Source organism: Coptis chinensis, chromosome 3 (genome assembly GCF_015680905.1).
Source record: "Coptis chinensis isolate HL-2020 chromosome 3, ASM1568090v1, whole genome shotgun sequence".
Taxonomy (NCBI): domain Eukaryota; kingdom Viridiplantae; phylum Streptophyta; class Magnoliopsida; order Ranunculales; family Ranunculaceae; genus Coptis; species Coptis chinensis.
The window spans coordinates 32538651-32610739 of NC_141458.1; the positions used below are offsets into that span (position 1 = coordinate 32538651).

At 35.7% G+C, this 72089-nt stretch overlaps 3 protein-coding genes, 2 long non-coding RNA genes and 1 pseudogene across 13 annotated transcripts; all 6 read left to right on the forward strand.

The window, feature by feature from the left end:
• Positions 1-19867: 19867 nt before the first annotated feature.
• Positions 19868-27454, forward strand: LOC147509225 (subtilisin-like protease SBT2.6). Of its 2 annotated transcripts, XM_086601558.1 has the most exons (12): positions 19910-20147; positions 20319-20386; positions 20647-20883; positions 20984-21128; positions 21229-21623; positions 22137-22232; positions 22340-22412; positions 24434-24719; positions 24893-25218; positions 25987-26254; positions 26386-26667; positions 26758-27454. In XM_086601558.1, exons 3-12 carry the CDS (start codon positions 20708-20710, stop codon positions 27168-27170), a joined length of 2460 nt encoding a protein of 819 aa, XP_086457684.1. In that variant the 5' UTR covers positions 19910-20147; positions 20319-20386; positions 20647-20707; the 3' UTR covers positions 27171-27454. The 2 variants fall into 2 exon arrangements, with proteins under 2 accessions (XP_086457683.1, XP_086457684.1); XM_086601557.1 differs by lacking the exon at positions 20319-20386 and having other exon boundaries at positions 19868-20147.
• Positions 27455-27903: 449 nt separating this feature from the next.
• Positions 27904-30013, forward strand: LOC147509226 (uncharacterized). The gene is given in 4 exon segments (XM_086601559.1): positions 27904-28029; positions 28124-28282; positions 29567-29578; positions 29581-30013. Coding segments are annotated over 3 exon segments (405 nt in total). The 5' UTR covers positions 27904-28029; positions 28124-28134; the 3' UTR covers positions 29826-30013.
• A 123-nt stretch (positions 30014-30136) lies between these two features.
• Positions 30137-32312, forward strand: LOC147509227 (inositol polyphosphate multikinase beta pseudogene; annotated as a pseudogene). The gene is made up of 2 exons (XR_015218434.1): positions 30137-30500; positions 31190-32312. The product of XR_015218434.1 is annotated as an inositol polyphosphate multikinase beta pseudogene (transcript).
• Positions 32313-34873: 2561 nt separating this feature from the next.
• On the forward strand, positions 34874-46540 carry LOC147509228 (uncharacterized). Of its 6 annotated transcripts, none has more exons than XR_015218440.1 (9): positions 34874-35101; positions 35233-35300; positions 35375-35513; positions 35769-35855; positions 42336-42571; positions 42656-42855; positions 42940-43025; positions 44436-44643; positions 44745-46540. It is a non-coding gene; the product is annotated as an uncharacterized LOC147509228 (long non-coding RNA). The 6 variants fall into 6 exon arrangements; XR_015218436.1 differs by having other exon boundaries at positions 34875-35101; positions 44436-44639; XR_015218435.1 differs by having other exon boundaries at positions 34875-35101; positions 44436-46540.
• A 537-nt stretch (positions 46541-47077) lies between these two features.
• On the forward strand, positions 47078-52276 carry LOC147509229 (Pentatricopeptide repeat (PPR) superfamily protein). 2 transcript variants are annotated; one of them, XM_086601560.1, is made up of 3 exons: positions 47078-50496; positions 50820-50978; positions 51664-52276. In XM_086601560.1, the coding sequence occupies exon 1, from the start codon at positions 47138-47140 to the stop codon at positions 50399-50401; it is 3264 nt and encodes a 1087-aa protein (XP_086457686.1). In that variant the 5' UTR covers positions 47078-47137; the 3' UTR covers positions 50402-50496; positions 50820-50978; positions 51664-52276. The 2 variants fall into 2 exon arrangements, with proteins under 2 accessions (XP_086457686.1, XP_086457687.1); XM_086601561.1 differs by lacking the exon at positions 51664-52276 and adding an exon at positions 51223-51315.
• A 5482-nt stretch (positions 52277-57758) lies between these two features.
• On the forward strand, positions 57759-61164 carry LOC147509230 (uncharacterized). The gene is made up of 2 exons (XR_015218442.1): positions 57759-57912; positions 60579-61164. It is a non-coding gene; the product is annotated as an uncharacterized LOC147509230 (long non-coding RNA).
• Positions 61165-72089: the final 10925 nt, after the last annotated feature.

Sequence of the window (72089 nt, forward strand, 5' to 3'; positions counted from 1 at the left end):
TCGTAGAGTAGTGATTGCATGCACCTCACCTTGGGTGGGGGTGCTTGTACCAGGTGCATTGGTGAGTTCAAAGGCCGTGTTTGCTGGTTTAGGGTTTGGAACCGCTTGCCAGGCAGAAACACGCCTTCGACTCTTTTCTTGCGCCAATTGTTGAAGTGATTGTTGGATAGACGTTAAAATTTGAGACTGTTGGCTCATGTAAGCCAAGAAAGTCTCGTTTGTCCTATCCGTAACGGGTGGTGCAGGTTGTGCAACAGGTAGTAGTTCTCGACTATTGCTTAGAAGTTGCTGATTATAATTGGTATCTGGAGTAGCTGAAACAAGGCTGCAGTTGGTTTGATAATTAGCATTGGAATTATTTTGAAATTTACCTTGTTGGTATTGTTGATTATTTCCTTGGCGGTATGGAATAAAATTGTTGGTAGGTCGAGCAGTGGATTTTATAAACCCGGAGGAGCCCCCATTTTGTTGGTTATTTTGGCCAAACGAAATTAGGATGTTGTCTCCACGGTGCATTGGGAATGTTGAATGCACATGCCTCCTCCGATTGTTGAGTAGGGAAGCATATAACAAGGGACAATATGCATCGGGATGGTCGGGACTAAGACAAAGGACACATGGGGGGTGTGTCAACGCGTTCATGACCGGTTTTGGTAGTTGATCGTTTACTTGAACTGCAAGGGCATCCTCTTTTTTAGTTAGGGATTCTATCAAATTTTTTAATTCAGGATCAAGTTTTACCTCAAAAATAGATGTGGCCTTTGTAACATTGTCCTTTGATGACCTAGACGACTCAGTGTTACCCCAGTGTATACCTTTTTTCGCTTATTTTTCAAGAAAAGTATAAGCTTCAGTAGATCCTTTGTCCACGAAGCAACCTCCGTTCATTATATCAAGAGTTTCTTTTTGATGATCAGAGAGACCATTAAAGAATGAACGAACAATGACAGCTTTGTCTAGTTGGTGGTGAGGACATTCTAACAGAAGATCAGTGAAACGACTCTATGCTTCCGTAAAGGATTCATGAGAGTTTTGACGAAAGAATTGAATTTTTTGAAGCATTTCAGTTGTTTTCTTCTTAGTGTAAAATTGAAGCATGAAAGCTTGAACTAATTTATTCCATGTGTCTATGGATTGTGGTTGTTGTCCTGCTAGCCAAATTGACGCTTTCTCCGCTAAAGTGAATGGAAACAACCGAAGCAAAAGTTGTTCCTTAGAGACTGCTGGATGGTGAAATGTTGTGGCCACTTGTTGCAGCCTACGAAGATGATTGTAATATTTTTCGTGATCCAAACCATGATATATAGGTAACAAACTAAAAACATTTGGCGGGATACGAAAATCACCGACAATGTCCTCAAGTTTGATGCAGGAAGAAGGTCCTTCCTGTAATACAATATAGAAGTCCAACAGGGGCTTCTCAGCTAGTGGAGGATCGCCGCCATAACGCGACGAAGTTAATGGCTAACGAAGGATCGGATGAAGGTAATTAAATGAAGAAGAACAATTTTTAGGTGAGAACTTACGAATTGCTTTATCGTGATTTTTTCGACGATAGGTATGTTCAATTTCTTTAGTGGAACCAGACCTTAATCTCATGCAAGCATAAAATTAGATCTAATTTACAGAAGGAATTTAGTAGTACTCGAATTTTATTATTATCTTTAAGCATTAGAGTTGATTCAACGTAGGCCTAAGCTGCTGCTAACATAGCAGTGAAGCTAGGAATACGTGTGCATAAACCAACAGCCAGGTCACAAGAGAGATATGAAGGAGGCTTTCCGTGCGAGCACGGTTCTAATTAAGTAACCTCAATCTTTCAAGTTTCCTAGACACCGTTGGAATATGATTAAGATTTATGGAATTAAAATTTATGCAAAGTCGGTATTAATTTTAATTTAATTTGTTTGTTTGTTTGTTTGTTTGTTTTTGTTTTTTTTTTTTTTTTTTTTTTTTTTTTTTTTTTTTTTTTTTTTAAATTTATGCAATGGTGAAAATACAAACATGCAAATACGATCTACTCATACAATACTAGGTGCAGTAGCATGTGAAGATACTCTACTCATACGTATATCTATACGAATAGGCAAGCTTGTGTCATCGATAAATACTTCCATACGTACAGGCAAATATACATCAGTAATACGTATATGTACACTAATTTGTAAATCGATATTACGTAAACGTATATCAACGAAGAAGCAAATTTGAATCACTCATTCAGATCTAAATACATTAGCATGCTTAATATAGTATCGTACGCAGATAAATACGACAAAACTAAACATGCAAGGTATTATACATAAACTAAAATACGACTCTTGTATTGCATAATAATTCGATTTCGACAATACTCATTGAGATTACGAGTGTCATATAGAGAGCAGTTTTACCCCGTAGGGTTTAGAAACAACTTACCCAACTCAGATTTTAACCCTCGTTGGAATGTTTTCCTCTTTCTTGACAAAATCGACTTATTAGACAATACCGCGGTAATGATATCGCAGAGAAATACTAAACATGCAATAATAGACACTTATACATATAAATATAGATAACCATCTAAACAGTACCATTGGTATGTACATATACATTAATATGCAATTCATACCCACTTAATCGCATATAAATATTTACGGGCGTATTAACATGATTCATACATATTTCTAGCCTATGACGTAAATAATAATCCATAAACTAATTTATAATAACTACGTACATGGCATTCATGCAAAAAAAAAAAAAAAAAAACTTTGGAACCTGTAGCTTCCCGTTAGTCCGCCAAAGAATTGAAACAGACGTTTCAATTCGTCGACGTGATTAATCCCAATAGAATAGTCAAATTTTCAGTTACAGGTCTAGAGAGTGAGGCTTGGATATGGATCAAGATAGATCAGGGGATGCTGGAGGTAAATTATGAGCACCAACATAACAAATACACCCGCAGACGCGGGTTAGACCTGTGGACGCGTGTCCAATACCGCGCACGCGTGTCAATGATGCCACAATAAGTTCAACTTTTCACAGAACTCTTATAATCGCCTACAGTGTACTTTCCCAGTTCTAATTTTTGGTACCTGGAAGTACAGAAAAAAATCCGTGATCGAACAAGTTGTTTTCGAGACAAAATACGAAAATAACAAAAAAAACGTAAGAAAGAACGAAAAGGAAAAAAGGAAGAGAGTGGGGGTTCCCCCTTGATGCAACTTCCAATCTGTAGCACAAGTCCTATGCCTTTAGAACAGCAGTGGCGCTATTTTGATATGGTCTCTTTTTACTACGTTAGAGATTGTCTCTCTAATTTGGCGAAAGAGCGAATTCAAAGTTTCCTTACTCACAAAATTTCGTGTTCATATAGTTGGAGTAAAGATTCGATCTAACCTAAAGCCTAGGACAACTACAATTTGGTTTTTACTCTTAGAGAACTAGTGAGTAAGTTAATACAAATACTAAGTTTCTTTCCTACACAAACATTAAAGAAAAACATTAAGATTAGAAATCATGAAACTAAGACAAAATACAAATTGTTAAAGAAAAGGTGGAGAGTCAATCCTCCTCATGTGAAACTAACTTTTTGATGTTGATTTGAATAGGTTCATTTGATTCTTCCTAGACTCATAGACAAGCCATAATGGAAGAAAACTTGATCCCTAGCATGTATGGCTCATCTCTAAACTCATACATGTTAGCAAGTGGAACCAAGCAATGACTTATCTCTAAGCTCATCACTTTGATTCCTAACTAGACACTACACCAACTATCATTTTGGGATAGGATGTAGGTCTAGTTGTTCTTCCTAAACAACTTACCAACCTAACAACAAATATTTTTCCTCACATGAGTTGGATTAACTCCCCTAAAGGGAAGTTAGCTCATGATCCTTGGGACAAAGGATTACTAGTTAGAAATACAAAAAGAGAGAGAGAAAAAGGAAAAAGAAGACTAATTATCTAACTCACTTGCTTTTTGATTTATTTTCCTAGAAGAAAACCAAAGTTTCCTCCATTAAAACTATACAAGCTTTTTTTACCAAAACAAAAAACTAAATAATAAAAATGGCTAAGGAACTAAAATAATACAAGGTAAGGAAAAAAAGTCAAGGGAGTAAATGGAGTGTCCTCCCCCTTGTTTTGTTTTCTTCTCCATTTGAGAGACATCTCATTTCCTCCCATGTGAAACATCAAACCACATTTACTTCATTTTCATCCACCACATTAAAACAAAGTGACACCTTGCCTTTTTTTCACTATTAACACCTAATCTAATTAATTACATGCAAGGTGTCAACTTTGCACCAATAATTTGTCATTTTTGTCTTGACATGCTCCATGATTGATGACTCATCCAATCTTTTGGGCCCGCATAGTGGGTCCTATGTGCAGCCCAGTGGCGGTCCGGTCTTTGGGCAATTTTACAACTTCCCGACTATGCGTAGAGTTTATCGCCCTAATTGTCTAAGCAGCTCACTTGTCGCATTCAGAGTCCTGGTTTAAGAGGTAAGAGCTTCGAAAGTTTGATACTTCTGTACGGATTTGGAAGAATTCATATATATGTCGTTCCTCGTGCTTTATCACAGGTTTAAACCATATTTCCATGTTTACTGCGAATACCTGCAAAAGTATGAAAACATATTTATTTCATGATTATTAAACACATAGTTAACCAAATTTATATGTCTCAACGGGGTTTCATAATACACTTTTGGGTGCTTATCAATCCTTTGAGGGACTCACTCCCTTCCGAGCATTGATATGGGCATGGTTGCTGATTGACCCCTTTTTTTGGGGTATGGAAGAACTACGAAGGCTTGATCCCTTGATCGGGTACGTAGGGACATTGGTGGTTGGATTGGTTGGTTTTCTTTTTTGATGTTGGTTGTGTGTAGCGCTTTGGTTGTTTGGTTTGGTTTAGCAAATTGGTCGGCTCGAATTTAAGAAATTCTCGCCGAGGTAGAGAATTGTTGGGATAGGCCAAATGGGCATTGATATTTTAGCAACCATTTGCCGAAATGAACTCACCAAAATTTCAGCTACACTTTAAAACCAAGTTAGGGTTTAGAAGAGAAGGTGAGAGACAAAATTGGTTGCTAAGGTTTGGGATTTGGTGACTCTCTTGAGAGCTTTGTTCATGCTCAAACTCATTGGTAGTTGTCTACACAATTGGTTGTCTGTCATATGAGAGATTTGTGAGGCCATAAAGAAAGGAAATTTTGAGGGTTCTATTGAACTAAGGTGAGTGTGTAACACTATTTGATTCTCTTTCAATTGGAGCTTATCTTTGGTTGTGGATTAGGCGCAAGCCAAATCACGTAAATTTTTGTCTCTCTTATTTAGTTGATTGGTTTACTGATTTGGTGAGTAGTTTACATTGTTTACTACTTATTTAGGAGTTATTTAGTTGATTTCATACATTGTAGACATGTAGTTGTGGGTTGTTATTTCTACCGCGTTTGATATTGGTTGTTCGCTTCCGTTGCATTGGGTTGGTGTGCTCCATAGTTTTTGAGGCACAACATGCTCAAGTGGGAGTCTTATGAATGTACTTTGTTGGGGTTGACATTGTAATTACAAACCTGAAATATACAGAGTCTATATATTTCGGCTTGAGGGAGAGTGTTAAGATATAACTAAGCTCCAGTATGTGATTTAGTCTCATATTGAGTATGTAATAATACTTCCGCTTTATAGAATTTTACAGTGGCTAAAGAAGTGTGCACAATGCACATGGCTGTAGGTATACATCATACTGTGTTTGTAAGTTCAGACTGCTTGTTTTTCGTACATGCAACTACAAATTTTTCCAGGTGAGTGGAGGATTTGGTGGATGTTTCAACTTTCGACCGCCTAAGAGCAAGTCCAATGGGGAGTAGCTATAATGGGCTGCTAAAAGGTGCCACATAGGCCTTTTAGTAGCCCCAGCCAAATTTGGTAGCCCAAATTCAAAAAATCAGTCCAATGGGGACTTTTAGCAGCTATTAAGTTCGGGATACGGACGCCAGAGTTTCTGCTGTTAGTACGCTAAATTGTAACAGACGGCATAAACTCTACCGTCTGTACACTCCAGACGCTATAATGCATGAATCTCTTCTCAATTCACTCATTCAATTCCTCAATCCCTCGCTCCTCTTCTCTCCTCACTCCTAAAAACAAAAACAATTCACTCCTTCATTCCTTAATTCACTCCTTTTTATGCTCAATACTCGTAAGTTTCACTCTCTCCTATTGAAATTTGATTTTAGAAATGTTAATTGTGATTGAATTGAATTGAATTGAATTGTGATTGAATAGATTTTAGAATTGAATTGAATGTTGATTTTAGAATTGAATTGAATTGAATTGTGATTAAATTGAATTGTAATTGAATTGATTTTAGAATTGAATTAAATTGAATTAGAATTGCAAATTTGATTTTAGAATTGAATTGAATGTTGATTTTAGAATTAAATTGAATTGAATTGTGATTGAATTAGAATATTGGAGTTAGAATGTTGGAATTGATGAATGTTAGTTTGAATTGCAAGTGCCACGCAAAATGAGTAACAAGGGTAAACGATTTTTCGGTAAAAAATCAGTTAGTAGATTGACACAAGAGTCGACATCAGTGCTAAACGTCGATGAAATCTATAATTTGCAAAACCCTCCAGTAATTAAATTTTCGGATCTAGTCAATCCACTAACACATGCTACGCTAGAAACTCGGAAACTCACATCTCTCATCGTGTAAATATGGTAAGCATTTGATCGTTAAATTTGATTTCTTTAACATCATAATTTGTATTTTCTTTAATTTTAATGAATAAATATTTTGAATAAATGTTTAGGGGGGGGAGATGAAATTGCGGTGTTGTTGGGCATCCGTGAACAATTGGTGGAAGATAATGGTTGCCAAAGGAGATTGTTTTGAAAGCATAAGAAATGAAATTTTACAATCTTCGTTTGGGTCATTGTTTCAATGTGGTTATCAAAACGCCAACTGTGGTTTGATATACGCTTTGATCAAGTGGTGGTGGGACACAACTCACACTATCCACTTTCCACAAGGAGAGATAGGAATCACTCCAATGGATGTTACTATGCTCATGGGAATGAGCATAGAAAGGGAAAAGGTCGTTATGTTTGGAGAAGGTCGGTTCACGATTTTTGATTATGCACAACAAAAATGGCTGAATATAAGGCCGGAGCATTGAGCTAAATAAGGTATCAAACCCTCCTTTTTTGTGAATGAGTTCATGGAGAAGACGAAAGAGAGTGATGAAGGTTGGTGCCCAACGGGTACAGATCGGGAGAGATATTTGAGAGTATTATATTTTTACTTAATCACGTAGTGTTTCTTCCCCATGGGTGATAGTTCACTGAGATTAGGTTGGATAGAGTGTTTGGTTTGGTTAGATTACATGCATCAGTATGATTAGGGTGGTGCTATGTTTGGAGCTTTGATTTACGCGTTGGATCAAGTGTGCCGAGTCACAGCTAATGTTGTGGATGGTCAATGTGCATGGTGGCTTCACCCCTCTTTTACAAGTAAGTCTTAAATTTTTAGTATTATAACTTTATGATAGTATTATAATTTTTAAATTACGTACAAGTTTGATTTTGATATTTGTTTTTATGATAGTATTGGTGGCATGAGTACGTACCTACCATGGCTCCTATTCTGAGACCAAACATGGATCGTGATATCGTCCCACAGATTAGAGAATGGATGAATGACTTTAAAGATTGCCAAACTGGTCAAGGACGCACGCCACAATATTCACTTAGATCGTAACCAACTGGAGACTAGGTCAGCATTGGCGATACAATGGACACCATGGTTTCATACTCGATATATGCAATTAAATGTTGATGATGTGGAGGGAGATACCATGGATGATGTTTGGTTACGTGAGGCGATTCACCGTGTACGTCGTTCGTATAATCTTACAATGCGCCGAATCGTTTTTGAGTTTGGAGGTATCATCGTGTGGTACCTAGGCGATAGGTGTTGCCACCAAATCGTTGGGACACCTTTCATCCCACACCCTCATCCGGAGAATATGTGCCAATTGGGAAGAGCCAGTCAGTGGAGGTCCTATCTTAGAATGCATGAAGACTTGTGGCCACAAGCTTCTCTATATTTAGATGTGAATGGTGACTACGATAGTTACTGGGATCGCATCTCAAGGAGTCCTATATTGCCTGCTAACATGTATAGAGCTGCTAACATGGATTTTGTGGGATATAATGCTATTAGAAGTGATTTGCGTATCCCACACCCTGCTTAGCCTTACTCTTTATCTCAAGGTCCTTACGAGTCTTTTGTTCCAGCTTCTTCCGATCCGGATAACCCATGGAGCTATGGCATAATTATATCTCAGGGAATGCATATCCCCATACCTATACCTCATGTTGATCAAAGTTATCTTTTGAACCTTGTTGTCACACCCCGAATTTCGACAGAATTCTGAAAAACAATATTTGTTCCCGACTCTTCGATTTTCGAGGTGTGATGCACTCTCAACTCCCAAAAACCCATAATCAGTTTAAATACACGGATAATTAAAAACCAATAAAAATTTAAGATAAACAAAAGCCCTCTTCATTTCCCAAAAACTCACAAATATGATTAACTTACAAATCTCCTTTCAACCCTCTTTAATTATAATTGCAACTGAAAATACAAAAACATTGTCTTAACTGAAAATCTATTTCACCTCAAGGGAAAACAAAACATATCTTGAAATGCGACGCTAACGAACGCAAACCACAAGCAGCAACCAACCTTCTTCAACACTAAACTTGTCAAGACTTATCAACTATGTTCATTTAATGAACACACCCGATAAGCAAACATGCAAATCGGGTCAGCATTATAAACAATGCTGGTGTGAGTAGCTCTAAAATACAACATATACTTATACATATCTATACCCAATCCATAAGGCATTTAGTTCCTCTACCGAGGCGCCTTAACTTCCAACAACTAATACAACATTCTTAATTACAAAAATTAAGGCAGGTAGTTCCTCCACTGAGGCGACTTAACTTCCCACTAACCACACAACAAACCATATGCATAATAAATAAGGCCTGTAGTTCCTCTATTGAGGCGCCTTAGCTTCCCAACAGTAATACAAAGGCATTTAGTTCCTCCACCGAGGCGCCTTAGGTTCTAACTAAACTAATAACCAGCCAAGCATATTTTATACTTACCGCATTTCATGCTCAATTACAGAGTGGGTCGTCTCTGCACAAGTAATTAGTTTGACCCACCCTTTTGCAAAACCATATACATTCATATATTTAAAGATATATCATTAACCAACATATTACCATAATTATATTATTTAAGGCTTTTTTTGCGTGTCCCTAAAATCACGTCGTATCTATGTCTTACCTAGTTTCCCTGGCTACCACAATCGCTACCCAACGCCGAACATGTCCAACCACATGCCTCCCCTCACATAGCGGACCACTCCGTGCGTAATTACCCTGAGCGGGATGCCGCACACTAGGTAACCCTCACATGAAAGCTATTATGTAAGTACTGCCACTATTCGGCATAAAATATCGCGCGTCTCGTTCTAATTTTGATAAACGGAATAATCAAGCCTTCATAAATACTACAATTCATTTAAGTAACAACTCATAATAGTAATCAATCATGTAATGTATTCGTTCAATATATCTATGTAAACTCAATTCCAAATATCATGCATAATTATTCGAATCCAAATCACAGGTCAAGTCAAACTGATCAACCGTCAAAATCCCAATACTCAAACCCAAAAGTTCAAATATTTAAAGACCGCATTTGGATCTATATTAATTAATATGGACCGGTCCAAATAAAAATAGAACTGGCCCAAACAAAAGAAATGAAACTGGCCCAACACACTAATTAGTTTGGCCCAAAAACAAAAGAAATATAAACGGGCCCAAAACAACTAATGTGGTCCGGCCCAAACAAAACAACCTAAAGCCCAAGCGAAATAGACTTGCACTGGTGAGATGGGGAGCATTGGATCCAAATCGCAGTCATCCCCTCCACCACACCAGTCACCACCAACCACCACTCGTCCTCCTCTTTCAACCCAGCGGTTTCACTCCTCATCAAAAACCAAACAACTTTAATAAAAGCCCCCACTCGATTCGCTACCTCAATCTCACTCCCTCCAAACTGGATCTGGAAGTTTTCAACCTCAATTAATGGCTGCTACAAGCTTTGACAGCCCACACCCAATCCAACATTTCAATCATACATCAACAACCAACCATACCACAAAAAAAAAAAAAAGTTCAAACAATAATCCGGACGATTTCTTGCGACGCCATTACAGCCTTTTTCAAAGCTTCAACATCCCAACCACCGTATTCCATCCAACGACAACACACAACCAAATCGACAGCCACCTTCCACCCACAATCAATAGCCACCATCGATTCTAACCCGACAACCAACAAAACAGTCCAACCCAAAACTAATAAAACCGATAACACAAACAACAATACTCACAGTAACAGTTTACTATATATGGATAAATAATTAAAATTAATTAATAGTCAAACCCATTTTATCACTATAACTTGGTTTCAATTGTAGGCAAAATATGTCGGCACAGAACAGAATGAACAGGAAAAATAAATAGGAACTTATATATTTTGACAATAAATTCGTAAATTTTAAATAGACGAAAATTATAGTTTTTGTAGTCAGTGAAAGATAAAATCTAGTCACTTGTATTATAAGCTCCATGAATCCATCATAGTCCGAATCGTTGCATTCCACTCTCTAGCAATCGAGTTTCCTTATCTCCGCCTCCATTTTATTTTATTTTTATCTAAAAACCCTATTCTTTAGAAAAATATGAATATATACCTGGGTTTGAAACCTAAGCCTAACACAGACTCGGGCCCAGAAATCAGGCCCACATATCCCAAATCCAGTCCAACAAATTTTAAATAAATAAATACTTATTTTAAATATGGGCGTTACAGCTATACACATCTCAAAAGAATCTCGTCCTGAGATTCGGAAGTAAATCTATATGAACAAAGAATGTTGGTTATTAACTTAGAACCTATGATAAAAGTGAAATGAATAGTTTACTCACGATTAAATGATGAAATTCAAACGTAAGTAAAACTAAAACTTGACTTTATGTGATGTTTATCAAAGATTATTTTACTCTCGAATCTATCGAAATAGAGTGGAACAAATTGTTCCACTCCTAGTTCTTTAACATTCAATGTTTTCTAATATTATCAGTCCTAGCCAAAGTTAGTGAGAGTAATGGTGGGAATTTAATACTACGATGCTAATTTAACTAACAAGATATGAATAACTCAACTACGAAATGCTAAAGTTTGAATCTAGATAAAGAATTAGGGGAATTTGATTCCACCTTGAATCCAACTTAATAAACTAGTATAGATTGTTGTAATCCAATTCATATGTTCTTACGATAAGAATTGGTCGTTCTAATCCCTAATCAATCATGACAATCTCTACCAAATAATGACTAGCATGTAAGGAAGTCCAACCCATTCTCATGGCGAATCAACTACCTTCTAGAGTGGAATAGACTCTTACAACTAGTTCTACACTACACAATCAAGTTTTTATCAAGGCTTCATCAAACCCCTCTAATGGAGGTTTAGCCTTGATTCATCAAACTATCATTTCTCATGGAATTCAAACACGACATCATATAAAGATTCTAACTTTACTAAATTGAACTAATCAATAATTCAAATCTAAATTAACAACTAAGAAATGATTAACAACTAAATATGAATTTGACAATTCTAAAACTAATAAGATTTTAATTAATAAACTAAATTGAGATGAAAATGAATACTTTATTATGAACTAATATTTGATTCTAAATAATAATCTACTTGTTCTAACACTAATTAATTGAAAGGTAAAACTAGATCTAAAACAATAATTGAAAACTAATTAATGGAATAAAAACTCAAAACTAGATCTAGATCTAAAAACTATTCTCTAATGGCTACTTGCTACCTAACCTAAGTATATCTTAAGAATTAAGTCTTGTGTGTTGAAATGGAGGAGATCAGATCCACATTTTCATGCATGGGCTGAGGAGCCATGTTTTGGGCCGGAAAATCGAGCCCAAAACTCAATTTCTTCAGTCTACAAGGCCCTTTTCAGCTAGATCTGACTTTAGCAGGCTTTTTGTCCACTTTTGCTCCTCTGATTGGGTCAAGGTTTGGACAATTGGAAAGCTCTTTCCGAGCTGGTCATTTTGAAACAAGGTAGGCCCAATTCCGAGGCCTGAGTCCAAAGATACGGTCTTCGAAAGTTTTGCTGACTTTTGTGTGTTGTTTCTGCTCGCGTTGACTTTAACTTTTCAGCTTTTGACCGGGCTTTACAAAGGCTTTTTCTCCTTGAATCTTGGCCTTTAATCACAGAACTTCTTAGCAACCAACCGTTGCTCCTTTATCTTGCCAAAGTGGCACATTTCTGCACATAGTTGACTTCAATGCCTGAAATACATAAAAACAGGTAATCAGCATTAACTCTTATTTATTACTCGCATAATTGGTCTAAAAGTATTATTGTTAAGGGGTTAAAACTACAGTTTTAGACTCTTATCAACCTACACAAGAATGTACATACATTATACTTAAGCAAGATAACATTGATATTAATTATTTTTAAATAATTCCAGAATATATGTCATCAGGCCACTACAAAATCTATTATAGTTTAACTGTCTATTTTAAAATAAATTATTATTACTTTCACTTAAACACAAGGCAAATATATCGTTTCTCATAGCTTGCAGTTTCTTGACACGTAACAACTTCTACGAAAAAATAATATTCTACTTAAACTAATCAATAATATGGGGCAAATTCATCCCTGCATAAAACATTAGGGAGTTTTTCATTATCATGCATAAAAGAAAATTAGTGTTCTAACACACTTAAAACAGAAGGTCACTCATGTCATTGAAACTACAAAAAAAATCTCAAACATTTTAATTAAGCGTATTCCGTATAATATGAGTCAATAACGCATTAAAACACTCTTATCCAATTTTTGTATCAATTTCTTCTCTTATTATCATGGATGACAATCTAAGCAATGGACATACTACGGATTTCATAAGAAAAATTGAAACAAAATACATATAATTTGTAGTTCATTTCCTGACTACTCACTATGATAAACCATGGATCTAAAAGTGTAAGAAAACTTCGACATACTAACACATTTTAAATCATACCAGAATAAAATTAATAGGTCGGCAAAAGTTATAGAGAACGAATGAGTTACATTAATTATTATGCAATTGAAATCTATTGAAATGTCACAGGGTAGTAACAACCTCAAACAAGAAAACTTTATATTTACTTTAGTCATGCTCTCAGAAACCTTTTTATTCCATTATTTTATTGTATCCACAAATATTATTTCTTTGCATTGTTAAACAAACTATTAAGAAACTCTAACTCAATTTCATCCAACTATGAGTCATCAACACGAGAGGAAGATAAGCAATCAAATCTATAATACTCTCATTTCAGCAAAACAAAAATGAATCATATAAAGCTATAGAAATCGAAAATATTAAATTTAAAACAACCATCGAATCCTAATTCAGGAATGCAACTAGATCAAATATAACACATATTCAAAAATATTTTTTTTTTCTATATTCATCTATCAATATCATATAGACTGAAACAAAACAATTAAGAATAAATACTCGACGTTCATTGCTATTATTATTATTACTAATTATTTTAAACAGTGAAAAGATTCAAAAATTAATCTCCATATACAATGACAATTAAAATAAGACTTGCTACCGTATAACATGAATTTTAAAAATTTTAGGATAATATAAACCCACTTCTAATATATCAGCAACAACAATTTGTATCGCCATGAACAAAGTTCAATATATTAATTAAGAACAATTAATCCAATTATGGTTTATGACTACCAATTATTACGACTATTTTAATTAATCATTAATAACGCAGTATTAAGAAAACAACCTACACATGTATGTCTTATTGGTGAAACAATATTATCATCACATACGCACGGTAATAGTTCATCTATATACAATAGTATAAGAAAGCGTGTACACGCAATTATACACATCTCAAAAGGAATACACACACACACACACACACACACACACACACACACACACACACACACACATATATATATATATATATATATATATATATATATATATATATATATATATATATATATATATATATATATATATATATATATATTTTTTTTTTTCTTTCTATTTATAACTAATCACATTTAAAAAATTAATCGCTTATACTTTAAAATATTACTCATCCATTAAAGTGTACGAGTGAGGCGAGATAGTTCCTCCAACACAGAGGCAATTAATTCCTTACTTAGTACGACACAAAGTCATCAGTTAATGCAACTTATTCAATATAGATTAAAATATCTCCTTGTTTCTTGAATAATAACATAACACTCAAATACAAAGTTCACAGCCATGTTGTCGTACTTAATCCATAATTCAAGTGAAAATGAACACCAACACTAAAACAACATTATATCAGCACGCATTATTTTGATCAAATCCGTTAATAATTAACATACAACAAATATAACTATTCATATGATAAGAAAAATAAAAACATTTCATATGCACTCCACCAAAGTAACCAATATAAATATACACAGTACACATACAAACAAATCAAGAAAAATATTTACTCTATTTATTTATGTATATATATTTTTTGTAAAAATAAAACGACTAGCAGAAATAATTTTAAAAATAATACTTTTTAAACACTACCCATAAACTACGATCCGAGAATCACTTAGACTCACCTAAGTCTAAGCTAACCAAATGCTCTGATACCAAACTGTCATACCCCGAATTTCGACAGAATTCAGAAAAATAATATTTGTTCCCGACTCTTTGATTTTTGAGGTGTGATGCACTCTCAACTCCCAAAAACCCATAATCAGTTTAAATACGCTGATAATTAAAAACCAATAAAAATTTAAGATAAACAAAAGTCCTCTTCATTTCCTAAGAACTCACAAATATGATTAAATTACAAATCTCCTTTCAACCCTCTTTAATTATAATTACAACTCAAAATACAAAAACATTGTCTTAACTGAAAATCTATTTCACCTCAAGGGAAAACAAAATATATCTTGAAATGCGACGCTAACGCAAACTACAAACAGCAACCAACTTTCTTCAACACTAAACTTGTCAAGACTTATCAACTATGTTCATTTAATGAACACACCCGATAAGCAAACATGCAAATCGGGTCAGCATTATAAACAATGCTGGTGTGAGTAGCTCTAAAATACAACATATACTTATACATATCTATACCCAATCCATAAGGCATTTAGTTCCTCTACCGAGGCGCCTTAACTTCCAACGACTAATACAACATTCTTAATTACAAAAATTAAGGCAGGTAGTTCCTCCACTGAGGCGACTTAACTTCCCACTAACCACACAATAAACTATACACATAATAAATAAGGCCTGTAGTTCCTCCATTAAGGCGCCTTAGCTTCCCAACAATAATACAAAGTCATTTAGTTCCTCCACCGAGGCGCCTTAAGTTATAACTAAACTAATAACCAGTCAAGCATATTTTATACTTACTGCATTTCATGCTCAATTACAGAGTGGGTCGTCTCTGCACAAGTAATTAGTTTGACCCACCCTTTTGCAAAACCATATACAATAATATATTTAAAGATATATCATTAACCAACATATTACCATAATTATATTATTTAAGGCTTTTTTTACGTGTCCCTAAAATCACGTCGTATCTATGTCTTACCTAGTTTCCCTGGCTACCACAATCGCTACCCAACGCCGAACATGTACATCCACATGCCTCCCCTTACATAACGGACCACTATGTGCGCAATTACCCTGAGCGAGATGCCGCACACCAGGTAACCCTCACATGAAAGCTATTATGTAAGTACTGCCACTATTCGGCATAAAATATCGCGCGTCTCGTTCTAATTTTGTGAACGGAATAATCAAGCCTTCATAAATACTACAATTCATTTAAGTAGCAACTCATAATAGTAATAAATCATGTAATATATTCGTTCAATATATCTATGTGAACTAAATTCCAAATATCATGCATAATTATTCGAATCCAAATCACAGGTCAAGTCAAACTGATCAACTGTCAAAAGCCTAATACTCAAACCCAAAAGTCCAAATATTTAAAGACCCCATTTGGATATATATTAATTAATATGGACCGGTCCAAACAAAAGAAATGAAACTGGCCCAACACACTAATTAGTTTGACCCAAAAACAAAAGAAATATAAACAGGCCCAAAACAACTAATGTGGTCCGCCCAAACAAAACAACCTAAAGCCCAAGCGAAATAGACTTGCACTGGTAAGATGGGGAGCACTAGATCCAAATCGCAGTCATTCCCTCCACTACACCAGTCACCACCAACCACCACTCGTCCCCCTCTTTCAACCCAGTGGTTTCACTCCTCATCAAAAACCAAACAACTTTAATAAAAGCCCCCACTCGATTCGTTACCTCGATCTCACTCCCTCCAAACTGGATCTGGAAGTTTTCGATCTCCATTAATGGTTGCTACAAGCTTCGATAGCCCACACCCAATCCAACATTTCAATCATACATCAACAACCAACCATACCACAACAAAAAAATAAGAGTTCAAACAATAATCTGGACGATTTCTTGTGACGCCATTACAGCCTTTTTCAAAGCTTCAACAACCCAACCACCGTATTCCATCCAACAACAACACACAACCAAATTAACAACCACCTTCCACCCACAATCAATAGCCACCACCGATTCTAACCCGACAGCCAACAAAACAATCCAACCCAAAACTAATAAAACCGATAACACAAACAATAATACTCACAGTAATAGTTTTTTTTTTTTTTATATATATATATATGGATAAATAATTAAAATTAATTAATAGTCAAACCCATTTTATCAGTTTAACTTGGTTTCAACTGCAGGTAGAATATGTCGGCACAGAACAGAATGAACAGGAAAAATAAACAGGAACTTATATATTTTGACAATAAATTCGTAAATTTTAAATAGAAGAAAACTATAGTTTTTGTAGTCAATGAAAGATAAAATCTACTCACTTGTATTATAAGCTCCACGAATCCATCATAGTCCGAATCGTTGTGCTCCACTCTCTAGCCATCGAGTTTCTTTATCTCCGCCTCCATTTTATTTTATTTTTATCTAAAAACCCTATTATCTAGAAAAATATGAATATATACATGGGTTTGAAACCTAAGCCCAACACAGACTCGGGCCCAGAAATCAAGCCTATATATCCCAAATCCAATCAAATAAATTTTAAATAAATAAATAAATTAATTAATAAATAAATAAATACGTATTTTAAATACGGGCGTTACACTTGTCCCGAATTTTGACACTCTAGATGAAGTTAGTATTTGGTTTATATTTTGAAACTTGAATTATATTTGGTTTATAGTGATGATTTTTTTAAAAGTTATTGATTTTTTTGTAGACTATAATTAGAGCACGATATGCCGAGTCGTAGCTAATGATGCATGGGATGCGCGATTCGTTTATGACTACAACCGACGAATACTATCATTATTTGGTGGCTGAGCGAGAAGAGAAGAAAAATACACATTGGAGTTAGAAGCGCAGGTGCTAGAATTGATATTGCGAGAATCACGACAAGCGAATAAATCAAATAAGAGGCATTGGCGAGGGTTCGAGTGGAAATTAGTTTAGAATTTGTTTTTATGTGTGTTTTGATTTACTTCTATGGATTTTGTTTAGTTGAATGAATTAAATCATATTTGTCTAATGAATGCATTTTGTTTAGTTGAATCATATGTGTGGATTGTTGTCTCTATTGTATAAATGAAATGGATTGGAATTGAATAAAGTGGAGTGAGTTTGTATATGAAAAGAAGAATGAGATTTGTCAGTTTTTTTTTGTCAGGCATGGTCTGCACGGAGAGTTTCTGTCGTCCGTCCATTTAATTAAAACGGGATACGGACGACATAGTTTCTGCCGTCTGTACATAAATAACCAACAGACGGCAGAAACTATGCCGTCCGTCTCCCAGAACTTATTATGACAGCTGCTAGCGAAGGTCTTAATTTTGACTGAAGTTTTTGACTCCTTCCAAATTTAAAACCCTTTTAGCAGTCCCATTGGAATGATATTTTTGTGTTTGAGGTGTTATATTTACCTTTAACAGCCCATATAGCCCCCATTAGACTTGCTCTAAATGGCTAAAATTTTACTGAATGTGCAATTGTGCATCAAGAAACAGATGGAGGATTTTTACAGTTTTTCTAAATGATTGCAAAGTTTTACTGAATGTGTAACACTTTTTTGTATTAAGTAGTATGATGACGAAAATAAAGAGAAGTGGGCGTCGCAGGTTCACATGTACTATATACCTTTTGATTTGTATAGATCAGTGTATGTAATTTTCCAAACAAGAAAATTTGAGTATAATATCACTTTCCGTATATCTTGAGTGAAAAATAATACACGACCAAATGGACTGAGTGCATCAATCAAAGACCAATGTGACCAACCTCCCCCAGTTGAAATCGATGTTTTTATATGATGATATCGATTGATAAATCTTATTAAAGGAAAATCAATGGACGAAAGCGTAGATAAAGTTGATCTTGATTTTTGATTGTGATTTGCGTTCAATTAAAACTCAAAGAGTTAATTACGGTGTCACGTTCATTACAAACGTTGTGTCTCCTACACAGGGGTTCGGGTTTTGAGTATATGTTCAACTACTTGTCCACTTTTGCGTTGTCTCGTTACTTTTGTGAGGTGGTGAGTTCCGACTCAGTAGTGCCTACTTCATTTACACTAAGATGATATGGGCAACCATTTGCATGGTTGCTTGGAATTATGATCAGTTGAGAGTTGAGATCATTGGTTTGGATTAAACTATAAAATACAAGACTCCTCTCATACGCAATTTGTTAAAGAAATGCAAGAGATATGATTCTCACGCGTTAGTGCACACGATACCATAGCTTGTATAATAAATCTTATACATGCACAGATGCACTAATTTTTTCTTAACTAGAATTCTTGAAAATGATTTTTGGCTGAAAACAGTCTCGCGCTCTCAGAGTCACATGAGATGTATAAGCATAAAGACAACACTGGTGGGGGCGCTCCTCACATGCTGTGCAAAAAGCAATCTCCTGTGTTTTCTGTAACTCAAACCTGTCAACTTAAAATCTCAATTAACCATTCAAGTTCACACAAATGTTTCTATTTATTATTATTAGAAAATGGACAATAATCTAAACTTATATTTTTTTCTTTTTTTTTTTTGGTAAAGAATCTATACTTATCTGCTTCGAGATGTTGCTATCAGAAAAGACTAATTATTCATGCCATTCGATATCCCATCTATCATGTGTATTGTTTTCTGGTACACATACACAGAACAGTTCTCCTAACAACCTCTCCAAAATGGCAACATCAAAATAGGAGTTTCTGCAGTATAGTAGTATACCAATTTACCACTTACCATGGATAAATAAATTGTATGCGGCGTACTGATCGGCTTCTTCCATTGCAACTGCCTATTTCCCTAAGCTCTATATGGGAGTACTGGACCACAATAAAACTGTAGCCGCACGTCTCATACTATCACTATCGAAAAATTTATTCCTATTCAAAACTCCACATGTTCGACATAAATCAACTAGTCAAAATAAGTCCACACGCAACACACTTAATCTAATTAAACTCAATTAACAAAACTAAATCTCCTACATTTTCGGTCTTCTTGTCTGAAATATATAACACATTTTATTCTCACTCACTTCACTCACTACTGCAAACTTGAATGCTCAAAACTCAAAATGGCAGTCTCGTAAAACTAACAACCTCATTTCCTCTCTAATTTTCAAACGTCATTTTGTTTATTGATGATGTAAATGCAATAAACAACTCATTGATTTTGATTCCTTTCTTGTTAAAGTTTTTATCTTTTTCTGACTTTACTGAAGAAAAACAAATGAGTTTGCACCAGTCTTTTTGATTCCTTTCTCAAGATTTACTCTTAAGTGTAAGTTACACCTTTGTTTTTATTTAATTAATGTCTTTCAATTTGATGCCTTTCAATTTGATTTGATTATGTCATGTTTTTAGTTGTGCGAACTGGAAACTAGATCCGGGTATTGTGATTCTGGTATATATATATATTAGTTTATTAACATTGCGTTATTTAATTATGCAGTTTTTTCATTTATCAGTAGAGTTACTGTCGGTTGGCGAAAGAGGTTTCCTTTTGTGTCAAAATGTTCTGTATGTGCCTAGAAATGCTTTACTTATTGGCCTTATGTTATTATATTCATCTAATAACTTTCTTTATCTCACATACACACACAGACATAGAAATTATACATGCAGAGAGGTTTATGCTTAATTGTAACTATATTTTGTTTTTTTTAATCGTTTATAATGTTGAAAAATGAGATTGATCATCTTCATTTCACCTCTTGTTTGTATCTGAATATGTCTGATTAGTTTTTTTTTTTTTTTTTTTTTTTTTCATGTCTATCTAGACGACGGAGGACTTTGAAGAAACAGATTGCGGAGTTCACTGTTGTTGTTGGTTTGGTGAAAATGACAGCAGTGAAAATTGGGTGTATTGTTTTACTGTTTTTAGGCCTTGTGGTTTGTGGGAAAGCAGAGGTTTACATTGTCACTGTTGAAGGAGAACCTGTTGTGCATTATAAAGGTGGCATCGAAGGATTCGCAGCCACTGCCAGTGAGTCTGATGAAAAGATTGATGTAACAAGGTATTATGTTTTCTTAATTCTGTTTGGGACTTAAGTCAAAAGATGAAATTAGAACTCTGTTGTTCACTCTTTGTTCTTTTCACTGCCTCTGCCATTACAGTGAACTTGTTACATCCTATTCCCATCACCTTGTGAAGAAGCATGACATGCTTCTAGCTTTGCTCTTCGAACCTGGGACCTACAAAAAGATTTACAGCTACAAGCACCTTATTAACGGCTTTGCTGCCCACATTTCACCTGAGCAGGTGATTAACTAAGTAGTCTGTTTTTCGTTGTTTTATCTGTTCTATTCAAATTTGGTAGCTTCACCGCGGTAACCTCATGCAAATTCAATTTGGTTTGTAGGCAGAAGCGCTTAGACAAACCCCTGGTGTGAAATCTGTAGATAGAGACTGGAAGGTAAAGAGATTAACAACACATACTCCCCAATTTTTGGGGCTTCCTGTGGGAGTATGGCCGACAGGTGGTGGCAGTGCCAGGGCTGGAGAAGACATAGTAATAGGCTTTGTAGATTCAGGAATATATCCTCAGCATGTGAGCTTTGGAAACCACAACGGTGCACCGTATGGGCCTCTTCCATCTTATAGAGGAAAATGTGAAATTGATCCAAAGACGAATAGGAGCTTCTGCAATGGGAAGATTATTGGAGCTCAACATTTTGCTGCTGCTGCTATTGCATCTGGAGCGTTTAACGGAGATATTGATTTTGCATCTCCTATGGATGGTTGTGGGCATGGAAGGTCGGATTTCTATTACATCGATTATAATATTATCTAAACGATTAGCATGGTACTTTCTTTTCCACGTCCCTTTTTTTAAGGTAGCTGCATCAACCAATGCAGCTTTGATGTAAATACTTAATGGACTTATTTGTTGCTAGAAAGTTTCAAATACTGAATCATAATCTAGGCATGAAAACAAACTTTAAAAGAATAATTTTTTTTTTTTTTATATATATATATATATATATATATATATATATATATATATATATATATATATATATATAATCTTTAACAAAACCAATAATGGGGAGGTCAAGATTACCTACAAGATTGGAGGAAGAATATAATAACAGAAAATGCAAACACCCAAAGAATGAACCACCTTCCCCCAATACATTGTACATATATATGAAAGCTCAAATGATTTTATTTCCAATTGATTCAGCATTCTTTATTTTTTGCATCTGTTGATCACTTTCGTTCTTCTATCTCGTAGTTTTTGTTCTCATTGTAAAATTTCATTTACAGTCACACAGCATCAATTGCTGCTGGGAATAATGGGGTTCCAGTGAGGATGCATGGATTTGAATTCGGCAAAGCAAGTGGGATGGCTCCTCGTGCCAGGTAAGCAGTTGTAAACAGCTTTGACAAGGTCAAGCTTTGATTTCTTGAAATCCATTCTTCTACTCTGTTACTACTGGTAGAACAACTATCCTGTTTGGACTGTTCAGGATCGCTGTATACAAGGCTCTTTACAGACTTTTTGGAGGATTTGTGGCCGATGTTGTAGCTGCCATTGAACAGGTAATTTTTAGAGTGGAAGTGTATGTAAAAATTGAATTGTACATCTTATGCCTCATCACATTTTTGTCAGAATGCCATATTTGTAATGAGTTAGCGACCTAAAAATGAACTTTGCAAAAAGTTCACATAAATACAACATACTTTCAAATTTTTTCTAAAAATACAACGTACGTTTGATTTTGGTTCTAATCGGCTGTTAAAAAAAAACCCAAATCTTTCTTGACATCATAGCAACCCCTTTTTTCCAACAACTAAATTTCACAATTCCAACTCATCTTAAGAATTTCGGAATCCCTATTGAAATACATTAAACACAATTTCAACAACAAAATGGGTACGAGGAATCTCAAAATGAGAAGGTAGTTGTCGATCTGTAGGCGAGAATGGGGTCGTCGATGCAGTCGAAAATGGGGTGAGGAATCTAAAAATGAAAAAGATGGATATGTAAAGGATGGAGAGATTGTTCTAGAAAAGTATGGAAAGTTGCTGAAGAAGTTAAAGTAGTTCCTTCAAATCACAAGTTGGGTTTGTTGGATCTGTTTTGCAAAAGTGTTGTTTGCAAAATTGAAGAAGAAACAGGGTGAATAGTTGCAATTTGGTGATGAATTGGAATTGTGAAATTATGGAATTTTGGATTTTGGAATTTCGGAGATGAGTTGAAGTTAGCTGGAATGACGAAGTTTTGAAATTAGCCCACCTCACTGTTTGTGATACGTCCACGTCAGCAGAATATTTTTGGGGATGAATTTAACAGCCATGTGTACATGCTGTTCCTTTAATTTGACAGCAATGATGTCTAGAAACGGTTTTGAAAGTTGATAGTATTTTTGGAAATAATTGAAAGTTCGTTTTATTTTTGCGAGCTTTTGCCAAAGTTCCTTGCATTTTTAGGTCGTTAACTCTATTTGTAATCTACTCATTTCCAGTATTTCCTTGGCTGGTCTTGTTTTGTTCAGTCTTGAATTGTAATGATAAAAAAGGCTATTGTCGCTAATTAACTTTTGGTGCTCGAGAAATGTGTCTAGACTTCGTTGTACTTAAATTGTTATTCGGACGTATTATTATCTGAAAAAGTATGTGCATGTCTCGTGGAAATTCTGAAAGTCCTGTTTGCTACCCCTGCCCTCTTCTTTAGCCTTTCAGATTTTAGATACTAAGGGGGTGTTTGTTTTTTTTATTTTTGTAAGTGCTTACTACTTATTCTCACCGTAAGTGGCGGGTCACTTTTTTTTAGGTGTTTGTTTTCCCGCTATTTATAAGTGGTAGACCATTTTCTTAGTATATTTTTGGCTTTTTGCTACTTATAAGTGCCAAAAGTGTAAGTAGGAAAACTTGACTTACATAATCTTATAAGGCAGCAAGCACTTATAAGTAGTAGGCACTAGCAAACAGTTATAAGTAGCAAAAAACAAACTCCCCCTAAGACTTTTTGTTCTTGTAGAAAGAATAAATAATTTCATTATGAGCTACTTTAACTTTCTCCGTTTTTGAAAGTATTGGTTCTGCTTAGCAGCAGTACATAAATGTGTAAACTTCTTCATGTCATTTGAAAAGCTTCCAGAAGTTTCTTGGTATGGCCCTATCCACATGGTTTTCAAGCAGTTTTATTTCTGTACCCAAGAAAATTTTGTTTTTTCAGAAAGAATTCCCCATCGATTGAGAACATTACAAGGGTGTGCATAATTGGTGCAATAAAATGCTGGAAACTTAGAAAGCATATTTACTTAAAAATATAACAGCTTGAGACGTATATGTATCTTTTGCGATATATTTCCAGCACAAGAAACCAAGCACACTTCAATTTTTTTATCCTTCCAATCATGAACTCTATTTAAGATGTTACTGTATTGGAGTATAAAGTGGGGAACTGAACATGTTGTTTGTGCTATGGAAGAGGGAATCTGCATCTAGTACAAGATGATACCTCATTATTCAATCAATTTGATATTCTGATAAGAGAAACCTGTTAGGACTTCAGTTATATGTTGGTTGACATCCTGATGCTAAACTTTTTTTAACAGGCTGTTCATGATGGTGTGGACATTCTTAATCTTTCACTTGGGCCAAATAGTCCACCAACAACTACCAGAACCACATTCTTAAATCCTTTCGACTCCACACTTCTTTCTGCTGTCAAAGCAGGAGTGTTTGTTGTACAGGCTGCGGGAAATGAAGGACCTTTCCCAAAAACTTTGGTGTCTTACAGTCCATGGATAGCAACTGTAGCTGCATCAGTTGATGATCGTAGATACAAGAATCATTTGTACCTGGGAAATGGGAAAGCCTTACCTGGAATTGGTTTGGCACGTAAGTTTGTTGTTAAGCAGTTTTAGTCTTTCTCCTTGTTTCTCACTTTTTTTTTCTTCAGCTTTTCCAAGTCATAAAATTTTTTGTTCCATATTACTTCTAGAATAATTTTACTCCTCCTTCACCATATATATTAACTCTATAGTAGTATGACTTGTTTTCTGTCTCTGCAGCTTCTACACATTTAAATCAGACATTCACCCTCGTTGCAGCCAATGATGCTCTATTGGATTCTTCAGTTTCAAAGTACAGTCCCGCAGATTGCCAAAGGCCGGAAGTTTTGAACAAGAAGTTAGTTGAGGGAAATATTCTTCTGTGTGGGTACTCTTTCAATTTTGTTGTTGGTTCTGCGTCTGTAAAGAAAGTCTCAGAAACAGCCAAGAGCCTTGGTGCAGTTGGTTTTGTTCTTGCTGTGGAAAATGTTTCTCCAGGAACTAAGTTCTACCCTGTTCCAGTTGGCATTCCTGGGATCGTTATTATCGATGTTGAGAAGTCAGGGGTAAGTTTATGCGTCTTATATTGTCCTTTTTTATAAGGAGTTACTATAAAAACAATTTTTATAGATGGTCAAAATCTGTTCTCTCTTGCAAATGGTTAATGATTGACTATTTGTCCTTCTCGACTAACCCAGATGCTAACAACATGGTGTTGGTTGGTAAGCTTAAGGAATGTGAAATGGTCCAAGGGACTTTAGAGGGTAGAGTTAACCCAGACTTCTATGCCCTTGTCATACTCATCTGAGCTCATAAACCTCTTGAATTTAAAGGGTGGAGCTCTTGCTTGGCCCACACACCCAAACTTGTCTTTTTTTTTTGCATTTATGTGATGGGCTGGGGAAGATGTTTCCTTTTATGTATGGACAATGACAATAGTTGCTCAAATGCAACATTTAGGAATCACAAACCAAGTCTATTTCCTTCTGTAGATTCCCATGGTTGCTAACAACATGGTGTTGGTTGGTAAGCTTAAGGAATGTGAAACGGTCCAAGGGACTTTAGAGGGTAGAGTTAATGCTTGAAATTTAGCATCCTTCATTTCAAATCCCAGAATGAACTTTAGCCAATTTCCATTGGATTTGAATAGTGCTCAAGAGAAACGAACTTTTTCCCAATTAAATTAGGCACAGTCCGGTCTTTTTTAGTTAGTTGTACAGGTCATAGAAGATCATATGTTGGTTGAGACATTGACGCTCTGAAAACCGCGGTTTCTGACATTTCATATTCCAGTTTCTGATAATTTACTTTAACAGTAATCTCCGTACCTGCAGGATCTTATAGACTACTACAACAGATCTACATCAAGAGATTGGACTGGACGAGTTAGAAGCTTTAAAGCAATGGGTAGCATTGGGGATGGTTTGAGGCCTACCCTATACAAATCTGCACCTCAGGTGGCTTTATTTTCGGCCCGGGGACCTGACATAAAAGATTACAGTTTCCAGGACGCCGATCTTCTCAAACCAGATATTCTTGCCCCTGGTGCTCTTATTTGGGCGGCCTGGTCTCCAAATGGAACAGATGAAGTTGATTACTTAGGTAAATAACTAACTTGTTTGAAGAGAAGTGTTTGCTCCCCCTGAGTTTGGTTCAGAATAAATTGTTGAGAAAAGTTTGGTTTTAAATTAGTGTCAAATGATACTTAGGGATTTCGGTTCTTTTTTGAGCAGGAGAAGGATTTGCTTTGATGTCTGGGACTAGTATGGCTGCGCCACATGTGGCAGGGATAGCAGCTCTTGTAAAGCAGAGGCACCCCATATGGAGTCCAGCTGCCATCAAATCAGCTTTGATGACAACTGCAATGACGATGGATCGAGCAGACAGGCCTCTTCAAGCCCAGCAATACTCTGGATCGGAAAGTATGACTCTAGTGACCGCTACACCATTTGATTATGGTGGTGGACATGTTCATCCAAGAGCTGCCCTAGATCCTGGACTCATATTTGATATAGGTATATATTTTTTTCGTCGAGAAAGCTTTACAGTTCACATAAAATAATTGTGCTACTTTCCAGAGTAACCGTGAACTTTTGGTTTTCCAGGATACGACGACTACGTGAAATTTTTGTGTTCAACACCAGGAATTAATCCTCTTGAGGTTAAAAATTTCACGAAATCAACCTGCAATTCTACCAATGGTCATCCAACTGATCTCAACACTCCGTCAATCGCTGTCTCTCGTCTAGTGAGAACTCAAACTCGAACCATTTCTCGTACTGTCACTAATGTGGCGGATGAAGAAACATATGTCATTACAGCCAGGATGTCCCCAGAGATTGCTATTTCAGCAAGTCCCCCCGCAATGACTTTTCTCCCTGGTGCCTCAAGGACTTTCACAGTGTCTCTCACTGTAAGATCGGTTACAGGCAGTTACAGCTTTGGAGAGGTTTTAATGAAAGGTAGTAGAGGTCACAAGGTTAGGATACCAGTGGTAGCTATGGCGTACTATAACTAAGGTGGTTTTGTGTCTATGATGTGAAGTGGTGGTTGCGATATTCTTTGTAGTCTCAAGGAATAAGTGGGGTATAAGGTATATATTCATAAGAATATATATATATATATATATAGGTTGATGTAAATGTAGCTTATGTGAGGAGGAGACTCCTAGTCTCCAGTTTATATGTATAATTTTTGTTACCTCCATGGAAGGTTTTGGACTTTGATTCTATGGAGCTATATGTTTTTCGGCACCTTGTACCAGTTGTTTTGTATGTAAGAGATCTCTTTCTTCTCTTAAAATACTTGGTAGATGACATATGGTCGATCTCATTCCTTTTATCCTGTTCAACTGTTGAGGGGGAGGGTTCATCTAAGGTGATGCATTACGGTAATAGTCAATCAAGGGGAAGGTTGCTGCAAATTGCGCGAGGAAGAAATTTTCTGTGACCGTCAAAACAGTTTCTATCTAGACCAAGTTAATTCGCAAAAAGCTTAGTGTATGACCGTTGCAAAAGGAGTAGGAGCTTACATTTGGCGTCCACGTCCGCACCCTGCTTGGACTTGTGCCTGTTAGTTTCCATTCCATTGAACTCTTCTTACATCATTTCCTAAAATAATGGGAAATATAGGCATTTTCTTCTTGCAATCAGCATCCCTTAATAAATCGTGGGCTTTTGTATTGATAAAAACAAGGCTTATTGGCCCAATACTATGTTTAACCCGGTCCACAGTCCACACTATAGTTTCTCGAAAGTTTGAAATTCGGAGACATTTTGATTTAGCATTTGAAACATCGGTCGAATTCCGAAAAGGATTATAAGTCTTTCTTTCTTGTTCTGTCTCCGGCTTCAAATCATAGCTGGCGGAAGAAAAGGGTAACAAAAAAAAAAAAGGGTTTACTATTATTAATAAAGTGATTTTAGTATTTAATTATCTTTGTAGTGATTCATAATTGACTACTGTTGGCAGGGAATAATAATATGTCAGGATATGAGAATGTTGTTGGAGGAAAGCTCAAGTTGAAAGGAAAAGCGTTGAATGTCAAGGCAGGTGGCCTCGAGAAGAAAAAGAAACACAAGAAGCATTACGATCGAACATCAGCACTCAAAGAAATTGATCTCTCAACAGGTTGCTTGTCTCATGTTCATGTGTGCTAAATTTTCTACTTTGGATTTTTTTTTATTTAGTTATTTATTTAAACAACAATATCACCATCTGGCAGCTTTGTCTGCATATACGTATGCTTTCAAGTATAGAACTTTAGCTTAGACCCGCAGACCTCAAACAAGATGGAGAAACACAAATACAACGAATTCCTCATAGTTTGTGGCATGAAAATACCCTTACAGATGACCATAAGAAATCTACTGCCTTACAGCTAACCTTTACTTTACCATGTTCTGGAGGTGATTCTTTTCCGGACCTGCTCTGAATCTTTTATTGTTTCAGTACTCTTGACTTTTCCATATGCCCCTTTAGACAACTACACAACGTAGTGATAGTGGTCGGATGCCTCAAGGTCAGCTTCTTGGAAGAATGTAATTTGGTCAGTTTATTTATCAAAAAAATCCTATTTCTGCTGCCATTTTTACTACATTAGCAGCATTCTAATTATGTTTTTAACTAAAGACTAAGTTAAATGGAATCTCTGAAATTTCTGAACCGGTTAGTGAATCTAAATTGTGAAGATATTCAATTCCCCACCGCTCCCTAGCACACTGAGATTTCTATATTAATTGTGAAAATGTCTCCTCATTGTCTCCAACAATAACATCGAGAGTGTCCAACCATTCTTCGCTTTATGATCAGCTGCAGAGTTGCTGTACAATTTCTAAACAGCCGCAGCGAGCCTTTGGTGTATCTAAGAATTCCAAGCTTTTGAAGCCCAAGTAACCTGTGTCTCTTACTCTTTTTAATCTAGTGCACTCCAAGGGCTGAGGCAACTCAGAACTTTCTCTTGACGTCGGGTCGTCGTGATACTAAATAGGGTAATCTTCTATTTTTGGAGCATACCTTTTTCAATTAGTTAGGGGTACACTTGCTGGATACTGTTGCACCTGTGGAGGACTTCTCCATTGATATTGAGAATTGAGATCGCTTTAAAATTTTAGTGCTTCTGGTATAGAGAAAAGGCTAAACCCAATTGTTCTTCCAAAAGGTCAGTGTTTTGTCCAGTTGCTATGGTCCATTTAGTCATTAGCTTCTAGTCATTAAGTGTCCATTTGGCACAAGGCTGTATAGACAAAGCTTTAGTTTATATATATGCACGTATTTTAACGGTAAAACTGTAATAGCATGTTCTGTGATTCATTGGTGTTGTTCCGGATCTCCTGGGATCCTGGTGTTCGTATGGTACTTAGTCACTTACTATGAGATGTCCTCTCTATCTAATTCAGATTATGTGGTTTTTAGGTGGAAGCACTGAATTGTTGACCAATCAAATGAGGGCACAATTGAGTCCAGCCAATTGGAAGATGAAGGTCGGTCCGCGACACATGATGATCATCTTACACCAGCTGAGAGACGATATATTGAGCAAAGGGAGCAACTAGATGTCCGAAGGCTGGCAAAGATTGCTAATAAATCACACCGTGACAGGATCCAGGATTTCAATCAGTATCTGGCTAACATGAGTGAGCATTATGACATTCCTAAAGTGGGTCCTGGCTAACTTGTCAGAAATGTTAATTTGAAACCACAAACTGTTTTTTCTGGACCTGGAAATTGGAAGGATTTGTAGTGCTCTTTTTCTGTCGTTGTTACTAGTGGCTTGTTTGTGTTATTGTCCTTGGTTCTGTACAGTACATTTTCATGTGTTTTTCAGTTAAGACGATTAAAATCTAGGTTGGCTTGAGCTAATTGGATTTTATGCTTTGTAAACTGCACGAAAATCGCTTGGGTTACCCAAGGTTTATTTAGCTGCTGGTAGATTTAGCAAAAGTTTGTTGGTCAGAACAGAATAAAAACTGAACCTTGCTGTTTTCTGATTTTGGCAGCAAAATAAGACCCCTGATTTCAATTTACCATTCAACATGAAGTGTTCGTCCTTGAGGACTCCTGTTTTGTGGGCAAAATCTGGTCGCCGCTGTCCGATATGCTCAAGTTTGCATTGAGCAAAAGTTGTAGCATTGCCATTGACCCAACTTTATGTCCCATATGAGCAAACTGAGCATGCAAAAGCAATCAATTCCTAAGCTAATTTGCTATGTTAGCCCTGGTCCACCCCTGGTGCCGACACTAAGGATTCTAAGCAAACAGTGGTTTACTTACTTTTTCAATCTTTAAGCTAGACGTAGACCATATTGGTTTTTCGATCTCTTCCCTCATCTGCTCAAATTTTATAACGGTAAGTACTTATCACTAATAAGTTCTTGATTGGACGCAATTTTAGCTTTGAATTGCCATAGGATTACAAATTTCATGTTTGCTGGAGCTTAGTTTTGCATTTGATTTGGTATATCCAGTTTTTAAATCTAATGTAAGTCTCAAGTAACTATTGTTTTCTGCATTTTTAATCTAGTTACAATGAACTATTATTAAAAAGTGTGGACTGTGGAGGTAACAAGTAATTACGCTGCCAGTCGAAAACGAGTTTAATGGCATTGATTGTTTCGCCTGAGAGAACCACTTGAATTATTTTGTGTCTGTGAGTGTTGGATTGAGATAGGTTGTATAGAGATCCAATTGTGAGTAGATGAAATTGTTGTTGTCTCTCTTTGTACTTCGGGAATACCGATAGCAGCTATGTTTATGGAACTTTAGTTGTTATGAACTTACCGGAAAACTACATAAACACGCACTAAAGTCTAAAAGTGCCACAAGTAATTTAGCTGAAAAAAGAACTAGAGCAACCATAAGAAAGTTCAATAATGTTGTTTAGGGTTTTGAATCACTTGGCTGGTGAAAGTCTATGAAAAGTTTTTCTGTTCCCTGTTTTTTACTATTATTTTGTAGTTTCATCTGTATATTCATACCCTTATCTCTTTTATGTATGAACGAATTAAGGGACTTCTTTGTTCTTACGCCATATTTCAGGGATAGAATCTCTGGACTTGAAGTGAAGAATTTACTGTCATTGTTGTTGGTATTAAATCATTATCATGCTTAAGGTCCCGGAGCATCAAGTGGCAGGTCATCAAGCTAGTGACGGAAAGCTTGGTCCACTTATAGATGATTCAGGACGCTTCTACAAACCCCTCCAAAATGGTGAACGTGGATCCAGAGAGGTGGCGTTCTACACTAAATTCTCCTCCAATGCTAAAGTCCCCGATCACATCCGCCGATACTTCCCAGTGTTTTATGGTACTCAGCTTCTTGAGGCTTCAGATGGGTCTGGTCTGCATCCCCACATTATATTACAAGACCTCGTCTCGACTCGCGTCTACCCATCTGTGATGGATATCAAGATTGGTTCAAGAACCTGGTACCCTCAAGCACCAGAAGATTATGTTCAGAAGTGTCTCAAAAAAGATAGAGAATGCACAAGTTTGTCATTGGGTTTCAGAATATGTGGTTTGCAGACTTATGAAAGTGAGGAATCAGGATTTTGGAAGCCTGATAAGAAGCGTCTACAGAGTTTCAATTTGGAGGATGTCAGGTCATCTCTTTGGAGGTTTATATCTTCTAACCCATCGTCAGACTCAGAGCCCGGTTGCTCCTACGCATCTGTTGTGTATGGTGGTTCCAAGGGGATTTTGGCACAACTGTTGGAGCTGAAGGCGTGGTTTGAGGATCAAACTTCGTTCCAATTCAACTCTTGTTCCGTCCTTATGATTTATGAGAAGAAGACAGCCGAGGCAGGGGTATCAAGTGCGGAGGTGAAGCTTGTGGATTTCGCTCACGTTGTTCATGATCAAGGTGTCATTGACCATAACTTTCTAGGGGGGTTCTGTTCTTTGATGAAGTTTGTCTCTGAGATCCTTGCTAGTCCAGTGGACAAATAAAGATACAAGGTAATCTTAATGGCTACAAAGAATAATAGACCAAGTAATCTTAACAAACAAGATGTTGTTCGTCAGCTTTACTTATGCACCTGAATTGCTTGTTATTTAAAGTATTATTATAGAGTTTCTTGTATGTACTTTGCGGATTTGCTTCATTGGACCAAGTGAGAGCCATGTTGAAAATTGGGATGTATACTATTTTTTTCTCTGACATACTTCAAACTGTTCAAAGAACGAGAAGTAGATATGGAAATCACATCTGTTCCCCAGAGTCAGTCGACACAGCTATGTCAATTTGAGTGAACTTAATTACTTTTGCCTTTCGTGAACATTTTACACAGTTTATTTAAGTGTACAAGTTTTAAGACAAAAGGCTGTACAAGTTTCTTTATCTAGTTACGTATCTGAAGTAGAAACTTTATTTCGTGGTGTGTTTCATTGCATTGAGGATTTTCTTGTTTAAACAGTAAACCTCCAGTTGTAGTTATTTCGTGATATATAGGAAGTTTTCCATTGACTTTAACACGCTCCACAACTCCATGAGAATTCTCCTTCTCATTGGTTGTGCTCGTGCACATGTAAGTGTTTTCATGTAAATTGAACCAGAATAGAGATGGTTTGAAATGGAATAAGGATGTTTCTAGGTCCTAATATATAGGTGCATCTGTCTCCAAATTCCATCCCAAAGGTTGTCATAACAGGTGAAAGTAAGTTTTACAGTTTTGATATGCCAACAATTTAAGTTCACACTTAGCTTGCTTCTTTTAGTGGTATGTAAAGAACACCCATGCATCCTTTTTGTTGGTTCTTTTAGTGGTATCAATTAAATTGTTTACCAGACATTCAAACTTGGGCCTGATAAGTAGCAAGAGTCGAACCCCTCATCTCTTGTGTGGCAAGCACAAGACTGACCACTGCATCCAATTTTCTGTGTTCACTATTAGTAAATATATTACTAATATTAACTATAAAATACACAAATCTACCATAAATTTCGGACACAGCCATTATCGACCGGACAAAGAAATATTCAGACTTTATCCAATAAATGTAAAGTCTAAGTTCTTGTCTTATCAGGAGTTGAATGCGACGTAGTTTATGCTCTTAAAGCTGAAATTGAAGAGGGAGCAACACATGTTGTGTCCCTCATCATCATCGACAATAATCGTTGAGTGACTCAGAAAGATTAGAGAAGGTTTAAAGTGTGGAGAAATCAAATTTCAGAGATGCTTTATAAACAATGTTAAACTTATAAATATCAAATAATTTTAAAATTAATTTCAGGTACATGGTAAAAACGAAAAAACAACAAAAACTTTAAAATCTCTCAAACAAATATAATATTAATCTTAGGGTGATCTTGGACACACCCATAAAAACACTCCTATACTCCATAACTAACTAAAGTTTTTGTCATACCACAACAACCGCATCAATCCAATAATCTTCCCCAAATTAATTTGGGGTATTTTCAATAGGGATAAAAAAAAAAAAAAAAACACACACACACACACACACACACACACACACAAAACGCATGCTTTTTTTTACGACAATTTTCTTTTTTTCCCTATTCGTCAAATTTTTATTTTTATTTTTTTTCTTCATCCTCATTAAATTGGTATTCATCCCTATTATTTTGGTACGGTTGATTCAAATCAAATGTAAATACTTGTATGTTTATTAGTGAGAGAAATGTTGCTAAATAAGAAGTTATTGATAAAGAAATCAAGATCATTTTTTTTTTATAGAAAAAGAAAAACATATTATTGTTTACAAGTGAAAAACTTAGTATTGGACTATTGGGTCTTTAATATCTTTTAATAAATAAATTGTTTTATCATGGGTACGTCTAATAAAAATATAAATAATTTAGAAATATAAATGTGTCTAAAACAATTTTATTTATTTATTTAAAAATTGGGATATGAAAGTGTTTTTATGGGTGTGTCCAAAATCACCCTTAAACTTGACCATAACTTTACATCAGATTGCATCAAAAAATAAAATAAAATAAACTTTACATCAGACATTCTATTTTTCAACCGAAAATTTTAATTTCCCACTCTAGTAAGATCGACATGGGTCTGATGACTAAAAACGTTTAAATCAGTTTATCCGATCCATATATCTTACCCACAAAAAAAAAGGGTCCATCCATATATAGGTTACCAATTCTCTCTCTCTCTCTCTTCGATCAAGTTCTATGCAACATGATTTTTATATTGGTTGTCTTGTTGTTAATTGTTGATACATCTTTTTTCTCATTTCTTTCTAATAAAATTCTTTACTTGAGTGCAAAATTTTTTTTAGTCATTTCTTTCTTAAAATTCCTTACTTGCGTGCAAAAGACATTAAAGTTTATGCATCTTTTCCTTTGATTTCGAAGAGCAAAAAAGAAAAAAGTGCAAACAAGTTTTCTTATTTTTCTCTCAATTCTCTATGCTTAACCATTATTAATTTGTTGAAACACCTCTACAAGGCTTTAGATAACAATTTCAAGTGATGTCTGTCCGGGTGTACGTACATGGAGAATATAGTGAGAAAATAGTTGTATTAGAATTACCATCAAAGACCATTAATACTAAGTAGTTGAGAATGCTTCCAGTGAAACACGTCAGCACCTCTTTAAACACTTTAGCTTTTACAATGATTCGGCAGGAAAAAATGAAATACGCGCTTGTTTTTACTCTTTTCGATTGTTCACCCACGATAAGTTAAAGAAAAAAAAACCGAAAAGAAAAGAAAAACCCTTCGCCTCTCTCTCTCTCACCGAACAAAAACGATGGCTAAGAGAAGAGAAAGCTCTCACCACTTTTTCTGTTATTACAAAACTCTCACAAAGCTTTGTCGTTACTCTTTTCCAGTCTAAGCAAGAACAATGTTTTTAAATCTAAGTTTTCAGTGTTTTATTCAAATTGTTGGGGCGGGGAGTCAAACCAAGGAAGTTTCCCATCAAAGACCATTTTCTCTGTCGTTACAAAACTCTCACAAATTGGTTTTGGTAAGTTTTTTTCTCCCTCTTCAAAACCCATTAATTTTCATATCTATAAGTCAAAGAAATAAACCAAAGTTTTGATTTTTATTATGCTTATTCTGTTCTTTGCCTTCCATCTGATATTTGGCCATGTAAAGAAACAGATGACAGGGATACAAAGGAGTGAAGGAATAAAGTTTGAAAGGGATGAAGGGAGAATTAACAGGTATTTGTTGTTATTTTAATCAACAGACGGAGGCATTACTTTGAGTGGGTTCTTATTATTGGCTGTTTGGCCAGATACCTTGATCACTCAAAGTCACCGCTAAAAAGTATAAAGACTATATCATGGTCCACAAGGTTGAAATGGTGCAAAGAGTGCAGATCATGGCGTCATAAGGAAGACTCGAGTCTCCACTAGAGCTCCCTTTAACTACTGGTAAGGTATACATATGCATTGTATTCATTTGAAAACTCTGATTTACAATGTGTTTTTATTGTTGTATAATTAGTGCAAGTAATGGATTTCAGTCTGAGAAGTATGGCATAAAAGGGCGAAAAGAAACCCATGCTCTCGAGCTTATTGTCTATGCACCATGGCTACTCACTAATTCTAATGTCAATCGATAATTCCGTTGTTTTTGTTGTCTGATTGATCTAATTTTTTTTTGGTCTTTGCATTTTTCTTTTGTAGCATGAGTTGTATTTCGGGTGGCATTTTGGTGTCGATTGTTTGTACAGGACTTCGCGTTTATGAACTACCCCGCATTCTACCCTCAAGGTAATTATATTGTTGGGCTTTCTACCATTGTATATCCTCACTATATGATCTGTAAATAGATACATATAATGTTTGGTCGTATATTATCGAATATTTGTTTGTGATCGCTGGTGTATATGCTCTAAGGAAGCTAGGTTGTCGATTTAAGAAATGGTTAAACCATTGTGAAATATGTTACTAGGATTTAAAGTGAAATAGTTTATAGATACTTTGAAAAATGATAAAAAAATGAAGTGGTTAACGTGCATTTACTATTCTGCTTAAAAAATATCAGTTGGTACAAATGTTGCGTCTTTTTCATTAGTGAAAAAACAGTACCTACGAATATACAAAATTGAATTATTTGTTGCACAATTTTTTATTTCTATTCGGTAACCTGCACTTCTTATTTAAATCTAATCATACTTCTATGGTACTGTTGAAATTGGTTGTAGTGTGATAATTGCTTTATTTCTTATTAAACTTTTTCCCTTGAACTCATAATTAACTTTTCTTATAGACCAAACATATTAATATGAAGCCTTGAATTGCTAGGACTGTCTGAAAATGAAATATTTATATATATAGTATATTTTCCTAAGAATATTGAAACTTTTTTCACACGTTTTAGTACCAGCCAAATCTTGGAAATAACAATATTGCAAGTGTCTTGTGGTTGGCTATATATTTACTATGAAACGTATAAGGGTTTGTGTCACACCCCAAATTGAGAAGACTCAAGAGCAAATCCAAGTTGCGTGTCTTCATCCACTGCACTCCACCATCTATGTTCCCAAGAACACACCCACGTTCTAAAACAAAGCAAACATATTGACAAATTGAATTTCTTTGGTATGAGTAGACTAACAACAAAAATATATATAATAATATTTCAAATGAATAAATATAACATTTCAAACAATTTCAACTTGAAGACAATATAGTTCCGTTTTCCAAAAGCGGTGTAGTTCTTCCCAAGTAAGATTTCACCCCAACATACAAATTCCAAGAATCTCATATAATATTACTCGTCATTCCCACTTTCCAAAATAACTCACAATACAATACCACTTACATTTCATTTATTAACTGCACATATGATAACCTAATTAAATATGAGTTTGGTATACCTTACCTTTTAAGCCAACACGTCGTCTTAGGGTAGGATATTTACGTCCCTTGCAGAAAAGATTAATAGATCCTACCCTCCCCAAAAAAAGAGTTAGACATCACAATAAATTGATTTATCTCGGCCGGTCAAAATTCTATTCATGACCCAACCTCATTTAAGACATTGAAGTCTAATTGATATAACTGGTTAGATCCAGTATCTTGGAGGAATACCACTTATCATAATACCTATATCAATGATAGTCATTCATATGACATCATTCGTCCATAAAGTTTAGCGTGCATAACCATAGATCTCGGACTATCACAAGTCATTAATATTTTCGTAATAACATATCAAGTTATAGTCATTTCATAGTCACATAGAAATTACAATCATTTACTACTATTATTCACCGTCACACTTCATATCCATAACATCACACAATTCATATACTTTTACTTTAGTATCACTCGCCTACTTATGAGAAGCGAGGAAAAGTCACAACCAAGGAGTACATTCATCCCTTGTGAGTATCAACTCATACAAACCCCACGTAAACATTTATCATAAGAAATCATATACATCATATGCAATAACTCCATCACGTAAACTCAATATTTTACTTTGCTTATTACTTATCTGGTTTGACTCATTTATTCAAAGACACGTTTCAACCTTTAGTTCCTACTCCACGATTTGAAACTACACACATTTGCCAAATCACACAATCCGTCGCCTCACTCACACGAAAGTACCACTACAAGACATCGTCCCAAACGGGATATAAGGTGAAAACATACTTTCATCTTGTTGACTTGTGAGTTGACCATCTCTGGGCTTTCCATACACAAAATCACAAAGCCTCTTTTGGGCATAACAAAATATCGAGGTCATTCATGGCACATTCAATGAATACCTTGGGTCATTCCCACATTCAAGGAATACCCATCATAACACTAACGGGCCATTCATGGCACATTCAATAAATGCTCGAGTCATTCATACATTCAAGGAATACCCAAACCTACATTCCCTACATTCAAAGGAATACGACCAACCCAAGGCGAATACCTTAGTTCCTCTATATTCCAAACGATTGGGTCATTCATGGCACATTCAATGAATACGGGTCATTCACTTTGACATTCAATGAATACCCATCTATCACATGACATCACAAGTCATAAACATTTCTTTTCATTACCAAATGGAGAGTTCTAAAGATGTTTTACACATTAAAACATTATTATCACTTATAATTATACTAGCATTACTTTCATGTCAAAATAGACCACACATGCAAAGAGTCGATCACTTTTCAAGGCAAATCAAGCACTTAAATATCATTAAATGTAAACGGACTTATAATCAAACAAATACAATTTATATAACCATACTCGTATATATACAATATCGTAAACAAATAGTTCATTAGCCCAAATTCAAGTCCACACACACTAATGTCTAAAACATATCCACATATACTAAAGTCTATATTCATATACAACTTCTATCTCCCACATATATATTTAGTAGTCTCAAAACAACAAGTAATTTCTAACATAATCACATAGTTATCACACAAACTAATATATATATTATAGATATAGTGTAGTGGCTACACTTTTGCTCAAAGTCATTTTACGTATCCAAATCTTTCAAGATTGGAATCAAGCCGCCGTAGTTCTTATCGATACATAATCAATGCTAAGGTTTTTCTACATTCATCCAAATGACATGTAACTTAATTATTTAGAAACTAAGGTATTTAGATATACTTTTTCATGTAGAACTTCGAAGTCCCAATTTAGCCCATCTAAAAAGAAAATTTAGGTTGAAAAGCGGTCAAAATCCTAATTTGACCAAAATTTACCCGGGATATCTTTCGAATGGAACAACTCTTTCCACGGTATCCAAAATCGAAGCTTTTTTTGTGTTAAATGGCACAAAACTTACTTTCTCTTGTTTAACAAAAATACCCAATCATCAAGGTCAAATCTTTCTTGAATAAAATGACAACCAAAGTTATACGAAGCTTCCACAACATTTTTTATTACTATATGTGTCCATATAATATACCATAAAAGCGTGTACAATTAAACAATCCATTTCCACAATCAAAGCCCAATATGCTTTTACACACTACTTCACGTCAAAATCTAAATTAGATAATTTGTTATAAATCTCAACAATATTTTATTCTTATATTATCCATATAATCAAATATTGAAAAGCTGGAAAAGTCCACATTTTTCGAGTCAATCGGTCAAAGTCAGCGGTCAGCGGTCAAAGGTCAACACCTCATGGTTCAAACTCAACATTCATGGTCAAAGCTTTGCGTCAAAGTCAAATGTGAAAGTCAACCGTCCATGGTCAAAGGTCAAAGTCAACCGTCGATGGTCAAAGTCAAACTATCGTTTCCATGTTCGACGAGGTTCATGAATTGCATAGCCATAATTAAGGTCCAATGGCTCATGCCTACAGTAATGATCGGATAAGCCCAACCTTAACCCGAAAGTCTAAAACACCGAAAGACACAAATAGATCTATTTTAAGTCCAATGGATCGGTCCCAAGCAATAATAGAAGCGGCCAAAAATTTAAGTGGATTGCCAAAAACGTTAATATAAACCTGGTCCACAAAACAAAGGCTAAAAAGAATTGGTCCAACACAAAATTTCGAAAATTTAAGAAACTACCATGAAATTTCGGTCCAACCACCATTGAAATTTCGCCCAAAGAACTAATATTAGAGTTAGACTAGTAATTTGGATCCCTCCCTTTTCATCTTCCTGCTCGGTGACCACCAAAACCGCGGGCCACCATTTCCTCTTCCATCCCGGGTTTTATACCAAATCCAAAACCAAACAACATTTGTTAAAACAAAACCCAAATCCTACAATTCACCAAAACTAGATCTAGGAATCAATCACTAGCCATTAATGGCTTTCCAAGCTTTCAGCCCCTATTAGGCCGCCTCACCCACCCACTCAAACACACCCCCTCTTCAACCAACCTTTGGGGTGTAATTGAACCTCAAGCCCTCTGCCGGCGCCATTGGCGTCTCCTCCAAGCACCTAAGACATCACACCCCAATACAAAACCACCCCATCACTTTAACCCCATCCAAACCGTATATAAAGTCAACCAATCCATGGCCGATATTATTCATTGAGCTTTAGCGCCCGCCATTAACGGCTTCTCAAGCTCAATCAAAGACGCTCAAATTTCCATCGGCGTCCATCATATATCAACAACCAATCCACAACAAGCCTCAACGGTTTAACCAATTTTAACAAGTATGAGCGGGGCGAATACTAGTCACGGTAAGGGGAAAAAGCAGTCTCAACAGAGTTTAGTTCTAAATCAACTCGAAGTTTCACACGAGTTTTAACAACTTCGACCACGGCGTCGAATCAAAAAAAATAAATAATGAGTATATATATAAAAATATTAGACAAGATATACCGATATTCAAAATCAGAATCGGTGATATAGCAAAATAGCTACTCACTGCATGAAACGACTTCGACGAATCCTCCTAGCCCGATTAAACGCTCCAATGCTTTCCATTTTTAATATATTATATTATCTTCTTTACCCTATTTTCTAGAAAAAAGTGTTTATATCTTGGGTCGAAAACCCGTGCCCAAAACCGGGCCCACGATCCCGAAGTCAATCCGGCGAATTTTTTTTTAAAATAAATAATTAAATTAATTAATTAAATAGAAAAATACGTATAAAAAAACACGGGGTGTTATAGTTTGAGAATCTGTCAAAACTGTTGGTTGTAGCTTATTCCATGTATGTGTAAATTATGCATGGTTGTTTACTTTGTTTGTTCAGTGGTTGATTGATCCTCTCAGTCGTGACCTTCAATTTCTTCTGGTAGTAGTACATTATTGAAGTATGGCAAGGACACGTCAAAGTCATTTGATGGAGGTCCAAAGGTCATTCGACTGGGGTAGAGTTCTCTTAATCGGTACAGTCCCTAATAGTTCACTCAACACATCTTCTGAAGGTATAATAAGTTGAAAAGATATCAAAACTCCTAGACTGCCACACCAAGCCCTCAAACGATCTTGCATGCACTGCAACCGCTAAAACCTCCTCAGTCAGAAGCAGAAAAGAAGAAAAAGAACAAGAATGGCGAGAATATGGAAGACAATCAAACGAGTGAACAATGGTTCTTTGAAGAAGGAAATAGTGCTCCATCATCATCGTCATTAAAAAGAGTATTCAGATCTTCCTTCTCCGAATCTCAATTTATCATAGCAGAAATTTGCTCTTTTCTTTTTTAGCGTAGGAAAATACGTATGATACGTCCCTCATCACTTTGACATTTTGGTGTAGACAATCCCTGCACATAATGCTTACATATGTTGATTAAATCTTTACTAATAATATTAGTGCTTAAGCTCATGCGTGTCAGAAGAAATTGCTATAGGAACTAGGAAGAGTGTGTGCAAAGAATAGTCTGTAGGAATTGGTCTGGAACCAAGATATGCCCCTTGGGGATACTACGTGAGTTAGTATACGAAATTAATGTTGCAGTAAATTTGAAATCAAACTATAGATTGTTAGCGACAATACCCATGAGAGCACATAAATTAGAGTGGCTATTCTCTTCATGACGTTTATACCAAATAGCAACTGAAGAAATTGGAATGATAGAACTGATACTAAATGTTTCCTTAAATCAAAATATGAAAACCCAGTTTAGTTGGCTTTAGGCCCTTTATCATTTTGACATTTTTCTTCACGCCTTGCTCTAGAGTCACTCCAGGAAGAGCAGACTAAGACTTGACTTGAGATGGTGCAAATCACTGGTACACGGAATGCCTACATATATTTATTAAAGTAGACTGTCGAACGAAACCGGATTTTCATGGGTGTATGTATCTTGATTTCAGATGCCCTTCTAAAGACATCTATAGAAATATAGTAATTTATCCTTTGTTATGTGAGAACTTTTCCTTTTCCCCATTGATAACCTTCTTTCTTCTCTATGCTTAAGATCACCTGTGCTTATTTAATGTAATACTTTCGTCACCCCGTAGTTTATTACCAACCTGGTGATTTGATAATATAGAGCCAACTATTCGATACGTCCTCCTTAAAGGCCGTATCATCAACTATTAATGCTCTAAAATAGTTTTGTCGTTGTTATACCTGAATCGAGCAATCCTAAACCGATCGGGCATCACGTGTATCCTCAGTCTTTGTTTCACAGCACTTGGCGAAGTCAAACACTCAATCTCCTTGTGAAGGAGGTCCATGTTTAAGTAGAAGGTTGATATATTTGTTCAAATTTTATGATCTCCACACCAATCATGAAAACCTAATTTCTCATGGTTAGTAACAAAATTGCACTTCAATTCTTTGTAGAAGGCAACTGAGCCAAACTTTACCAACGGAACACAAGTAGAAGTCAGCCTTCTTGATAAACACTGCTGTGGTGCATGGTTCCCAGCAACACTAAAAACCAAGTGAGGTGCCTGATTTTGACCAAAAGGATTGTGTCGGGATTGTTGTATGACATGCTACAAAAGGAGGTGATAGCTTTGAGAAAATCGGGGCATGAGAAACATCTAAGCCTTAAAGACAAGGTTAATGCCATTGAGGTCAATATTATCATGCAACCTACTCATTTAAGTTATAACTTCAGTGTACATCCTAACTATACCTTGCAACTCATGGTGTTACAGATGTTGGCCAAGAAGGTAGAGACAATATCAGAAGCAATGGACATTGAAGCTAAGAAGATGAGAAGGTAAGTAGCTGGATGCTATGGAGAAGGAGCGAGGTAGCTTCCACACGTGTGGAGAAAGGCCATGTAAATAGAGCTAAGCAACTAGGTAGTTTGAAGCGGCCTACAAACAGATCTCACTTGCTTCCAGTAAGAGAGGTGATGATTACATTTTTCTTTTTGGGTTCTCCATTCTACCAATTCTAAATGGCATGTGACAATTTTTCCCTTCGAATAATGCAGGTCATGTAGCTCCTTTCAGTATGTATCATCTCAAAATGTTGTCTGATCCATAGAAAGAGAAACATCAAGGATTTCTCCTCGAACCAGTAAGCCCGAGTTTTCTTCTTTTATATATAATTTGATTGATTACCCTCTACATAGTTTTTTCAATAATATATTTTCCTTTTTTGTTTGTTTGTTTGTTTGTTTGTTTGTTTTTTTTTTTTTTTTTTTTCCAATTAGCAACCAACAATTGTTATCTACTTAAGCCAAAATGAAAACCAATCATAAACAACCTTTATATCATTATATGTGTTGTTGTATTTTATGACTTTCGGTTATACATGATCATGTCTATTTTTTGAAAAATACTTTGGTTAGGATCAAGCTTGCTGTAATTTATGCCTACAAAAAGTTTATTGAGAAGGGAAATTATTCTAGTTGATTTTTTTTTTATCCTTTTTAACTGATCAATAGAGTTTTTTGTCCTACTACCTCTCTGTTGCTCAATGAGCTTTTGATATATGCCAATCTCATACCTGCTAAGTTCACATTGACGTCAAGCTGAACATTGATGTAATGGCCATAGAACTTTAAAACAAAGCATCGTAGCCCTTAAAATAGAGGGGACTATGGTGGCTTTTGCAATGTAAAATTACTTGGTGGTTAGTTATTGTCTGATCGATAGCCTTTGAAGTTTGAAGTTAGAGACTAAGGTTAAAGGCCATAGAAAAGATTGCATCAGTGAAATATATTTAATCTATGTTTCCCATGTAAATATTTTGAGTCTACTATGTCAATAAGGCTGGGATAAGGAAATATAATGGCCAAAGTAGTGGCCAAAAACTGTTGGATCTTTACATACTAAATTAAATTGAGGGGTTGGAAGAGACTTGGCAACTTTTATTTTCATATCTGTTCAAGTATCAATTCTTCAATGAGGTAGGTCCTATCACGTCTTATTGCTTAGTAGGAATGATATAAGAGCTCGGGTGCATGTCACAATCAGACTCCACTAAAGACCAGTACAATGAATAATTTTGTTAGTGTATACCAAAACCAAGATATTTGATCAAAGAAGTTTTGGGGAGTCGCATATTGTGAAGTTGTTAAAAGCACAAACGAATCTAATCTTGCCCACCCAGGTTGAAGTGCAGAGTAGCTATAGTTTCAATAGAGTTGCTTTGCCTGTGTATACATTCTTTAGAAACAATAGCGCTTATTTATGAAACTTTATGAAAAAGAGAAACAGGCGATTGGCAAACGTGATTGAGCAATGGCAGCGGAAGCCTTAGGAAGGACCTTGATAGAGTGGCCTAAACTAAGGCGGAGTGTTTAGGAGCTTAATTGGATTGCATGAACTCTTAACTGAAATGTCTCAATTTTTCTATGAACAGAAGAATAATATTATTTTCTTTTTCTTCCTCGGTAAAGTGACATTGCATGAACCTACTCTTGCATCTTTAATACTAATGACTACTTATTTCTCAATCAATTATGGTGTACGTATTGTTTAGAAAAATGTTACGATGAGGAAGAAAGAAGGCTTGGCTGATTATCGATGTTTTCCGGAACCAGACCTTCCAGAAGTAGATCTCACAAGATAATATATTGATGGTATTAAGGCTTCTCTACCGGAGCTCCCAGAGTTGAAGCGGAGTAGATAAGAGAGTATGGGACTCAGTATGCAAGATGTCTTTTTTCTTGCGAATGACATAAATGTAGGTCATTTTCTATTGTTTCCCAGTGGTTGTTTCTCCACTAGCTAGCATCTTAGTTTCTACAATCTATGACAGTTTCAAACTTCCAATTAATGGATTTTTTAGGTTTGAAGGTTCTTCGACGCAGCTGTTGCAAAAGGGGCCGATGTGAAGATGGCTGCAAATAGGATCATGGGTGATATTGCTACATGAGATACACCTTGATGTACTCTGCTGTGTAGGGCTGTTTAGTCGCAGCTAATCATATCTGATTGGAGACAGCTTGGGAATGATTGGTTTTTTTTTTTATTTGATTGGTTGATTGGTTTTCTTTACAAGATGTTGGACATTTCTTAAGAATGTAATGAGGGTTGTCAATATATTCTAGGGGAAATTCATACCATTGCATTGTCACGTTTGAGCTCTATACAGGTACATACAAATGAGTGTTGTTAATATATTTCAGGGGGAATAACGCATGGGTTGGCCAATCATAGTGGCGAATCAATTTGTTTATACTTACTACTCCTTGAAAGAATCATTATATTTGCTCCTCAAAAGAATTGGTACAAAGGAAAATTAATTTCATATGGCAGACCAGCTATTAATTTTTGATGTTACTCATGCATCAATTATATTTCAGTGGAGGAAGGTCAGTCAATACTCTGTCAATGGTAGGTAATGCAGCTAATGGAAGGTAATGCTGGTACTGTTGTATGCCTGTATTGTAGTTGTTAATAGTTTGATAAAAGTAAAAACAATTCATCGTGAACTATCAATGTAGCAGGCCCGGCCGCAGGCGGGCTAATTGCCTAGTATACACTATTATGGAGATGTTTTCGTAAATGTTAGGTACTATATATTTTACTTCAACCAAGTTGAGATTTATCAGCAACTCCAATGTAATCAAGCACAAACTAATGCAGATTTAGCATAACGTATGTTCCAAATGGGAGTTTATCAATAGGATGAGGTGATGAAAGCATGAAAGGTGTCGTTCTCATAATTAAATGGTTACTCGATCTATCTAAATTATCAATAGTGTTATCTCAGAATAGAAACGATGTTGTAGCTAATTGATTGATATCATATTAGATATATAAATTATGAGAAACACAACACATTTCATCAACCATCTTTTCTTAATCAATTGTAATTACATAAACTAATCCTAGTTAGATACATGTTGTGCATGGACTAGTCAACAACAATGCTTTTTCAAGCAAAAAAAAAAAAAAAAGTATTACACATTCTAAGATTTTGTACTAACATTCTAAGATTTATCTTCACATAAGTGCCTTCCATATCTGCTCATTATATTGAAATCTATGTTAGCAAGACACAACAAATGTATTACACACGAACTTCACAACATATATGTAATGTGTTCATCTCACATCAATCTATGTTCCATTGATTTCTCAATGATTGCATCCAAAATTGGTTTCCATGTTCTTACTTTAGATGAATTTTGTACTCTTGATGGCCTTGGACTAAACTCACAATTAGTACTTACGACTTTGGCGTAACCTTTGGATGTGATTGGATTGCGAACAGCTTCTTGAACCTGCTTACTACAAGAACGACTACGTTTCGCTAATGCAGTGAGCCTAGCTGCTAGAGCAACCATGTCACCGGAAGAAATATCCGGTCCAAGAACTGAATACGGTAACAAGAAGTAGATGCACCCTGGTTCTAGTTGAACCTCAGGTCTGATTGGTTTTAAACCAAGGAGAAGTTGAGTCATGGTGCAAATGAAGTGTTTAGGAAGATTACCTGTTACTTGTTTAGCTGTAATTGGATCTTCAAAGTTTTCAATATACCCATTAAGATGAACAACGCGTATGGAATCGAAGGAAGAAGATGATCTGCATGAGAAACAGCTTCCCATCTCTTTCTATTGTTCACACAAGTACACACACAAATAAATCTAGGTGAGGACGGAGATTGTATATTTCATGGAAATATGAGTAACAGCTAATTGTAACGACTCTTGGTAGCGTACGACAATCAATATAAATCGAAATGACCAATTCACAGCATGAGACAGCTACTTGACTTACAATCTACCCCATTGGATGAATGAAAATAAAAAGAAAAAGAGTATAATAAGCTCCATTGGCCAATTTGACATTCATTTTTTAATTATACTAGTTGAGCTAACCATCGAGATTACTTGCGCAACTTAAGTAACCAATAATCAGTCTTATAAGAGCTGGACAAAACGTAGCCAACTTTACAATGATAAAATAACTATATCAAATATTAAACATGGGAACTAAAACCGTTTTTTTCTTCTTCTTGTCTTTTCATATCGTATGCCTTCCGGCATTTCGGCCTGTCTCCGCATGACCTTCAATTTCGGCCGAACAACTACCCGTGGGCCCAACAAACTATCTAATTGGGCCTAGGCCCATAAGAAGAAAATCTCAAACGGGTAGAACATGATCCATTCTCTCTCACTCTCTCTTTGTTGTTCAATTTTCTTCACCAACATTCATCTGATTCAAAAACCAGTGATGTTTGTGTACACTCATTTCTCCAAAACCTTGTCCACGTCAGCCATTTCATATACATCATCTCAAAACCTCTCTAAAACCCTTTCACTTCAAAACCTCCTCAAAAGTGGTTTCACCCCTACACTCAAAACTCTCAACCATTTTCTTTCCTTCCTCTCAAAATCTAACCATCTCAACTTCCTTCTATACTTGTTCTCTCAAATGAATGCTAACAACATCAAGGGTAACTCTCAAACTCATTCTATCATCACTAGGACACTAGTTAAAGCAAATAGATATGAAGAAGCTGAACATTTCATGACTCAAATGTTAAAAGATGGACACTTTCCTCAAAAGGGTATTTGTGATTCATTAATACAAGGTCTTATTTCACCTGGTGAATCTCCAGAAAGAGCTTTTTCAGTCTTGCAACAGTGTTTGAAGTTTCGGGGTATGTCCCCTTCTCGTTTTACGTTTTGTATGTTGGTTCATAGTTTTAGTTGTTATGGTAATATGGATAGAGTAATTGAAGTGTTGGAATTGATGAGTGGTGAGAATTTTAGATACCCTTTTGATAATTTTGTATGTAGTTCAGTTATTTCTGGTTTTTGTAAAATTGGGAAACCTGAACTTGCTTTAGGATTTTATGATAATGTCGAAAAATCTGGTGTTTTACGATGCCCCAATGTTGTCACATATACTGCTATTGTAAGTGCCCTTTGTAAAGAAGGTAGAGTTAAGGAAGTTTGTGAACTAGTTCATAAGATGGAGAATGAAGGTGTAGTTCTAGATGCTGTGTTTTATAGTAGTTGGATTTGCGGTTATTTTGAGAAAGGTGTTTTAGATGAGGCGTTTCGGAAACATAGAGAGATGTTGTGTAAAGGAATAAAGCCAGATACTGTTAGCTATACTATTCTCATCGATGGGTTCTCAAAGGAAGGGAATGTAGAGAAGGCAGTTGGTTTCCTGAATGAGATGAAAAAGGACGGTTTACGGCCTAATTTGGTTACTTATACTGCGATTATGCGGGGGTTTTGCAAGAGAGGGAAATTGGAGGAGGCCTTTGGCTTGTTTCAGAGGGTGGAAGAGCTGGGAATTCAAGTGGATGAGATAACTTACTCGACCTTGATTGATGGTTTGTGTAGACGAGGAGATTTTGATCGTGTTTTCTTGTTGCTTGAGGAAATGGAGAAGAAGGGGATCATTATAGGGATCATTACCTACAATACCGTGATAAATGGGTTGTGCAAGGTTGGGAGGACAAGCGAGGCTAGTGAGATCTCTAACAGCATATTTGGTGATAATTTTACATTTACTACATTGTTACATGGATATGTTCAAGAGAATAATCTTGTGGGGATCTTGGAAACAAAGAGGAGAGTGGAAGAATCTGGGATTCGAATGGATGTTGTTATGTGTAATGTGTTGATCAAAGCTTTGATTATGTTGCGGGCGTTCGAAGATGCGTACTCTGCTTTTAAGGGGATGCCAGAGATGGGTTTGCTTCCTGATTCTGTTACTTATTTGACAATGATTGATGGGTATTGTAAAACAGGTAGGATTGATGAGGCCCTTGAAATTTTCGATGCGTGCAGGGGAACTTCTTCTGTTGCTACTGTTGGCTGCTATAATGTTATTATCCGTGCACTCTGTTGGAACGGTTTGGTAGATATGGCAATCGATGTCTTTATTGAACTCATTGGAAAAGCTTTGGTCCCTGAGAGAGCTACATATGTGGCGCTGTTAAGATCACTTTTTAATGCAAGGAATGAAGGAGGGGTTTTGGATTTTGTTCAAGAGTTTGAGAAATTAGGACATGAGGCATTCCAGTCGGTGTGCAGTGACGCAATTTACATTTTGTGTAGGGAAGCCTGTTTTGAGAGTGCATTCGATGTGTATATGGAAATGAGGAAGAAATGCTTAAGCATGACAAGAAAGTGTTACTATGTAATTCTTAAAGGGCTTATGAGTACTGGAAGCAAGTTGCTTTTCCCAATTATGCTTAATTCCTATGTTAAAGAGTATGGCCTTTCTGAATCTAAGATAGGCATGATACTAGTAACTTACTTGTGCGAGAAAGATGTCACTAAAGCCATTTCTTTACTAGACAAGATGAAGGACAATAATTTACTTATTGCAATACCAATTGCGGCCGTCGAAGCACTTACAAAACAAGGTAGAGCCTTAGATGCACATAAACTTATTGTGAAGACTAGAGCTAATAATAAAAGTTCAGATGTAATTGCTTATTCCATTGTGGTTGATGGGCTGTGCAAGGGGGGGCATCTTCACATGGCATTAGATCTCTGTGCTACCATGAGAAAAAAAGGGATTCTTCCAAACATTGTCACCTATAATACGGTGATAAGTGGGTTGTGTCAACAGGGTTGCCTTGTCGAAGCACTACGTCTTTTTGATTCATTGGAGAAAATAAGCTTGGCACCAACTGTTATGACGTATGGCACTCTGATAAGTGCCCTTTCCAAAGTAGGGTACTTCAACAATTCCAAGCAGTTGTTTGAGAAAATGGTCCGTGCTGGTATCTCTCCTCACACACATTTATACAACTCATTAATTGATGGTTATTGCAAGTTTGGATTACTGGATGAAGCTTTGAAGCTTCTTCTTTGTCTCGAGAAAAGTTGCTGTAAACCAGATGCATTTACTGTAAGCGCTGTAATAAATGGCTTTTGCCGAAAAGGTGACATGGAAGGGGCTCTTACATTCTATTATGAATCCAAAAGGAAAGATATCTTACCCGATTTCTCTGGCTTTGTATGCATAGTAAAAGGGCTCTCTGTCAAGGGAAGGATGGAGGAAGCCAGAAGCATCTTGAAAGAGATGCTAGAAATCTCATCTAACATTGATCTAATAAATAGAGCGGGGGATGAAAAAGAAACAGAATCACTAGCAAGTATTCTAATCTCGTTATGTGAGCAAGGAAACATTGAACAAGCCACCTCTATTATTGGTGAAGTAGGATCTGTGGCCTTCTCTTCTAAGAAGAGGTATAGTGCATCAGCAAGTTTAAAGAAACATAGTGCTTTGAGCATGTTTGCCAGAAACTCTTTGTATGCTTACATGGGCAGTCTGGGAATGAGGTTTCCTGATCTGCTGAAAATGCGTTCTAGTTTTGAAGAGTCTGATTGTTTCTCGATACAACCGATACCGCTTGACTTCAGTGCCTGCTATTCTCTAGTTTCATCATTGTGTTCAGAAGGGAAACTAGATAAAGCTAATGAAGTGGTACAAGAGATGTTATTGAACACCACAAAAGGAGGCTGAGTAGAACACTGCAGAAGGTTTCTATTGGATGGAGTGTGAGTTTCTCCAGAAACGTTGTGTGTGTTCTGAAACAAGAAGCCTGATGTCACATGCAGGTACATATCCTTTTAACTTCTCCTATACTCCTTAGAACAATCAATGAAATAAAGACAACAGGAAAAATAAAAAATAAAATAAAAAGCTACTCACTCTTCCTCTGTGATTATTACTCTTTATAGTGCCCTTGTCATTGCTCTTTTTGTTTCATTCCTCCTATTTAGAACAACTTGTATTTTTTTTTTTAAAAAGACAAATCCTGTTCGTGTCACCACATCTCATTTGATTTTAAGAAGTTGGGCCAAGTGGAGTACAAAAAAGTTGGGAAATTGCTTTGCTTACAAATTCGTATTGATCAATAAGTCTCTGTGCATCTTTGTAGGTTGAACTCCGACAGGAGAAAGAAGACCTACCAACCGCATGTTTTTACCCTCATACCAGGAGCTCCATTCATCACAGTGCACTTAACGATGTTTTCCAATAATTGAGAAGGCTGTTTCCACTGTGTTAAGGATTTGTTCCGGATGTCTTCCATTTTGAGGTAACCTTCCTTGCCTGCATTTTTCTGTTTCGTTAACTTAGCTGGATAGTCTTAGCTGCAACTCCGAGCAATCACCTGAACTGTGAGACATGGACTAAACCCTTTGGGTTTTCTCGCTTTTTAGTACAGAGGAGTCCTCACCCTGTTTCTGCAATCAAATAATTGAAGAATCATGTTCCGAAGCATTGTCTATTTTTTTTTGGCTTCTGTTGCCTTTGAAGACCCACCTTGTTTTATATCTTAGGTCCCTATCCCATCTCAGCTTAGAGCGTCAGGCACGTCATTGATACTCTCTAGACCAAATTCTCCGAGCTGTATTTGAACTTGGTTCCAGAAGGTGATATGCATACATCCATACAATTGTTCTCTTCAGAGTTTTGGGCTACTTTTCTTTTTATCATTAAATTTTTCTGAGCTCCAAATAAGATGATAATTATTTTTGGCTGTGGATCATGAACTCATTGTTATCCATCGATTGAAATAATTAATATGGATTTCAGGGGTCTTCCTTTGCTGAAGAAAGCATGTAAGCTGTGTGTAAATCTAAGATAATCAATCAACATTTTAAGTGTGTCTATACAAAATCAAAAGAGAATAGTCGGCTTGTTTCTAGGATTAAGCGCCTCAATTTTTTTCCATAACTGGAGTGTGATAGCTAAATACTGCTTGTTACTGTGGCTTGCAGAAAAGCATGAAGGGCCTCAACATTCTTCCTGAGCAAGCAGATAATTGGCAGCAAAAGAGACTAAATCTTGGAGTATTAACATTGAAATGCAAAGTCGAAGTCCGTGGTCCAAAGTATTGATCAGGAAAAGCTTTGTACATTGGTTTGTGTGTTTGAAGCCATGTCTTGTTCTACCTTTGGCGACTTTGCTCTAATCACAAGTTCTATTTTTATGAAAAACGGCGGCAATGGAGATCTGAATCGCCATTGGTACATATATCGGAGTGGGGAACAGAAGAAATGGAGCACAGGTTTCAGTGTGGTACTTACCGGCTAGACAGCTAAGGGACAGTCATTCAGGAAACGGTCTCTAGAAATTCTTTTGTGCGAAGTTTTAAAAGGAGGGTGCAGTACAAGGACTTCTCAGAAGTTCTAAATAGTTTACTGATAAATGTTGTAGGAGAAGACCACGTGACCATCTTAGGAAACAGTCCTATCACCCTTCCTAATACTAGCCTTGTCCAAACTTGTGTATTTACTTGACTGAATATTAAGTTCCTTTTACTATTCCTTTTTCTCCTGATGTAAAAGGTTTTATGAAAAGTAATGTGCTATGACTTAGTTCCTTTTGCTATTCCTTTTGCCTTTTTAGGGGCTGTAGTTGCGTATATGTGATTGGCACGGTTGGGTTGGACAAGTGTATCCGAGGTGTGATTTCTAAAGAAGATAATTTCGAGATCATGCTTGAAGAACACAATTTCTTAAATTCATGAGTGGTTAAATAGCAAACCTTATTTTAAAATGTTGAAGCTTCTAGAAACTTGATAGATTAACCTCCAGCCGCAAAAGTTGAAAGTTCTTTGACGTTTGTGATTAAGATTTGGTAAGATGATTCCACTAGGTTGAGTTAATGCCCCTAAAAAACGAGCACTGCAATACACTCCGTATTCATTAAGGATGCTGAGTTCCTGGTAAATTTTGATGGACGCTAGAATTTGTACGTATAGATATGCAGGATTGATGACAGAAGGCTGGATTTGTGAAGTTGCTAGTTATACTGTGAAGTATTAGGAAGTATCTGTTCTGAGATATAAGTTGCTAGCCCCGGAACACTGATCATCAACAACGTTCTAAAGTAGTACGTGGTACTGCACTCTGTTGGAATCTCTTTATTGTATTACAATCTACCTAAAAGTGAGCAAAGTGGAGGTGGAGAACTTTGAGTGTTCTCTTCACTTTTGTGCTTGAAAAATAGTCCCACATTGCCTAGCCACCACTAACCTTGTTAGTGGGTAGTGGTTTGGCTATTGTCTAAACTTGTTTTGCTTTTGGAGCAAGTTTCGAATTTCTGTTTCCAGTAGGTTTTCTATTCTATTTTTGGAAACCGACTGTGACTCTCTATATAACTAGGACTGTGCGTCCAGATCATATATACTTATAAAAACAAATCTCGCACAAACCAAACCCTAACTTCTCCTTCTCTTATTACTGTCAGCCGCCAGAGAGAGTTATTACGCCATTCTAGAGAGAAGTCTGATTAGTGTAAAACCAGCCTTCTGTAACCATTGAATCCTGTGAGAAGAAAATGTTATTGTAGTCTTTCTACACCAGTGGAAGGGGCGAAATATTTCCTTAAGATTGTTAGAATAGTTGTATGAAAACAGCAACTAGAGTAGAACAGAAGGAACAATAGACAAACAGTGAACAACCAAGGCACGGATTAGGCTGTCCTTAAGGAAAGATTTCGCCCCTTCCAGTGGTGCAGAAAAGCAACAGTGGCATCTTCCTCACAGTTTGCAATGGTTTAGCAGGCTAAATTGCACTCAAACAGGCTGCTCTCTAGAACGGCAGTATAACTCTCTCTGGCGACTAACAGTAATAAGAGAAGAAGAAGGGCAACAATAGTAGATTGGATTTAGAAGTGCGAGATGTGTTTCTGTCTTGAAATACCTCTTCTGGATGCAAAGTCCTTGTTTATATAGAGGTAAGTTCATCTGTTTCTGATAAGAGCCCAAAACTGTAGTTTTAACCTTTTAACAATATTGCTTTTTGACAAATTATGTGATTAATAAGTAAGAGTTAGTAGTGTTATCGTGTTCTTATGTATTTCAGGTATTGGAGTCGAATATGTGCATAAATGCGCTCTTTTTGCGAGATAATGGAGCAAGGGTTGGTTGTTAAAAAGTTCTTTGATTAAAGGCCAAGATCCAAGGAGAAAAAGCCCATTTAAAGCCCGGTCAAAGCTAAAAAGTCAAAGTCAACGCGGGCAGAAATAACGCACAAAAGTCAGTAGAACTTTCGGAAGTCGTATCTTTGGACTCAGACCTCGGAATTGGGCCTACCTTATGTCAAAACGATCGGCTCGGAATGAGCTTTCTAATGGTCTAGGCCTTAACCCAATTAGAGAAGCAAAAATGGACGAAAAGGCTATTGAAGTCAAATCCAGCTGAAAACCCTTCTATGGACTGAAGAAATTGGGTTTTGGGTTCAATTTTTCGGCCCAAAACATGGCTCCTCAGCCCATATGCACGAAAAAGTGGATCTTGTCTCATCCATTTGAAAACACAAGACTTAGCTCTTAAGCATGTAGTTTTTTTAGTTAGCAATTGTCCAATAACTTATTTTAGATCTAGTTTTTTACTTCATAGAATTAGTTTTCCATTCCAATAGATTAGTTAAAACAAAGAATAAATACTATTTAGAATCAGATTTAGTTTTATAATAAATTATTAGTTTTTCATTTCAATTTAGTTTATTGATTCAATCCTTATTTAGTTTTAGTTGTCTTAAATTCATAATTAAGTTGTCTTAATTTGATAATTAGTTAATCATCGTCTTAGTTCTAGATTAGGTTTAAATCTTGTTTTAATTCATTTGGAATCATTATTATTATTGTTCAATTATATTTATGAGCTTAATCATTTATTCAATAATGGGTTGTTCTATGTGTTCTTGTGTTAGAAATGATAGTGTAATGTATAACACCCCATGTTTTATTAATTATATTTTCCTAGTACAATAAATAATAATAAAAATAAAAATGGATAAAGATTAGAAAGAGATAGGGTAAAGAGGATAAACCCCATTCCCTATTTTCGGGGGTTTTCAAATAAAAAAAACAGAGATTGGGCCTGAAGCCCACCATTCTAATTTAATTTCGGATAAAAGACATAGACTTTTGTAATTATGTTAAAAGCCCACCCAGTCAATTTTTTGGTAATATAACAAATTTGTCCCTCACCCCATCTTCCCCAAACAGAAATCTAAATAGTTTGAAAACAAAAAAACAAACCCTAGTTCCTCCAAATTAAACTGAAAGTATGAAAAGTGTAACATGGAAATTTGAAATTTGAAATTAATGGCGATTCCAATCGATTTTGTACATTAAAAACCGAGATCTTCGAAACAAAAACAACCAACTATTACAAAAGTGAGAAACTAAATTTAAAATTTCCATATATATATATATATTTAATTTTAGTTGTATTTTGTGTTTTGGTTTAATGAACTTGCTTTTTGCTTAAATGAACATGAAGCTTAAATGTTGATGCTTGTTGTTTGATTTTACATGTTGTTTTCAATTGTCAACTCCTACTACAACATGGGTGTTACACTACTATCGTCAATTACCATTGCAACATGGATGTAGCACAATCAATTACCATTCCAACAACCACAAATAACTCATATTACAACATGGATGTTGCAGCATGTCAATTATCATTACAACATGGATGTTGCATAGTCAATTACTCTTTGCAACAACCATTGTCAACTAATCTATGCAACATGAATATTGCAATCGTCAATTACCCTTTGCAACAACCACTTTGCAACATGAATGTTACATCGTCAATTACCAGCGCAACATGGATGTTAGATTTGTCATTCTATTGCAACATGGATGTTGCACTGTTACATTGACATCAAATAATTGAGATTACATGTACTCATATACGAATGTTAAATAACTTAATGGTTATACACAATAGAAAGTGCACTTATTACTTTTGATTCAAATGTACTAGTATTATCGTGATGAAGTTAACATAAAAAGAATGGATCTTTAGCTCAAAAAGGTAGAGCGCTTGGGAGAAGAATCCCAAGAGGATGGTGGTTCAAATCCACCAAGATTCGTTTTTATATGTGTATATAGCATTAAATAGTTCTAGCATTAAGTCTCATGCATTACATCAAAAGTTTCGCGATGGTTCTTGTACAACATCCAGCTCGCTGAATATGGATGTTGCACCTTCAATTACAACTGCAATATGAATGTTACACTCTCAATTAGAATGTTACACTCTCAATTCACGGTCGCAACATGAATGTTGCATTCTCAATTAAAATGTTACACTATCAATTATGACTACAACATGATGAATGTTGCACTCTCAATACGATTGCAACATGAATGTTGTCATATCAATTAGAATGTTGCACTATCAATTATGACTGCAACATGAATATTGCACTCTTAATTACAATTGCAACACAAATAATTTCACAGATATAAATATAATTTAACAAATGAAAAAAAAAAATTAATAAAAAATGAGTATCTAACATTCAATAAAAAGAATACAATGAGTATCAATTTCTCATTAATAAATCATTAATTTAAACCATAACTTAAAAATCTCAGATAAAAACTTATTTTAAACCATACTTAAAATCTCAATTAAGATAACAAAAAAATATGGTTTGCCAAGAACATCAAAACCGATCCACGGACTAACGAATCACCGGTGCTTTCAATTTTTTTCTTCTTGAGTCTACCGGGACCAATCTTGGACTACGGATAAACCGTAGGGAAAGTCAAGCATATGTCTTGGCATAGAACCATTCGGCTTGATAGAATGTGAGTTAAATCACTATATATCCTTCATCAATGTAGCTATAAAAGGAATCACCCTTACTACCAATAGAAGCGATAACATGTATGCGAGGGAAATTATCGACACACTAATAGTTACAATACATGATCTATTCATTAAATCAAATTTGAATGAATGGCGCCGCTATGAACTAGAAACTGATTTTCATTTGATCTAACCACCCTCAAAGTCCTTATAGCTTCAACCTTACTAACCAATTACTATCTCCATTTTGGACATAAACGAATTCCATTTCATAACTCTTCCAATCTGTTCCAAGTCATTTCTATCATCTTTTCCATGATTCCAAAAAGCATAGGAATAATATGAAGCTCTCTTTAGTGATCCATATCATTCATTGAAACATTCGATCGCTTAGTGTCGAACACATGTATCTACCATATCTAGCATTTGTGAAAGTATGCATTTGCCCAATTTTCCAATCTAATATCATCCAAAACCTTGGAAAAACCATGTTTCTTCAACTTTTCAACACAAGGCAAAAATTCATGATGAGAAGCTATATAAGCACAATCGGAAAATAGCTTTCACAACATATTTTCTCAATTTGTCATCTTTTTCAGATAACATAACCAACATTGTTCTTCAAGTGCCAAAAACAATATGAGTTAAATGACCTTGAAAACACAATTAGAATATTACACAATGTATTCAACGTATAACTTTACAAAGTATGTAGTAACAATATCAATAATTCAAAGTAAAGAAAATCGATATTAAATTAAACAATCAATATATATTTCAGGAGTATGCAATAAAACTAATCTACATAAAGGGGAAATGCTTCATTTGTAATGAAATCCAAAAGTCAATCAATACCAAATTTCAAAGGTTATTTTGAAACCCAAAATCATAATAAAAAACACTCATTTTTTAGAACGATTAGAGGAAAAAAAAAGTGGGGAGAAAAGAAGATGGAGAGGCAAAGTGATTACTTTGATTGTGGGAGATCTTGAAGGTCGGCTGACTAGTGTATGTTGGAGTGTGGTGATGAAGATATATTTTGAGAAGAGAGGTGTTTGTGAGGAAAAACTTGAAAAGGGTAAAATGGGCATTTTGAATAAATGAAACACAAAGAAAAAACTTAATTTCGAAATTAAGTTGAAGTTGGAACCTTTATTTCACATTTCAAAAAATCGGGTGGGCTTTAGGTGTAATTAATAAAGTCAATGGGTTTTAAGCTAATAAAGACCGGAATTAGGGTTTTAAACCTAGTTTTATGTAAAAAAAATATGGGAAACACGTAAGAGTTTATGGGGAGAGTTTAAACACAGAGGAAAAAAAAAGAGTTTTACTGAGGGAGGAAAATAGAGGTTTCTTGATGGAGATTGACTAATAACTGATATTAGCGGGTGGCAGGAGCGTATCACGAGTGAGTAATTATCTATTTTTTTTTCTATTTCACCGTGTGTAAAGAAAAAGTTTTACTGTTGATATTTCTTTATTCTGTCGAATTGATAAACTGTTAAATGTGCATATTGATTTGTTGAACTGTGAAACTCTGGGATTTGATTGTGGGGAGCTTTATGGACTGTTAATGGCAGCACAAGCCCAAAAGAAAGAAATCGTCCTGCCCATTTTGTTGCATTTTGTTTGAACTCTTTTTGTTGTTATTTTGAACTGTTATACTATTGTTGTGTTGGTAGTTTGATGATTGGTTGTAGTTGGGGTGTTTGAGGGCTGTTGAAGCTTTGACAGGAGCGTTAATGGCGTCAATGGCGATTTTTGAAGTGTGAGGGAATTGAAATTTGATAGTATCGGTATATTGGGGTTTTAATAAGGATTAAAACCGTGGGGTTGATAGTGGAGTTAGGTTGGTGGGTTGTGGTGGTTGATCGGTGGTGGAGGCGTTCTGGTGAGGAAGAAGAAGAGACAGCGATCCTGTTTCTCTTTTTTTAGTTGGGCCGAAATTCATCTTTTGTTTTTGGGCCAGTTTTAAGTTTTATGTGGGCTGGTCCATAGTATTTTAAGTGGATCGTATAGTTGGGCCAAATCAGTATTGTAAGTTTTAGTGGGCTGGTCCATAGCATCTGTTTCAATTAGATATTTCAAGTTGGGCCAAATCAATTTATGGGCCGAGTTAAGGCTTAAGTTATTGAACCGGGTCAGTTTAGCTAATCGGTTTAGGACCATGGTTTGAAGTATTTTTAAATATGGGTTTGGGTGAGGACTGGTTTGGATGATCACCGGTTAGGACTGTTGACTGTTGGGTTTGATTGTTGACCAGTCAACCCTTTGACTGATGACTGTTGACTTTGTTTACTTTTTATACATATTAAACTTTGTGGACAAATCCACTAATAGGAGGTGTCAAAACTTATATAAACATGTTTGTAATTATCTAATAAAGATTTGGCGTGGTATTATGCAATAATATATATTTGGCTTTGATGGACTTTGATTTTGACTATGTGGCTGATAAGAACTACGAAGGCTTGATTCCAATCTTGAAAGATTTGGATACGTAGGCAACTTTGAGCAAAAGTGCAGCCACTATACTATATTATATATATTATATAGTAGTTATTGTGATAATTATATATGTACAATGTTAATACTTAATTGTGTACGTACTTGTGGTGGTTTAAAAGGTATTCACGAGGCATTTAATTAACGTGTTAATCATAATTGAGAATCGGGATATCTATGATTTATATAATGGATAATGAGGTGAGTTGATTGGTTTTTGTGTTTAGAATCTTTATTAATGATTCTATTACTTGAGACGATGTTTAATTTATAATGAAAATATTATAATAAATGATAACTTTTGAGTGTTAAATCCGGTCTAAAAGTGTTTGGTGAAAATTTATTGTGTCGCCCACATCTTTAGATCTCTCCACGCATCTTTGATGAAAAGAAATGAATTGAAATGTTTATGACTAATGATGTCATGTGAAAAGCCGCCTTAAAGAGGAACTAAGGCATTCGCCTTGTGAGTGGGCTGTATTCCTTGAGTGTACGGGAATGTAGGTGGGTATTCCTTGAATGTGGCGGGAATGACCCAAGGTATTCATTGAATGTGCCATGAATGACCCGTTAGTGATATGAAAGGTATTCCTTGAATGTGGCGGGAATGACCTAAGGCATTCATTGAATGTGCCATGAAAGACCTGAGTTTATATGCCCGAAGAGGTTGTGAAGTATGTGTATAAAATCCCAAAGATGGCTATGATATCGTGGTATTTGGAGAGACAGAGAAACACAGAAATGTGTGATTTGGCAAATGTGTGGAGTGCAAATCGTGGAGTAGGTGTGATTATAAGAAAAGCAATTGATTGATTAATGAAATTGATTTGGAGTGCAAATCGTGGACTTGCTTTTGAATACTTATAGGATATCTACATATGTTTATTTAAATTTCTAAGGGTGGGTGTATAACTTAAAATAATTGATTGATTAATAAAAGAAATTGGGTTTTGACCCGAATCCGACCGATCCAAACCCATTTGGACTTGCTTTTGAATAATGAGTTCGAGAAAATAGGATATGGATTATCCATTTGTTTATTTAGATCGAATCCAAAATATAAAATTTTGTTAATATATCTTCCAAATAATAATAGGTCTCTTTGTTTGTAGACCGTGGGTGATTGAGAACTTAATATCCGATTATCCCATTTGAGAAATGGTTAGGATATGGTATGCCATTTTGGATCCATTCGGTCATGGATCCGGATCTGGTTACGTATTGAAAAAATGGATATGGGCATAGCCGAACCCGCTCCATTTCCAGCCCTAGTCCTACCCTTATATAGAAGTGGATATCGGTAAGATTTAATTCAATTATTAAGTTATTATAATGAGTTAATAGAATGGAAGTCTTGCTTGGGAAGAAACTATGCCGGTTGAAATGACGGAACTACCTATCTTCCAAGCTGAGAATGATTAAGTTATGGGTACATATAAATTATTTGTTGGGATAATTAAAGTATAGAATTGTTTTTATGTTGTTAGTCTACTCATACCAGCAAATTCCATTTTTGCTGACCCATGTTTGCTTTGTTTTGGCAACGTGGGTGTGTTTTTGGGAACATAGGTGGAATGCAGTGGATGAAGACGTTTGATTTGGATTCGCTTTTGGAGTCTTACTGGTATAAGTTTTATAAAGTATAAAGTCTTGATTTGAAACAGATGTAATAGAGTTGTTTAGTAATTCTTGAAGTCGTACATTAAGAGTTGTTCTTTTGGTTTTAATTTGATCTTTTTTCTATATCATGTTTAGGAATGGGTTATTAGGGTTTCGTTTCATCCTGGGTTTTCAGAATATGGAATAGGGTGACGATTGAGATAATTATATCTTGGATAATTCCCTATTTGTATTTTCTGGAAATTTGGGGTGTGACATAATGATTCAAGGCTAAAACCTCCATTAGAGGGGTTTGAGGAAGCCTTGATGAAACTTGATTTCGATTAGTGTAGAATAGATCGTAATATTCTATTCCATTCTAGAAAGTAAGTAGTTCACCATGAGAATGGGTTTGATTGCTTCACATGTTAGTTGTTAGTTAGTAGAGATTACCATGAACATTAAGGGATTAGAAAGACTCAATTGTTATGCGAAAGCATTGCAATTCGGATTACGACAATTCTTTGTTAGTAAATTAAGTCGAGTTAAGGTGAAATTAAATTCCCCTAATTCATTATCATATTGTCAATTTAGTATTTCCGTAATTGAATTATCGTATCTTGATTAGTTGAATTTACTATAGTAGTATAATTTCCATTGTTACTCTCATTGACTTTGATAGAACTGATAATCTTAGTTAACGTGAATTCTAAAGAATTAGGAGTGGAACGAACTTTCTATTCCAACTATACTGCAATAGCATCGAGAGTAGAGAACTTTGATAATATTAAGCATAAAAAAACTTAAGTTTTACTTGCGTATAGTTTTGTAGCTTATGCGTAGGTAAAATTATTTTTCTATATTTTATCAAATGGCGCCGTTGCCATCTTAGTTCTGTTTAGAATTGCACTATACCAAAACAGGACATACCTAACGGTCAAAAACCGTTACTAAAAATATTTGTAACGGTTTTTTTGCGTCACAGTTTGGGCATTGCTAATTCGTTATTAATATTCGTAACGGTTCAGAACCGTTACATAATTATTTATTGTAACAGTTTTTTCCATAACTAAAAATATTTGCTAACGGTTTTCTTTGCTCAATTGTGTTACTCTTTTGTAACGGTTTTATAAAGTTAGTAACGCTTTTTTGTTTTACTGATTTATAAAATTTGTAACGGTTAATTTTCTTTTGGTAACGGTTTTGCTGCTTCATAAGTGTTGCTCATTGCAAAGATTCATTACGGTTTTCTACTGTTACAAAACTATTCCATATGTGAAAAAATAATTTCCCCCAAAACTACCATTTTTGGGAGACTACTGAACCTGTATAAAGATGCCCCCACTTATTGGGTATTCTGCAATCGTCCATAACATAAACAAGAAATCTCACAAGTACATCCAATCACATAATCTTTTATTAAAATAACATCATCAAAACTTCTTTCATAAATAGGACTTGCCACGAATGAAATACACATTGTTTTCCAATAAATGGGACTTGTTTTAAACTCAAGCTCTCAAACATCATTTGTACAGAACTCCCACCTTCAGTAGTTGCAAGCATCAGGGGATGACTTTGGGATAGTATCATCAGAAAAGTCCCTTTCATTATATACACCAATAAAAATAAATAAAAGAGAGTTAGGCAATAGAAAACAAATATGTATAGATATATACTTATATCCTATTCTTAAGTAGTAGCTCCTTATACTCAAACTACGGAATTCAGAAAAGAGAGTATGGTAGCAGACTAGTAGCAATAGAAGCATAGTATAGACATGAAAGTTTATGTAACGCCCCAAAACCATATAACCTTGTCAGACACCTTGACGAAAGACATAAAAATTTCGGCAGAGTCTCCTTTGTATTTTCAACATTTCATAGATATAAATCCTGTCATAACCAAAAAATCAAATAATATACTTCCATAACATATATTAAAACCTCAGACCTCGGTCGTAAACCCAACTACTCAAATATATATTGATTCATAGAACCAACTACTTAACCATCTCGACCAATGCCAGTTAAGTCAAATAACCAATCCTCGAATCAAAAGGACACCATAAATTATATACCAAAATTAAAATGAAAACAATATATACGTCACTTCCACTTATATCAGTGTTATACACCTCTATTAGTTCCAATCAGAGATACCACACTTCAAATATATATACATCATACCTTCACACTACTCACATACCCATTTTCCAAAACAAAACTCGTGAATATTCCAACATCCGCATACAATTGTCACATATGAAACGAAAGAAAACCACACAAGGACCTTACCTTTCATTCACTGCTAGGTCTCCTGCTGTTGCTCTGCATCTATGTTCCGGAACGCTAAAGCTAGTTCCTCACTCGGAGGCATTTTAGTTCCTTATTCCTATAACAAAATAATTGAAGTAACATATACGCGATTATACACAATAACTACATTTAACATTACTTTTAACTTTAACCGAGTTAGTTTCATAGGGTAGACATTAACACAAAAAACCAGTCCAATCAACACAAAAAGTCAGAACCAACACATTCACTTGATCAAAGACAAAGTTCAAACCATGCTTGCTCAGTCAAAACCCACAAAATAATTACACCAAAAGAAATGACACTATCATGCTAGCCTATCCATGATTATGCAAGTACAAGGTCAATCTAAATCAAAGTCTCTACACAGAATAATATACTCACCATGCCATGCTTGGATTTCTTTTCCCCGAAAACTTTCATTTGCAAATCACCACCACCGATAATACATAATTTCTATGTATGCATCATTATTGGTTTTTAAATAGTTCCCTTAACAAAAGCATCAGCTCAATGATCCAAGAAAAAAAAGCACTACACCAAGTATCATCGTAATAGCATCCAAATACATAGTGCAAGTAATAAAAGCATTAAGATTTTAAATCTGTTATAAACGACTAGAAATGTATAGTAACAATCTCCAAACATAACAACTGTACCTTGAAAGATCTTTCCATTTATTTCAACCTCATATGATTCCATGACCTCCTGGATTATTGCAGCGCCGACATCACACAAACCTACATCTATTCCAGCTTCCTTCAGGATATAAGAGAAACACCACATAACAGATTCGATGTATGGACATTAATGTAGAGAAGAATAAATTACGACACATGAGCATATTGTTGTCATTAACCTTAATAATTACCATCCATAATACTAGAATATGCAATGCAGTTTACTTTTAGAGGTAGAAACTGGAAGAAGAAAAGGTACTACATACTAATTCCAAGTTCATATATGCATTCATTGTGCAGTGATACATCTAAAACATATAAAACATAAATGGGTTGAGTGGCTAAGGTATTATGTACTGAAATGTTAGTTGCTTTTTTTTATGTAACATTAATTAAGTAAATATGCAAGGATGAGATGATTCTTTAAGTGTTCAAGAAGAATTCATTGCAAGATCAAACATTATCAACCAATGTAGAATTGTATGCAAAGACTGTAAAGAAATGGGATACCATAATTCCAGTGTTGGTTGCCTCTCATGATGCCTCAAGTAACGGATCAAACATGGGATTAAAGGCTAAATACACAATCAACTATATGTCCTGGAAACATTAGGAATAGAAACAATGATAATTAATTTGAAAATAAAATATCTAATTGCCCAAAAAAAAGTAAAACCCCTAAATACATGTTTAGCCTTCCTTTGATTAGGTTCGATTAGCAACAGAAGAAAACTTCTGCCACATAATCCTGATAGACTGCTACAAGAATATAGCCTCACCTCAATTAGATGAACTATGAGAATTAATAATGGATGACTACACATAAAAAGTATAACATCTCATATAGAAAATAGAATGTCTCATGAGTTGTTTCCTTGGATTAGTTTAGGATGGTGTCAAATGGATTGATTTGCTCAAAGTGGCCGGACTATAATAGAAGGAATCAACTGACAAGCATAAAAAGATGATATTATTTGTGCACAAGAAATTGTTCCACATTAAAGAAGTGTAAAACACACACGCTTAAGAGAAGAAGCAATTTAGGCAAAGTGAACTCTATTTTCAGAATTTCAATGGAAAGGATTTTGGGGTGGGAACTGTTTTGGGGTATAACCCCAACTCTAGGAACAAAAATAAAGTTAGATCTAACTACGCCAGCCATGAATCAATACTTGACTAAGTGAAAGAAAACAAATATGAAAGCACTTACTTTGGCCACGACTTAATGCCTAAATTCAGCCAACATACAATACTACGGTTTCATTCAGATGGATCCCTTCCACCTACAAAGGCTGAAGAACACCATATAGGCAACCCCATCACCATCTTCTCCATCACTCCATTAATTAACTCTCTCCCTTCAAGTGTTAGCTTTCATAAGGAATTAACTAGACGAGTCAAAAGTAATTACAACCTCACTTTTATGACCTAAACACATAAAATGTGAAGCACATTATCTAGCACAAGTTAAGCATCTAGAAAACATGTTTGAGTCAAATCATTAAACATGTTGCAGATGTAAAGGGAGAACAATCCGCTCATAAATTTAAATAAGTATCCCCAATCAAAATTGCATTAAGCAAAATCTGTCAAAATATATGATTAAGTAACCCCAATCAAATATAAATTTGTAACCAAATATTTCAATCAAAATATAAGCTTGAAAATAAAAATCTTATCACTAAATGATATGAAAAATCTTTAATAAAAGAACCATCACTGAATCTAATAACGTACATTCATAAACTCGGCCAACCACATACCTGTTAAGTTTAGAAGATACCCACCTGTGGAGGATGGGTATAAAATTTTAAACTTTTCACCAAGGTTCTACTTCTCAGCAAAAGCCCTTCAATATTCAGCAATGATTAGTAGCTGACCTGCAATCATAAAAGATCAGCAACAACACCAAATCAAAAACAAAACGGACAGAGGAAAAAAAAATGAAACCAAGTATATTAAAATTAAACAACTCTGGTAAGTGTTTTGTCTGACTAAGAGATCAAAACAAAACAAGATTTATGGCAGTTAAGAAGAAAACTTAGAGCTCTTAAACAACCAACACAAAACCTTAATACATAAAACCTTAATTCCAAAATTGAAAATTTGAGCGACAAAATCAATAGTTCTTACCATAAACACAGTAATTCATTTTCAAACGCATCCTCTAAAACTCTAAGTATGCAAAAACAAAAACGAGAATTTAAACTAAAAGGAAGACGGAAAAAATCCAGATTTTCATAACGTCTAAACAAATAAAGAAGAAAAGAGAGACGATCAAAATAAAGAAAGAACCTTTATCTATAAGACATAGCGGTCATGATTTGAGCAGCCTTTTATCTGATAAACTGACGAGAGGGAGATGAGCATGGGCTTCAGACTCATTAGGCTTTAGCTTTGGAATTATGTTTCTTTTTTATTTTATTTTATTTTATTTCTAATTTTTGACGTTTCCAACGGCAAGCATGTGTTAGTATACCGTAACAAAACAATTAAACTAATTGTTCGATATTCACAAACGAAAAACTATGATTGCTTACGCTTACCTACCGTTAGCACACTACTAACGATTAGAAACCATTATAATGTCAAAATTGTGTGCGTTACAAAATCACCCAAATGGTGTAATGTTGATTACATTAGTATTGTTAGTCTTCCCAAAGTCCCATTAAACTCACCCACCCTTGTTTGGTTCTAACTGTGATCGTTTGGTTCAGAAACTAAAAAATTTGCGAGAAATAGCCCTGGAAGCTAAGCGCCCTAACAAGGCAAAAGGCAAATTTCTTGTGGGGCACGGAACTTCGAGTTGGACTGAGCACGATCCATACTAACAAGGCAAATTTCGAAGGCTCCATGCATAAGCGCTGGAACTTCGAGTTGGACTTGAGTGACGCGACCAGCCTCTTACGGAAGCGACCCGATTTTCCGCAGTCAATTCAAACTTCCATTTCTTCAAGTTATTCAGTGTTTCTAACTTGTTAAATACCGAAGCGAGCTAAGCGATACAAGGCGTTATTCATAAGCGAAGCAAGGAGGCATTCAGGTACTTCTTTCTTCCACTCCTCGCATCTCCTGTTAGAGGATTTATACTAGCATATCAGGGTTGTTTTGATTGTTGTTGTGTTTATTTAATATTGGACTTAGCCTTGCATGAGATTAAGGTCAGGTAAAGAAAAAACGACTAACGTAATCTATCGTGAACGTCAACATACACACCTATCTAGTAAACCACACACCACACCTGAAATAATGGCTGAAGAAAGAGAGTCTCCTCTCTCTGACTTTTACAAAGCCTTGAACGATAGCCTAAAATCTTGCATCGTTATTGCGGACCCAGTGGGGGATTTTCGAATCCCCCCAAATATATTTAATTTGTTACCCGTTTTTCATGGGTTAGACCATAAAAAACCTTATCAGCACATGCGTAGAATTGAACAAGTCCTTACCACATTCCATCATCCTACGGTTGGTGCTGAACAAATTAAACTGAGGGTGTTTTCTTTCACCCTAGCCGACAAGGCGACGTCTTGGTTAACTGCCCAAGCTTCTAATTCTGTGGACTCATGGGCCAAACTTGTTCAACCATTTATGGAACATTTTTACCCACCACTGAAGACAGATGAAATGTTTTCCAATATTCATTTTTTTCAATAGAATCCTCATGAATCCTTTTCAGAGGCTTGGAATCGTTTCACTGACCTTCTTATAGAGTGTCCACATCATAACCTTGCGAAAGACACGTTAGTTCGTGTCTTTTTCAAGGGATTGTTACACCACCATAAAGTGGTCCTTGACATAATGAATGCGGGTAGTTTCCTCAGTAAAGGAGCCTCAGAGGCTTATAAATTTCTAGAAGATCAAACAAAGCGTAATAATAATGGAGGGGTAGTGACAAATATCTCCCGCTCCGCTAGTTTTTCTTCAACAGTTAAGGCCGCTGGTATGTTTGAGATTAAACCCGATCCTGAGCTTAAAACTTTAATCGAATCTCTAACTAAAAAGGTATAAGCTATTTCTGTTAAACAAAAGCTTATCCCCATCATGAATGTCAACTCTAATCCATGTAATTTCTGTTTGAGTCCTGAGCATCCCGACTTCTATTGTCCTCTCGTTTATAAACAACAAACATCACAACAAGATAATGTTTGCTCAATTAATAGCTATCCTATTCCTAACTCCCCTTGGAGACAACATTCCAACTTCAGTTGGAGAAATAATCAACAAGTTACACCTCCACAGTATAAAAATCAAAATGTTAGGCCAGCAAACAATTACAACCAAGCTCCACCACGACAAAGACATGGACAAGGACAAGGTCAGGGTAATTATAATAATTATAACAATAATAATTATAATGCTAATAGAGGTATCGTTCTGGTTAATCATAACTATCACAACCCACCTGTTAATAATCAACGTGAGATAGTTCCTGTCACACCACCTGTAACAACTACACATCCACAACCGGATCATTTTGACGCCTTTATGCAAACCCAACAACAGATTTTACAAGCCATCCAACTTTTCTTATAGCAATTAGCCCAAGAGAAAGTACAACCCAAAGGTGTGTTTCCAGGTCAAGAGATACCTAATCCTAAAACAACAAACACAGCATTTGAGGTAAACGGTAATACTAGTAAGGACAATGCAAATGTAGGTGAACTAAATACCATCACCACTCTCCGTTCTGGCAGAGTGGTTGATAACGTTGTAACTATGCTTATAGTTACCCCACCAGTAGTACCTACACCGGATATTGAACTCGATATAGTAATAGAAACTGAAGATCCTACCCCAGTAGAGGTACCAGTTAAATCACAACCTAAGAAACGAAAAGCTAAGGTTAGACATCCTGTTGATCCATATGCTAAATATAGAGAAAAACCACCGTTTCTCCAGAGATTAGCAATGTTAAACAAGGAAACAAATTTTGATGATATTAGGAAAGTTTTCAAAAATCTAACGATAAACCTACCCTTTCTTGAAGCAATTATAAAGTTACCTCACCATGCTAAGTTTCTTAAAGAGTTGTGCACTACTAGGCATAAGACAAATATTCCTAAAGACGCTTTTTTAACGGAACAGTTTCCAACTTTATCAAAACATAATGGAATCGTTAAGTACAAGGACCCTGGTCGTTCTACTGTACAATGCACCTTAGGAGATTCCCACACGACGACCACTTTATTAGACTTGGGGGCAAGTGTTAACTTACTCTCATATTATTTATATAAACAAATAGGTCTACAAGAGATGCAACCTACTAAAATAACGTTGCAATTAGCGGATCGGTCTATTAAGTATCCTAAGGGTGTGGTTGAAAACATGCTTGTTAAGGTTCAAAATTTCTACTATCCTGCTGATTTTGTTATCCTCGATACAGAAGTCACTAACGACTCTATTTCGATCATTTTAGGGCGTCTTTTCTTGGCTACTGCCAACGCGCACATAAACTTCCGCGATGGTTCGATGTCCATGTCTTTTGGCCATCTTTCTGTTGAGGTAAATGTTTTTGAAATGACGAAACAGTTCCCATATACGACTTCGGATGGAGAGGTTTGCATGATCAAGAGCTTAGCTCAAGATTATTTCAAAACCACGTTTCCTGATAATCAGATGTACAAATTCCTTTCTTTTGGAAGTTCCAACTTCGACGAGAACTCCCTGGAAGTCGAGGAAGATTTCCTTCGGCTCTTTTGCTACTTGTCCTTGCCACCTCGCGAGTCCCTCCCTGTCAACATCCATTCATCCCTTGACACTATGACGGAAGATGAATTTTTCTTCCTCTATCCCAGTGATTCTTTTGACCCACCTATTGAGGAATGTCTTGCATATCTCAAGGCTTCTGATAATCTATACCTGAGAGCTCTAGCCGAGCCCCATTCATCCACCTCACATCATCTTGTCACTCATTCATCTTCCATCACCAATTTTCCCCACCTTCCACCTTTTCAAAGGAACCTTGAGTTTGCACTTGACCCTCTTGCTTCTTCTGTGCTTAATGATTTTCTAAATCCTCCTAATAAGAAAATAATTCCCAAGGAAAATGCACTTGACACCTTCATTTTCAGAATTGAGACAGTTTCTACTTACACCATGAATGAGTTTTGTGTTAAACCCACATTCTCAGTTTTTCCATTCTTTCCTTCTAAAAATTTTCCATATCCAACATATCTTCCACAAACATCCATTTTATCACGATCCTTCACTTGGACACCCTTTCGTTCAAAGATGAAGAAGATTGTGTATGCTCAGTTACGTTCTAGGTCTATCAGACTTCGCTTTCATTTCACTAAGTTGCGTCGTAGAAAATCTTGGTGTTTGATTCTGTTTGAGGGTTCATTCCATGTTAATTATTTATGGCAAGATCCATAACTATTTCGGTTGTTGATATATGGTAAACTGCATGTTCATTATATACATATTTTTTAGATATAGTCTTGAGTATCTGACTATAAAATACTCACTTTGTTGTTTTGATGTTGTTTTTATTGTTTTTAGTAGATTGGATGTTAAGTTGTTAACTTCAGTAGTTAAATTTGAATTCTGTAGTTAATTGTTATTTAAATTTCTATTTTAATTTAAATTGGGTTTTGTCTAAGTATGCGATGATTTTTGCGTAAATCCCACCTTCCCGAATTGTTTGGGGGTCGTATTATTATTTTTAGCATTGCTTTCATCTGATCCACCATTTTAAAAGTAATTTTGCAATGAGTTGGTTGAGAATGTTGCCAATATTGGTGTGGCTAGGATTAGATATTGTGGTAGGATGAAATTTCAATGAGTTTAGGAAGTTGCTATTCTAAATTCAATCTAAAATATATTAGGTTGGTTTTGGAATAATGAATCAGGGTTTTTTGCGTGTTAGGTTTTGGAAATATTTTGTTTCCGGCAATTGCCTTAAATTTTTTGGCAACTTGTTAGTTCGTTTTAGAAACTAAAACCCTATATATACTTGATTCATTCTACACACAAAACCCACACATCTCACTTTCATCTCTCACCCTGAACCTCTGCATTTTTCCTTTTTGTTTTTCCCTTCATCCTGCTCCAAGAACACAGGGGCGCCAGCCTTCTAGCAAGACCAATTCTCGAGCGCCTTTAGCTGAAACGCCAGAACTTCGATTTGGACTGGCGAAGCAACCCCCCAAAGGCCATTACGGAGCGCTCCCCGCGCCTTGACCTTTGCAAACCCTAAAATTTTATGATTTTTTGAGAGTTTTCTAGGGTCATTTACAGCTCTTCTAGAGAGTCGTTATTGTGATGTCATCTCCTACAATCATACCGGAGTAGTCTTTTGAAGATTTGTTCTAAAGCGACACCTATGGTGCTTGGTTTCGCGAGGTGATCATACACGTAGGCTGGGAACCGCTAATGGTAAGACCTGATGAATATTATTCTCCGGCACTTACATCTTATTTTTATGATAATTGTAAGTTCTTTGATAAACCGGATGGAGAACAAGTGTTCTCTATCACCATTGAGGATAAACCAATGGAAATTATCAGGTTCTTGCTAGCCTTTGTTCTTGGACTTGCTATGCCCACTGAAATACAAGACTCACAGGCCTATTTGGTTGATAATATGTACCTTTATAACTATGAGAATTTGTATGAGCATTATGGGGCAGAAATCTTTAGGATAGAGGACCAAGGGGAATATAACGTCGCCCTTGGAAGCCTGTCTATGAACGTGGGCACTATTATGTTTTGGATCATGCTAAACATTAGAGGAGAATGGTGTTATTCTTCTGCGAATGACAAAATTGTGATATTTTCCTTGCTTTAGCTGGGGGACGTATACTCTAGTTTAGCACGAGCTCATAGCATGAGGCATAAGTACCTTCTTATGCCTGTTTTAGTTTGCCGTATTATGCTATGTTTCTTCCCTATTTTTTATGTCTGCTTTACGGATTGGGTTGGGGTCGACATTGTGAGACCTATCAATTGTATTATTTGATTTTTCCGTGCAATGACTTAGCAAGAGTGGATGATACAACCTCATCAGGTTGCACCTTACACCCCATCCAACCAAGTGGCACTTGACAGGTTAGCTATAGTAGATGATAAATGGTGTGAAGCCTGGCAAATTATAATGGCATGGCAGGATGCGAAGGAACCTCACTTCTTTATAGAAGAGGAAGATGACGCTTAAACACTGGAGATAAGGTAAGTTTTTTTTTTTAGTTTCAGTTAATGTTTGCTTATGTCCTAAGCAAATTAATTCTTGTTATCCCCATAACGGGTGGAACTCATATAGAGTTGCATTTGTTTTTCTTTATCTATATTAGTATATTTTAACCTTGTTTTGCAGATGTTCCAAAATTTCACGCGTTTTCATGGTATTTTTCTACCCTTTTTATTTCAATACTTTGAGGACAAAGCATGCTTCTAGTTTGGGGGTGGCATAGAAACACGCATAATTTAAGGCATCTGTTAGGATATAGATATGTACAATATGTACTTTTTTTTTCTATAAAAAAA

Coding starts and splice junctions, on each gene's coding strand:
- LOC147509229 (XM_086601560.1), top strand. CDS start 47,138: ATGTTTGTGTACACTCATTTCTCCAAAACCTTGTCCACGTCAGCCATT.
- LOC147509225 (XM_086601557.1), top strand. CDS start 20,708: ATGACAGCAGTGAAAATTGGGTGTATTGTTTTACTGTTTTTAGGCCTT. Junction 22,233..22,339: donor GGGATGGCTCCTCGTGCCAG/GTAAGCAGTTGT, acceptor TGGACTGTTCAG/GATCGCTGTATACAAGGCTC. Junction 25,219..25,986: donor TCGATGTTGAGAAGTCAGGG/GTAAGTTTATGC, acceptor CCGTACCTGCAG/GATCTTATAGACTACTACAA.